This window comes from Ailuropoda melanoleuca, chromosome 11, assembly GCF_002007445.2.
Source record: "Ailuropoda melanoleuca isolate Jingjing chromosome 11, ASM200744v2, whole genome shotgun sequence".
Classification (NCBI taxonomy): Eukaryota; Metazoa; Chordata; class Mammalia; order Carnivora; family Ursidae; genus Ailuropoda; species Ailuropoda melanoleuca.
Window position 1 is genome coordinate 16,122,079 of NC_048228.1, and position 66,247 is coordinate 16,188,325.

The 66,247-nt window shown below is 37.1% G+C and overlaps 1 long non-coding RNA gene across 1 annotated transcript; it reads right to left on the bottom strand.

The window, feature by feature from the left end:
- Positions 1-19,136: 19,136 nt before the first annotated feature.
- On the bottom strand, positions 19,137-60,620 carry LOC109489507. Its single transcript, XR_004628727.1, has 5 exons — positions 60,553-60,620; positions 59,683-59,738; positions 57,905-58,015; positions 20,242-20,362; positions 19,137-19,301 (listed from the first exon to the last, which is right to left on the bottom strand). It is a non-coding gene; the product is annotated as an uncharacterized LOC109489507 (long non-coding RNA).
- Positions 60,621-66,247: the final 5,627 nt, after the last annotated feature.

Genomic DNA, 66,247 nt, shown 5'->3' on the forward strand with positions numbered 1-66,247 from the left:
TCAACATCACTAAACCTCAGGGTAATGCAAATCAAAACCACAACGAGATCTTTTTTCATACTTGTTAAAATGGCAATTATCAAAAAGATAAGAAATAACAAGTGTTGGTGAGCATGTGGAAAAAGGGAACTGTTGTTGGGAATGTACATTGGCATAGCCACTATGCAAAACAGCATGTAGGTTTCTCAAAAAATTAAAAAGCAGAACTTCTATATGATCCCCCAATTACAAGTCTAGGCATTTATTTGAAGAACGTGAAAATACTAATTGAAAAGATATATGCACCCCCATATTCACTGCATCATTATTTCACAATAGTCAGGATATGGTAAGAACCCGAATTTCCACCAGTGGATGAATGGATAAATGGAGATTAGATATTTATATATACATACATATATACACACACACCAAATCTTTATCCATTTACACACACACACACACACACACACACACAATGAAATGCTACTCAGACAAATAAAGAATGAAACCTTGCCATTGGCAACAACATGGATGGATCATGGAGGTATTATGCTAAGTGAAGTAAGTCAGACAGAGATAGACAAATCCTGCATCATTTCTGTAATAAAAAATATGTGTAACCTAAAAAATAAAGGGACAAACAAAACAAAACTCATAGATACAGAGAACAAATCAGTGTTTGCCAAAGTGGATGGGGGCTGTGGGGTGGATGAAATGGGTGAAAGAGTTATACTTCCATTTATAAAATAAATAAGGTAAGGGGTGTAATATACAACACAAGTGAGTACAGTCAGTAACACTGTATGGCATACTGGAAAGTTAAGACAGTGGATCTTGGGGCGCCTGGGTGGCACAGCAGTTAAGCGTCTGCCTTCGGCTCAGGGCGTGATCCCGGCATTCTGGGATCGAGCCCCACATCAGGCTCCTCCTCTATGAGCCTGCTTCTTCCTCTCCCACTCCCCCTGCTTGTGTTCCCTCTCTCGCTGGCTGTCTCTATCTCTGTCGAATAAATAAATAAAATCTTTAAAAAAAAAAAAAAGACAGAGGGTCTTGAAGGTTTTCATCAGAAGAAAAATAAATGTAACACTGTGTGGTGACAGATGATGGCTGGACATGAAGCAATAATTTTACCATGTATGTTAATGTCCAATTGCTGTACTGTAAACCTGGAATTAATATAATATTATATATCAATTGTCAAAATAAAAAAAATTAGAGTTTAAAAAAGAATTCTAGAGGAGAATAGTTATTATATTTATATATTTATATATATTTATTATATAATTTCTGTTACTAATCTTTCCTTCCGAATGTTCTAGCATTTTAAGTTTCCTGCTGATATAATCTCCCTTCGGGCTAAAGACTCCCTTTACCAACAATTTTAGAGCTTATTTGCTGGCTATTAATTGTCTTAGTTTTTCTTCATCTGAGAATGTCTTTATTTCACCTTCATTTCTGAAGCATATTTTCAGTGGGTATAGAATATATAGCATTGACAGGTCTTCTTTTTTTTTTTTCCTCTTAATACTTTAAATATGCATGCCACGGTTCCTTCTTGGACTTCATGGTTTCTGATAAGAAAATTATTTGAATTCTTATCCTCCTAAGGTAATGTTTCTCTCTCTGCTGCCAATGCAGCTGTCAATGCCATGTAATTGTCTATGATCGGGGGTATGAGGGAAGTGAAAAAGGTAAAAGAAAAAAACTTACAGGGGATTTTCTCCCCTCACTCTGAGCATTAGATGTTTCATTTCCCATTCCTTAAGCCAGAAGCTTCATTGGCAGGTATCTGTACCATGAGACTCAATCCAGATTTCCAGCTCAGCTAAATTTACACGGGAGACTAATGGGCTTAGTAAGAACAATTAAATATAAGCTCATGCAGGTTTAGTGGTGCTTCAAATTTTGGTGTTCTTCTCTGGTCCAGCAGTTTCTATTTACTTTTCAGTCCTTAGATAACTTCCCCGTGCATTCTGTCCAGATTTTAGTCTTCCATTCCATAGGAGAGTCAGGGCAGCATATGTGGAAACCATATCACGGAATCCAACAGAAATGACTTATGCTTTCATCTAGGAAAAAGGGATTAAGGATCTACAGAAATAATTTAAATAAAAAGTGGAAGCAAAGAAAAAAAAAGTTTTCTCATTTCTACCTTACAGTTGTATTCTACCTTTCAATTAATAAGACTATTGCAATATACCAAATATACCAACGTTGTATCTGCTATGATATGTGGTACTTCTCCCATCTTGTACGTAAGTATTTTAAGTTTGGGGCCAGCCTTTAATTCATCCTAAACAACATACATTAATTTGAAACTCAATTCCATTATCCAGCCTACCCAACCAACTCTGGGAATGATTTCATCAGTTGTCTTTGGTTTCTATGTCCAAAGCCATTATTCCAAAAAAGTTTGAACTTATAAAGATATGATGGATAAATGCACTAGGGTATATGCATAGATCTGAGGCAATTCATAAGAATGTTAGGCCTGTCCAAGGAGCACCTGGGTGGCTCAACTGGTTAAGTGTCCTACTCTTGATTTGAGCTCATGAGATTGAGCCCCACATCAGCTCCACCCTGGGCATGGAGCCTGCTTAAGATTCTCTCTATCCGGGATGCCTGGGTGGCTCAGTCGGTTAAGCGCCTGCCTTTGGCTCAGGGCGTGATCCCGGAGTTCTGGGATCGAGCCCCACATCAGGCTCCTCTACTGGGAGCCTGCTTCTTCCTCTCCCACTCCCCCTGCTTGTGTTCCCTCTCTTGCTGGCTGTCTCTCTCTGTCAAATAAATAAATTTTTAAAAAATCGTAAAAAAAAAAAATTCTCTCTCTCCCTCTTCTTCTGCCCCTCCCCTGCTCCACTAGCTCTCTCACTCTCTAATTAAAAAAAAAAAATTAAAAAGAATATTAGCTCTGTCCAAAAATGTTCCTGAGTCAAATAATTTAAAAAGGATATGTCACCCAGACCCGGTAACAGTTTTCCTACACTGGCTAATACTCAAACCCCAGTTTCTGTATCAGAGTCATTATAGTAGTGCTTCTCATGCAACAGTTACATTTTCTGTGAGAATCATACATACAATCACTGAGAAATATTTGCAGTCACTACACAATGAGGCTGTAGACAATTTGGAACAACTGCCCTATAATATTGATGAATGTTAAATTTACTTTATATTAGTTATAGGACATTTTTGTAAGAAAGATTAATCTGAATGGCTGGTACTTTTAGGAAACAAAACCGCCCATTTCACAATATTTTCACAGTTAGAAACCAAAGTATACAATTTTATGATTTGCAATGTAATTAAAAATATGTTATCATCAGCCCAAACTGTAATTTTTATACATAAAATGAAAGCCTGGAACTTTAAATGTAACGGTGAGTAAATGAGAATTCTTTGTACTTTTAATGAAATTTCAGAGTCAATCAGTGGAGGGATAAGCAAGATGGGCTACCTTTGCCAAAATGTCATTTTATGTAACTACCTTGTGGGAAAACCACTATTAATGGTTGAGAGTCCTTAATGCCTTAGGGCTCTCTTCATTTGCTAAGACATGATAATCAGCTATGCCAGGCTGTGTGGGCTCTGTCTCTGCCAACTCATGAATATATTTCTCAAAAAGTTTCATAAACAGAAGGGAAGATAAGCTGCTTCTGTCTTCACAGCCTTCTGTCAAGAATTTAGAAGTGCTCTTGTTTGGAAAGAAAAAAATAAATAGAAGCCAAATTGAAAATGTCAGTCCTTAGCAGGAAAATACATTTAGGTCATAGTCGACTCAAAATGATCTTAACGTTGCAAGAAAAAAAGCAACATTGTAATTTCTAATCCAAAATATTTGAACATCTAAAACATATGTTAGTGAGGCATATTTTTCTGAGCTCTCTAAATCCTGTGAGAAAGTATCATATTATTCTCCTGCTTCATTAAAATAGTGTTGTGAGTAACCTGGCTGGGTTTTTTTGCTGTTGTTGTTCTTTATGGTTTACTCTTCCACTTTTTTCAACTGGATTTCTTACTTCTAGACTTCTTTTAAATTGATGTTTAGAGGAGCATAATTTTCAACACGAAGAGACAGAAATATATGCTTGTTATTTTTAATTTATGCTGCTACTATAAGATCATCACTATACTAGAATCATAACATAGAGAACACAAAAATTGCCTTGTATCTATCCCTTCATTGTGGCCCTATCCTTTCTTAGTGCATCACTTAGTTATGATTTCCTTTGACCAGTAAGACATTAGCAAATGTGAAAAGCTGGAACTTGTTTTCTGGTTGCTTTAGGAAATGTAGCAGTTAAAGAAGCATCTCCCAGATCCTCCTCTGAGAAAGAATTTGCTGCCCAACTTCAGAAAATACAGTTAGCAGATAACCTACAGTAACCAGCTCTTTCAGAGTCCGCTTCAATGATTCATGGTGTTGGAGGTGAACCTGGTATTCCCTACTCACTCTAGAACTCCATGATGGACTGGAATAAGGATTCACTAGAGCAGTTCCATAGTTTGACTTCTCTCTTTTCAACTATATTTCTTTTGGCTTCTTTTTATAGGTGTTGGTCACAAATAAATATCTTACACCTCACAGTTCATCTCTAAATATGATTCCAGAAAACTCCATCTGAGACAGAAAATTCCATTATCATGTGAACAAGCATGGTTTAGTCTGCTGGAAGAGAAGACAGTATCTGGAGAATATATAAGTTATATCAGTGGAGGGCCCCACTGAATCAAACAGGCTGAGCCAACTGGTTAACTGATTAAACACATATCAGCGAGCCCAGCTAAGATGAACAGAAGAATCACCCAACTGAGCCCAACCCAAACTGCTAACCTGTGGTTTGTGATGTGATTAATAGTTGTTTAAAAACAAAAACAAACAAACAAATAAAAAAACACCACTTTGTTTTGTGGTAAACTTATTATAGAGTTAACATAAAACATTGATACTTAAAATTAAACGGCTGCTGAACAAAATCTTACACCATACATCATTGATTTATCAATTTAAATATAAGTTGAACTAGCAAAAGGACCAAGGGCTTGGACTTAAAGAGTATGAGTTAAACTATGAAAAGGCCACTAGGGCCTCAATTGTCTCCCAGGAGAAAGCACATTGGTAGAGCTATTTAGTAGCAAATATGGACCATTTGTTAGGGAATATAAAGGAAGTACTGGAGAAAAGAGTCAATAAACATGACAGCAGAGCCTCAAGATTCAAAGAATGCTGAGTGGGGTAGATTCCTAGAGAAAACTGGAGGAAAAAAATGACAAAGGAGCCATTTCCAGGGAACAAAATCTAGGCCAAAAGATATATCATTTGTTGTCAGGGAACGTAACCTTTCCAACATGTGCCCGCTGGATTTCAGAATGCTAAGGAGCAGCAACTGTTATGGGAATAGAAATGTCCACAGCAGGTAATCCCTTGTCTCAACATTGTATGTTGGGTGAGTCAGATGCAGAAAACATCTTTTCAGTTCATCAGTTTCTGTATTCAAGAAACTTCCTTAATTAAAGCTCATGAAATCCTGGACTTTGAGGCTGATACAACAGTTTTATTCCATTTGTGGAGGTTCTAGAATGGCATTAAGGACATTTTTTATGTGGAAAGATTGTGAATAACTTATGGCCAGAGGTAAAACTGTTTAGTAGTTTGTAAAAATGGCTACAAAAGTTTCCTCTCCCTTGCTCCATGCCTTCCAGTAATAAGTTCTCATAATGACTTGAAGATTGGCCATGTTGCTGGCTTTACCAATAGGATAATAAGCAAATATAACACAAGCATAGGCTTAAAAATGGTCGTGTTTCAGGGCAAGTTCACTAGTTAATCTTGGGAAACATGGCACCATATGAACAATCTAACATGCTGGCCAATGAGAGACGTCATGGAACAAAGATGAGTCTAAACAGCTAAGGTCTCCCTAGAACAACACGTGCCTTCTTCCTCAGTTGACTGGTACACAGAAAGTTCACTAAATCATATATAAAATGTACCCTAAATTAATAATTTCATGAACATTAAGCCATAATATAACACAAAGTGAACTTTTAAATTCAATGTCAAGCTGCTGTGTGCATTAGATATTATAGTATTTTAGACTTAATTCCTTCTATTTCAATAATTTTACTTGAGAATACAAGCATATTATTATGAGAAATATTATATCACATTGATAGCTTAATTCATGAAAATAAACAAAATTCAAGTGACATTTATTTCAATTAATTATATCATGATTGCTTATCAGCTCTTGGCCATATGAATCAACCATTTTCAATAATTTGATACTTTAAAAACATAAATTATTAAAATAACAAGTTTTACATAACCTGTACTTCTCATTTTGAAGTAGTGTATCCAATATTTAAGAATTTCTTCATTCTTTAGAAAAAGCAAAAAAACATCACCAAACTATCATACCTGTTGAGAATAAAGAACTTGGGGTGAGGGTTAAAACTATTGCTCAGTTATAGAATCCCTTTATGTGCCAGCAACAGCTGGGCAATCAAATTTCCATCATAACTATCTACAGTAAGCAGCTTGCCCATGGCCAAGTCAATAATTACAGAAACAAATGGTTCATCAACTTTCTTCCAAGGTTTAATTTGGCACACAGTGCTTTGAAAAATAAAACCATTATAAAATATTATTATGACTCCTGAATTTAATATCCTACTAGTGTTTCTGACCTAGTTAGGTGAAATAAATTGAAATCCTTTCATTAATATATTAACAGAATCATTTTAAAAATGAATTTTGATAGTAATCCCCTTGAAATTGCTTATAAAGAACTACAGTATATTGCTGAGTTTCTTATGCTAATTTTAAACAGATGATACCTGTCTTGTGACCTTAAAATATAAATGCAAGGTTCTGTGTCAATCAATTTCTTGGTGACAAAATAATTTTTAATCTGGTTATTCTTGATTTGAACATTTGTTAATTCTCTTATTTAATTTGTGAAGAATAAGTTTTAGTAGAATGTTTCACAGATACCCTATAACTATAGGAGGTAAATGTGACCTTTTTTTAAAAATATTGCTGAGATAGTATCATACCTAAGTATGTGGTTTGTAAATATTGGTGGGTTTAAAAAAATTCAGATGTCCAAAGAATCATGTTGGTAACACTGTACTGCTAAGTGAAAGCTAGGTGCTCCAGGATTTCTGAACCATTATTCTAAAGGAACTCATTGATGATGGAATCATGTAAATGAGTATATTAGATACTATAAAACAAATAGTGGTCCTTTTCAATATAATAGCTGAATGAAGCATTTTGAAATAACATTTTCTCTATCATCCTCTAGAAAGATAATTTTTAGTTCCCAAAGCAGTAAGAATTGTGTTACCATAGACATAAAAATAGTCTCAGAAGTACTCATTCAAAATGTAAATTTCTAGTCTACTCCTCCTTTTCTATATGAATCAGAATTTCAGGAAGTAGGGGTAAGAATACGGATTTTTAGCAAGTCCAGAAACTAAGTGGTTCTCAAAGTAGTTCTGTAAAATAGAGTGTTTACTAACAGAATATTTTTATGTTGATTTACTATTGCTTATTAAATCTCCTCCTTTAACGGGCATGCAAGTACCTCTTAATCTCATTCATTTTACTGCTCAAAACAATCACTTGAAGTAGATATTCTTATACCTATGTTTCAGATGTAGAATCTGGTATAAAAAATTAAATAATTAACCCATATCACACAGATATCAAGGAATAAAGGAAGTAACCCTGGTATGTCTGACTTCAGTGTTAATAATAATGATTTCTTATCTAAATGCCCTAATATTTTACTTTCATTCTTCAGGTCTTAAGAGGACTAATATAACCAAACTCAGTAAATTAAGGCTACTATAAATGTTGCCATTGCGTGTGTATTTAGAAATAGACTGCATGATGAATAGACATTCAAAATAGAAGGAATCACTAGGAGAAACTTAGTGATATCTGATTTTAAACAGATGCATTTCTTTAAAGACATCTTTAAATTATTATTCTTTTTCCATATTACAAAGTTTAAGAAAATGATGGAAAATTGCATAAAATACCACACACACACACAACTATATACATAATTATATATATATATAATTAAAAGTCTATAAGGTGGGTGAAATAAGTAAATGCTGATAGATATACTGAAGTAGGTTAAGATTCTTATACGAACAAAATATTTATGAAATATTCATCACATTACTGATGGATGTACTTTCCACATTATTTTTCCTGGAATATCTTTGTCTGGTTTTGTTATCAGCATAATATTGGCTTCATAGACTTAGCTGCAAAGTGTTTCCTCTTTTACTTTTTGGAAGGTTTGTGAAAGGCTGGTGTTATTCTTTATTAAACATTTATAAAATTCACAATGAAGGCCTCTGGTCCTAGGCTATTCTGTTTTTGGAGATTTCCTTTTTTATTACTAATTCAATCTCTTTTGTTGTTACAAGTCTATTCATATTTTCAGTTTCTTCTTGAGTAAGTTTTGGTAGTCTTAATAGGCTTTTTTCAATTCACTAAACTTATGTAATTTTGTATTAAATTATTCATGGTATTCCCTTGTAATCATCTTTATATTTCTGTAAGATCTGTAATAATGCTCTTTCAATCTTGATTTTAGTAATCTGATTGTTCTCTAATTTTTCTCTTGGATGTCCAGCTAAAGGTTTGTTAATGTGTTGATCTTCTCAGGGAATGAGCTTTCGGTTTCACTGGTTTTCTCCATCATTTTTCTACCCTCTACTTCATTTATTTCTGTTCTAATCTTTATCGTTTCCTTCCTTCTGCTTGCATTTAGTTTGTTTTTTTCCTAGTTTCTCAAAGTAGAAACTCAGGTTAGTTATTTGATATATTTCCCTTTTAAAATATAGACTTTTACAAGTAAGTTTTTAAAGCTGTACTCCATAAGTTGTGTTATGTTGTATTTCATTTTCATTTGCCTTTAATTAGTATTGAAATTCTCTTGTGATTTCTTCTTTGATTCATTGGTTATTTAGGAGATTTTACGTCTTCCTATTTTTTTTTATTTCCCTCTATTTTTAATTGCCCAAATTTTTGTTATTGTTTACTGATTTTGTTGTATTATGTTGGAGAACATAATTTGTATGATTTAAACACTTTTAAAATAATGAGTTTTGTTTTATAGCCTAGCATATGGTCTAGCCTGGAAATACCACATGCAATTGAGAAGAATGTGCATTTGGCTATCATGGGTGAGTGTTCTATAGCTGTCTGCCCAATCAGTTCATAGTATCGTTCAAATTCTGTATTTCCTTATTGATATTTTGAGAGCTCCAGTCATTATGGAAAATGGGGCACTGAATTCTTCAATTCTTATTATTATATTGTCTATTTTTCCACTATATTAATTCTTGCTTTATATATTTGTTGTTAGGGGCATATATATTTATAATTCTGTATCTTCCTGACACATTAACACTTTTCACAATTTTATAAAATGTTTTTATAAAATGTTTCCAGTTATAATTTTTTGTGCTAAAGTCTGCTTTGTCTGATACTAGTATCCAATCCAGCTGTCTTCTGATTGCTGTTTACATGTGTATCTTTCTGTCCCATTCCAATAGAACCAATCCATTTTCCTTCTGTTTGTTTTACATTTACTTCAACCAATTTTTGTCTTTGAATCTAAAGTGTCTCTCTCAGCACATAGCTGAATCACAATTTTTTATACATTTATATTAATCTCTCCTTTTTGAATGGAATTTCTAATCCATTTTCATTGAGTGTAATTATTGATAAAGTAGGTGTTATGCCTCTTATTTTGCAATTTGTTTTCTATTTGTTTTTGTTTTTAAGATTTTATTTATTTATTTGACAGAGAGAGACAGCCAGCGAGAGAGGGAACACAAGCAGGGGGAATGAGAGAGGAAGAAGCAGGCTCATAGCGGAGGAGCCTGATGTGGGGCTCGATCCTATAACGCTGGGATCAGGCCCTAAGCCGAAGGCAGACGCCCAACCGCTGTGCCACCCAGGCGCCCCTGTTTTCTATTTGTCTTACTTTTTTGGGTCCTCTTTTTATGTTACTACTTTCTTTTGTGTTAATAGATATTTTTAGTGTACCTTTTAATATATTTTATGTTGAATAAATATGTACCAGATTGTTGCATGCCTTCAGTTAATGTATCAAGTTCTAAAAAAACTGATTTTTGACTTTTTAAAAAATTTTGGCTAGTTTTCTCATTCCTTTTATGGAAGGTAAAATTTTTGGAGGTCTTTGCTACTCTTTCTGATGTCATCCCTATGGACCCTTTTGATTGACATATTAGAACTATCTTAATGACTATTAATTTAAAAAAGCATAGAAGTGAATCCACACAAGTGATTAATTAACTATTATAATTTTTAAGGCCAGGGTTTCTGTCACATTAGCTATCAAATTCACATTTAAAGTCTTCTCTAATAATAAGATGGGTTTATAAAAGTCCCAAGGCAAGGGGCACCTGGGTGGCTCAGTTGTTAAGCGTCTACCTTTGGCTCAGGGCGTGATCCCGGCATTCTGGGATCGAGCCCCACATCGGGCTCCTCCGCTATGAGCCTGCTTCTTCCTCTCCTACTCCTCCTTGCTTGTGTTCCCTCTCTCACTGGCTGTCTCTCTCTCTGTCAAATAAATAAATAAAATCTTTAAAAAAAAAAAAAAGTCCCAAGGCAAAATCATCTAGCTCTAAGAAGTAATTGCTCTAATTATAAACATTAGTACTCCTCTGTTACATATCTGTTTTTCATATCAATTTCGAAGTAGATTATCTGCTGTTCATTAAACCAAATATCAAATTACCCAGACAGAATATTACAATTTCTTTTTTTTTTAAGATTTTATTTATTTATTTGACAGAGAGAGAGATAGCCAGCGAGAGAGGGAACACAAGCAGGGGGAGTGGGAGAAGAAGAAGAAGGCTTCTTCTTCCCTTCAGGGCAGGGAGCCTGATGGGGGGCTCAATCCCAGGACCTGGGATCATGCCCTGAACGGAAGACAGACACTTAACTACTGAGCCACCCAGGCACCCCAGAATATTACAATTTATGTGTCCCAAAATGTATCAAAGAAACTTGGATAAATATTTTTAATGTTTTTAAAATGCCTAGCTTTATATAAAAATGCATCTTAAGGGGAAAAAAAAGTGGTATATATATTTCTTCAGTTCATCATCTTATTGCAGTAGTATGAATAAAGTTAGTTTGTAAAGTCATCTAATCTGAACTTTTATTATCTCATTAACAGATGGTAACTCAAATTTTATTTGGATACTTACAAGTATTAATAAAAGACAATTCCTGAGACAGTTTGGGAAGCTCTAATTATTATCATTTCTTCTCAGCTAAATGAAGTCTAATTATTTGAATTTTATATTTTAGCTCCTGCCTGAATTCTGGAATAAAACAAAACAAATCTGTTACTCTTCCTCCATGGAAGAAACTTATGTTATGAATATAATGAAAATATTGTACTTCCCTCAAGTGAATGAATTATAACATAATCCCAAGAACTGTAAAGTCTTCCTTTTGTGTTCTCCTGTTGAACTCTTAGAAAATTAGTTTTGCAGAAACAGCACTAAAAATATTTTCTGAAAAATCACGGGGGATTGTGAGAGGTCAAGATGTCTGCACATCCCTTATTATTTCTCCCAACAAGAAGTGGAGGTCAATTTCCATTCAATTTTGGCTATCCTTATGATTTTCTTTACCTATTACCATACAGAAGTGATATTCTAGAACTTCTAATAATAGATCCTAAGAAATGCTATAGTTTCTACTCAAGCCCCTCAGAATGCTCTTTTTCAGGATGTTCCTTTTTGGAATATTCCCTTTCAAAATGTAGTTGCCATGCTGTAGAAACCCAAGCCACATGAAGAAACCACATGTAGGTGTTCTTTTTGGAAACTACGGCTGAACTCCTAGTCAATATCCAGTAGCAACTGTCAACCATATCTATGACAGTGAGACTACCTGGAAATCTACCCTGGCGGGGTCATTAAAGACTGAATCCTCAATACCACCTGACACAATCACATAAAGAATGTGATGCAAGAATCTTCAGCTAAATCTGTTAGTCCCTAGGATCATGCAAAGTAGGGATAAAATTGTTTTAAGACATTAGGTTTGGAGTTTTTTTTTTTCCTCAATAAGAAATAATAGGAACAGAGAAATAGCGCTTTGTTCTGAATAGAATTTGCATATTAATGCAGACTCCTTATACTAATTTATGCATTGCATTCCTTTTAACTATGTACTCAGATTCCTAATGAAGTTTTTAACCAAACCACTAAGCATTAAACTAAGTCTTACAGACTTTTTTATAGTGGGGGAAAAAAAAAAGCAAAACAGGGGCGCCTGGGTGGCTCAGTCATCAAGCATCTGCCTTTGGCTCAAGGCTTGATCCCAGCATTCTGGGATCAAGACCCACATCAGGCTCCTCTGCTGGGAGCCTGCTTCTTCCTCTCCCACTCCCCTGCTTGTGTTCCCTCTCTCCCGGGCTGTCTCTCTCTCTCTCTGTTAAATAAATAAATAAAATCTTAAAAAAAAAAAAAAAGGCAAAACACTACTACATTGTAAAGTTAGGTCTTATTTATTAAATTAATATTAAATAAACCACTTATTTTGAATGAAAAATAATTTCATATTTGCCAGGAATTATTAATAACTATTTAATGTTTGGCTTTAAAACCCTCTATTTAGTGCCTCAAATATTAAATAAGAGAACTTAAGGATTATTTTTATACCTCATATTGGAGAAAATAATGAGTATCAAAGGAAAGAACAGATTATTGAGTAACATGTGAAAGTGTCTTAGGAACATATAAAGTGAATATTCAAAGAACAGGGAGAATACCATTTGTAGTCTGATGACGGTATAATGTTTATTGTAAAAATCACTCAAAAATGAACTCATAATCAGTGTGTTCAATGAATTTTCCATGCTATCCGCCATCCAGTCATCCAATATTGTTATCATTGGAACAGCTCAAAAATGGACTCAAAACATTACTGACATACTTCAACCTAGCCCATACTCCTCAGCAAGGGAATTTAGTTAGTCACTGGATATAGTTATCCCCAGAAAAGAATTATCTTGTCTGTGCCCCTCCTGAGGAATGATCAGGATCAAAGTGGTAAAGAGTTATACAAACCTTTTTAGAAAATTCTAGATTTTCCCTGGATACTCCTTGGCATTTTTTTTTTTCCTTTCCCTTCCTGAATAGCCATCTTCCTTAACAGGGGTGTAGGGGATTCAAACAATTTCATTTAGCTGCTTGGATTATTCTTTTGGGTTGACATGTTCCCGGATAATAAAAAAATGACCACTCGGTTGAGTACACCCTGAATATTACACCTACACTGGCTTAGGTGGGCCGAAGTAGGGATATATAGTTCTCCATAATTTTACAATAATATCCTTGTTCCTCTTGCACCTGACTCCTTTTTCTACCAGTAAGTCTGGGGGTAAGCAGAGAAAAATGCAAAAACGGTGAAATTACAGTTATTGAAATGGGACACTCTGGGATTTATGGCAGTGGGAGGAGAGAAACCAAGCAGTAGGTGGGGGATGAACTTAAGATACCAGAAGATACAAAGGGAAATGAACATTAATGATCTCTTCCACTATCATATCTAGAGCCATTTTCAAGAAGAAAAAGTCTCTGGTTCGCTCTCCAAAGGTATTGACAATACCTCAAATTTAACTGACTCTCAAGGTTTGCCATTATCCCCCAAAAAACTCCTTCCTAAAATAAAAACTGTGCTCAATTATTTGAACTATCTGGTGACCCCAAGATCTACTAACTAGTCAGGAGCCAAGATGGCAGTGCTGTCAACCTATGCCCCCAATTGATACAGATCTTTTTGGGGTCCCCACCAACTGTAAACAACATTTTATTTACAGGATCATTAACAACTCCCAAGGTATTGTATTTCTTATGTAAGAGCAAAGCTTCAGTGGACCTCCTCTGCAGAAACATTATGACTTACATTTTAGGAGCTGTTATAAAATACCCTAAAGAGTTTAATGAGATATCACCACTAGATGAACAAAATGCTATGTGTAGTACCTTGATGACTATAGAGATGTCTCCAAATTGAGGCTACTCTTGGTTAACTGAGGAGGTTTCCAGAAGAATAACATTATGTGGATAGTGATTCCTATGTTGAGAGCCATACACTTAAAAGAACTGGTGTAAAATTTCTCCTGACTTTAGCTGATCTATGATGCCACTTCAGCCTGTATGGAAGTCATTCATGTGAGCCTCAATTCACCGGCCAGGGTTGTTATAAATAATGGAACTGCCCTAAATGTCCTCCTTAAAACCCAAGATAAAGTCTGTATAATGTCTAACATATCTTGCTTCCCCCTGTGCTAATTAATGCCTTAGTCCAAGTAAAAAAGCCAACCTAAATTATAGAGAAAGATGCCTGTATTTCTAGGGTACATACCAATGATTTATGAGATTTGTTAAGTTGGTTGGTTCTGGGATCTTGGTGGTCTAGTTGGGTTCAATTATACAAATTAGTCTTATTCTGTTTCTTGGAGTCTTACTGATATTTATATTAATTACATATTGTGTAAGACAAAATGAACAAATTTGGTTCCATCCTTGGTTGATTAGATTTACCAAAGAGGTTAACCAAGTTGTGTACTCACGGAAAAATTCACTAGAAGCCAAAAAAGATACAGAAACTAGTGGTGAACACTCCTGAGAGCCAATTCTACAAGGTATCTCATATTTCTGGATATCTTCCCATAAGACATACTAATTGCCCTTTTCTTACAAATGGCCTTAGAAGAGGGACACCTGGGTGGATCAGTTGGTTGAGCATCAAGCCCCGAGTCAGGCTCCATGCTCAGCACAGAGTCTGCTGGAGATTTTTTCCTTCTCCCACTGCCCCTCCCCTCACTTGCATTCTCTCTCTAAAATAAATAAATAAATAAATAAATAAATAAATAAATAAATAAATAAATAAATAAAATCTTAAAAAAAAAAAAAAAGCCAAGAACAAACAGCCTTAGAAGATAAAGATTGTATCTTTCTCTGAACCAGTGGGAAAGTTTTCTCACTGCACTGTCTAATAAAGATAATGTCTTTCACTGAAGCAAGGTCAGTGAGATTTAGCAATCTTGTAAGATTCAGGTTCCCTATGCTTGGTATTCTTTTCCTGTAACACACCCCGCCAAATGCACTGCTGTCACCTGTACCTCTTCACTTTGCTTTGTGGGAACTGGAGTTTGGGGAGATGGCACATATGCTAAAATTCTGGCTACTCTTACCATTGTCAGTAAAATGCTGTGTCTCCTGTCTTTGACCCATGAGTCTTGTGTCTTCTATCATCCCTGAACTATAGCAGTCTAATATTTTAGTTTGCAGAAAAGATAAAATCTAGACCTTATACAGTTCCCTACAATCTCTATCTGAGATAGCATAGTAAGTGCGAGCTTGATGGCTGCCCAATACTGAAAGGTTTTTCAGAAGAAATCTGACATGATATAAACAAGTGTCGTGAATGTATACAACAGTATCTCACATATATCAGCAAATGCTGTAAATGGATATGATTTTCTCCAACTATGAAATACTAGTCAGCAATAAAACAAGTAAAATAACAAGGATAATATATAAGAATCTCAAAACCGATGCTAAGTTAAAAAAAGCAAACATGAAAGACTATGTTATTTTTAATTACCTTTATATAAAGGCCTAGGAAATGAAATCTCTGTAGTGACAGAAAGATCAGTATTGTCTGGATCCAGTTGTTAAGAAATGGTATCACCTGAAAATAGGCATGATGAATCTTTTTAAGGAGAATGACATTGTTCTACATTGTATTATGGTGGTGTTTACAGGACTGTATACAATTACCAAGTTTCATCAAGATTTACTCTTTAAATTGATGTATTTCTTAATTTAAACTATATATCAACAAAGCTTTAAAAAGTAATAAGTACTATTCTATAACATGATTCTTCATAGTAAAAAAAAGTTCATCACAAAGATTATCAACATTTGTTTAAATGTGCCCCATACTCTCACAGCTAGTAAACTTAAAGATCTTTCAGAAATTGCCAAAAATGAAATTTCCTATGAAAAGCATTCTATAAATAGCTTCCTAGCTTAACTTGGATAGTCTCTGTAATTATTCAACATCCTGCTTTTTTAAGTATCAGTTTAATATGACCTTTAAAAATTTATATTTACATTATATATTCGTATTTAATGCCCAACTATTCCTATTAGTTTACAAAGTCCATGAGAACAGGACTCATAAATTTTTAATTTTATCTTTATATATCTAATATCATTCCTAGAATCTTGGTTATTCTAGCAATAGTCAAAACTCAAACCTAAGGCAAGGACCTCTCGGCTTCCCTTCCCTTATAGTTTATCAGTTTATACTCCACTAAAGGTAGAGTACTGTGAGATAAGATGACAGTAAGGACCCTACAGCTTCCAAATCTTGACTGTACAGTCACCACAGAAACTATACAAAGAGTTCGGTATTGAGTAGGGGATGAGCCAACCCCAGAGGACATGCATGTGCAGTCAAAGAGTTCTCACTTTAACATATATCTCTAGTCTTCCTTTGATTTAATTTTCGTACTTATCTCATAGATGCCTTTCAAGGCCAACTTCCTTTGTGGTTCCTATGCCTTTTTCAGTTTATGTGGTTTGCCGAAGTCCTAGCAGCTATGGAAATAAAGAAGTCTCTGGCACCTGTTTACTCAGAATGGGGAAGTGGGGCATAAGTCATTTTCATATTTCGCTTGTGAGCTGGAAGCAAACTGAAGGATAGATTTTGGAACCACAGAAAACATGATTTGGATGTAAGGTCTAAGTATAGTTGAAATGAAAACTGTTCAATAGGATTCGATATGAAGTTCTCTTTTCCTTCTTTTTCCCAAACCTAGAGTCAAAGTCTGAAAATCAAGCAGATATAATGTTGAACCCAGAAAAAGGACAATGGAGATTGGGGTGCAGACTTGTACTACTGTACTTTAAGTCTAGGGTGAGAAAGGAAACCAGACAGATGTCCATTTCAGTTCACCAAGATAGAGGACTGGATATTTATTACGAGGAGAAACATTCAAAGGAAAAAAAAAAGCTACCTAGATTATCCTTTGATATTTAAAACAAATAATAACACCAGTAGTTACTACTAACACCATTTGATGTTTTTAAGCACTGTGTTGGAAAATTTCAATAACTTGTCAGACCTAATCCTGAAAACAACTCTACCATTTAGGTTGAGGAAGAATTAATATCACATCTATTCCCATTTAGCATATTAAAGATAGCAACAGATTCTTGCTTCAGATTTATCTGACTACAAAATTTATACTCTTTCCTTCATACAACTTTCCTTGGATATGTGCAATATCTCAATAACTAACCAATAATTTAGTATCTGGACATCAACTCAAGGCATAGCAGCCTGTCATGAATACAACTGGTATCTTTCTACAGTAACTGCCTTCACCTGGCAGTTTGCCAGTCTGACAGAGGAGTAAAATCTGAAACACTGTACTGGCAGAATAGAGCTCATATTTTTGAACTATCAGAGAAATGTTTCCAAGCACCTTGTATGGCTCTGTCTGTACAGTTGAGTATAGAATAAATAAAAGATTTAAGCAAGGAATCATTGCAAGGAGAAATGAAGCAACAACTGAACAAACAGGAATTACAATCTTGAATGAATGAGCAGATTTGTAACATTTTTCAGCAAGTAATCCAAAGCAATAAAATTCAGGTTTTTTAGGATTGCTTTTGCTGACAATAGTAAACAGATTAGTCTGAGACAAAACATAATAAGGAAAACTCTATTAATGTTATCAATTAGCAGATGGCATATAAAAGAAACCCCCCAAAAAATCAAGTTATGCATGAGATTTCCTAGCAACCTTTCCAAATGTTTAAAAACAGAATAAATGTGGCCACTGTGACTGTTTATATACAAACATTATTTCAATAACTAAATAAATAACCAAGATTTTCATCAGGCTTACTGGTGCCTGAGTATATGAGATTCATTTTACTTTTTATTAAGAAAATAACCTGCGTTAGGTGATGAAAAGATCATGAAGAAGCTGCTGGTGACTCATCACTCAAAATACTCACATGAATTGACTAATATAGAAAATAATTTTCAAAATGTTAGAGACCATAAAGGCACCTGGGTGGCTCAGTTGGTTAAGTGCTGGACTCTTGATTTCAGCTCAGGTCACAATCTCAGGGTTGTGAGATTGAGCCTGGCATCGGGCTCCATGCTCAACATGAAGTCTGCTTAAGATTCCCTCTTTACCTCTCCCTCAGCTCCTCCCCTACCACATGCACGCACACGCGCGCACACACGCACTCTCTCTCTCAAAAAACCCCAAACAACAACAACAACAACAACATTAGAGATCATATAAAGTTCTGACCGTTGCTACGGGGCTTATGTATGAAATGCTGTGTTACAGACAAGTATTACTGTTTATGCCGGCATCTTCATGATCCCTCCTTCAGTGAAACTTGCAATAGTGCTGAGCAAATTCTAATGTAGGATTTTTCATTTGTATAAAAAGTGTAGTGAAAGTGAACAATAAATCATGGTAATTTTTAATTTCTAATTGATTCCTAATTAATTTCTAACTGAATATTCCAATTTAAATATTCTAAGATCCTTATTCTTATCTGTTCATTAAAGCCATATTAATAACTCAGGGGGCCTATAAAAACTCTGAGATATGAAAAAATGAAAAGCAATGATTCTCATCCTTGTCTCTACATTAAAACCATTTAATTGGGTGCCACTCACAGATATTCCCTCTCAGGAATTCTAATATACAGCCAAAGTTGAGAAATTACTACTCTATAGAAAAAGCAAATGAAGAATATCCAATGGAAAAGAGACAATCTCTTCAATAAATGGTGCTGGGAAAATTGGACAGTCACATGCAGAAGAATGAAATTGGACCATTCTCTTACACCATACACAAAAATAAACTCAGAATGGATGAAAGACCTAAATGTGAGACAGGAATCCATCAAAATCCTAGAGGAGAACACAGGCAGCAACCTTTTTTTTTTTTTTTAAAGATTTTATTTATTTATTCGACAGAGACAGAGACAGCCAGTAAGAGAGGAAACACAAGCAGGGGGAGTGGGAGAGGAAGAAGCAGGCTCACAGCAGAGGAGCCTGATGTGGGGCTCGATCCCATAACGCTGGGATCACGCCCTGAGCCGAAGGCAGACGCTTAACCGCTGTGCCACCCAGGCGCCCCTGCAGCAACCTTTTTGACCTTGGATACAGCAACTTCTTGCAAGACACATCTCTAAAGGCAAGGGAAACAAAAGCAAAAATGAACTATTGAGACTTCATCAAGATAAAAATCTTTTGCACAGCAAAGGAAGCAATCAACAAAATGAAAGGCAACCTATGGAACTATGGAACGGTAGAAGATATCTGCAAATAACATTACAGGTAAAGAGCTGGTATCCAAGATCTATAAAGAACTTCTCAAATTCAACAACAACAATGACAAAAAGCAAATAATCCAGTCAAGAAATGGGCAGAAGAAATGAACTGACATTTCTCCAAAGAAGACATACAAATGGCAAACAGACACATGAGAAAATGTGCTCCCATCGCTTGGCATCAGGGAAATACAAGTCAAAACCACAGTGAGATACCACCTTACACCAGTTAGAATGGCTAAAATTAACAAGACAGGAACCAACAAACATTGGCGAGGATGTGGAGAAAGGGGAAACCTCTTACACTGTCAGTGGGAATGCAAGCTGCTACAGCCACTCTGGAAAACAGAATGGAGGTGCCCAATTCTTTTCTATATGGTATAGGAGCTTCTTTCATATTGTTAATTCTACTGCTAAGACCAATTTAGAAAAATTTTAAACCTAATACAATTGACCTAAATGGACTATTAGTGAGGTGAAACATACTAATACATAGACATAAATTAACTTTATGGTCAAGCCTCATGAATGATAAAAAGCAGTGTCTGATCTATTATGCACTATATTATTCTAAAATATACTCACTTCTTTAAAAATATAAAAATATCATTCCAGTCACTTAATCCTATATAAGAAATTATAATAAAACATAATTACATAAAGCAACCATTGATTCTGTGGTCAGAATTTCACACAGGCACAGCAGAGATAGCTTGTCTCTGCTCCACAATGTCTGGAGCTTCATGCATGAAACCCAAATACCGAGGCCTAAAATATTTTGAAGGATAATTTACTCACAAATCTAATGGTTGATAGTGGCCATCACCTGAAAACCTCAGTTCCTATCTGTGTGGTCTCTCCAGATAGGCTGGGTCAGGCTTCTCCACAGCGTAGTGACTGAGTTCCATCTCCATGCGTCCTGACAGAGAGAAAGCCAGATAGAAACTGTAACATTTTTAAGATCTAGCATTGAAATCACATAGAATTTGCTTCCATCATTTTCTATGAAGACAAACACTATTCCAACCCACATTCAAGAGGAAGGAACATAAATCCCACCTCCTGGGATCAAGAGTGCCAGTCACACTGTAAGAATAGCAAATGAGAAGGGATATGTGGCCATCTCTGGAAAATACAATATACTACAAATATGGTTATGAATTTACCATTCATCAGAGAAAAGGAGGACTTCTCTTTTCTTCATCCGTTATTATTAGATAGTCACAAATAATTAATTAATAAATTTCCTATATACTATATCACTTCTCTACTATAGGAAATATATATGTATTATAAAATTTGACAATAATAAAATCTCCATATTTTATGAATACCTCATGTCAAAAAAAATTCAGCTTGTGTTGATGTGTAAATCATACTATTTAAGAAATCTGTAAGTTACCTTGTTATGAGATGTACTGTCATATCTACTTAGGGATCATAAATGCATTTGGAAGAAAATTAAGGTACCATTTCTTGAAAGATCTAAGTCACAAAAATGTAGGAAAAAAGAAACCACCAAATAAATTCTCAGTGATAACAGCCTTACATAATATCATAGTTAAGACACAGTAGCATGGATATTTCTTTAAATTAGAGTTTATTTACAAAGAGACCTTTGGGAAAATATAGCACTACAGAAAATTTCTGGAAAAAGAATATGGAAGAGGTAATCTATAGGTAGTACTCACCAGTCCCTACAGTTTTATTAAGGCTACTTTTCTATGTAAATTAACCCTAAGTGATTTTATGTTATTATCAATCTCTTTACATGATTACAGTTCTCATCAATTTACTTTGGCTAGAACAGTTCCCAAAGAGAACTATACTGGAATATGTATTTCTTACAATTATGAGAACATAAATGGTCAAAACTTGTTTTAAGAAAAGTAATAGGCAAAATGGCACTCTTGATTAGACTTACTGGCAATATATTTAATTCAATACACTGCCTTTTCCTAAAATAAGTCTACTTAAATTCCTGTGGATTTACCTAAAATTTTCTAAAATAAAAAATATCTTAACATAAAAAAGAATATGTATCTTTACTCTCATATGCAGACATCAATGTAGAAGGTAAGAAAAAACTGGAGAAAATATTTGAGAATTAGATCAGGCTAAGATTTTTTATAAACAAGAGAAAAAATAAAATGTACAAAAATTAATAAACTTCATCAACATTAAAAATGTTTGCTTTTTGAAGGACAAAGCTAAGGAAAGAAAAAAGCAAAATACAGACTGGGAAATTTTTTGCAGATCCAACAATGGGTTTCTATACAAGATATGTAAAGAGCTCTTACAAAAATAATAGTATGGGCTAATTAAAAAAAATCAAAAAGATGCATACAAACACTTCACAAAGGAAGATAAATAATGACAAATTTTCGTGTGAAAAGATGCTAAACATCAGTAGCCATCAGGAAATATACAAATTAGGATAATGAAAGACAACTAAACATGCAAACACTAAAATGGCTATGGTTAAAATCCTCAGGTATGGTGAGGATGGGGAGGAAGGGAAACTTTCACACAAGGCTAATGGGCATCCAAACTGTTAGCCACTTTTGAAAACACTATAGCTGTATTATATAGAGTAAAAGATACACATACTGTACAAACCAGCAATTCCATGCTTCGGTACTTATCAAAGAGAGATGAAAGTATACGTTTACACAGATGTAGACGTGAATATTCATAGCTGCTTTATTCAGAATAAACCAAAGCTGCAAGTAACCCAAATGTCCATCTACTAGTGAACAGAAAAACAAACTGTGGGTCAACATACTGTAGGATATTACACGGTGATGAAAAGGAAAGAAAAAATAATACATACAACAACCTGGATAAATCTTAGACATTACACTAACTGAAAGCAGTAAACTACAAAAGACAATGTAAGTCCATTTATATAAAATTTTATAAAAGGGAAACTGCAGTGACAGAGAGCAGAGTCATCTTCCCCGGCACCAAGGGTGCGAGGAAGTAACCACTGCAAAGAAGGAGAACGCTTTTTGGGGAAATGGAATTTGTCTACATCTCAGTTGTGATGTTGGTGGGTACATGTTTCCAGACGGTTTCCCAGATCCATCAAACTGTATACTTACAATGGGTCAATTTTATTGTATATAAATAACTTAATAAAATTTGTTTTATTACTGAGAAAACAAAAAGAAAAAAAAGAATTCAGTAAGTGTATGTCACAATTTGGATATCATTATTCATGATCCCAGAGAAATAGCCATTTACAAAATTGTCTCAGTGAAAATTCAGAGTATTTTCAATTGTGCAACTTAAAAAAACTTCAGATTTGACAAACAGTAACTGTTCCTCTCTATTAACATAAATCAGCAATAGGAGAAGTTTCATAGTCTGCGCTGTGCTTGTCATAATTCTATAATCAAAATCTGAGACTATTTTTAATGGTGCTATCACTGGCACGGTGCTAGAGTAAAAAATGAGTTGAAATTTTAAGCAACTGGTAGTACACACCTAGTAAATGTACCATTTTAACTTGAAAATTTTCTCTGAGTAAAAAGGAAAGAAAATTATACATGTATTTAGTCTTAATTTTAAGTTCATGCTAGTCTTAATTCATATTTTGAATTAGAAACATTAGTTCCGATTTCTTGAAGTACATTGATTTCTTGAAGCATATGAATTTCCAAGTAAATGTGAATTATGATGGTTTTCTTTCAGAAAAAAAGAGAATATGACCTTTAATATTGTTTTATCATAAATATATTTTCAGTCCCTACTTATATATATAATGTGCATAATAAATATATATTGTCATATAAATACAAGGCTGCTATAAATATATTAGACTAAATTTTTAACTAATTTATTTTTAATGGTTTTCCAATGATATCACTTGATTATACCATGTTTTTGTCTGGAAAAAAATATATATATATAGAAAGACATAGTGAGATTTCTTCTATATGAAGTTTAAATGTATAATTTTCAAAAAAAAACGCTGAATTTTCTGTCTATTCAATGTAGATTCTATAACAGCAAATACAAATTAAAAATAATTATCTCTGTTGAAAATAAAGAAAGAGACCTTCCTTTTTCTTATTTACTTTAAAACCTTGTAACTGAAATTTCTCTGATACATCTTTTTAAAAGCTAAATAAGCCTGTTACCAGCTTTCAGACCCCAGAATAACTTTCACTAGGAGTGGGAACCATTTCTTCGAAGTACAAACATCAAGGAAAAGAGTGTCTCTCTCCCAGTTTCTGTGGAGGGTAGGGACCTAAATGCAGTGGGGACCTCACTCTAAACTGCAAAATTACCTCCTGTCATACAAAAATGAGAAGTTTGTTGTTCTTTTAGATAAAGCCAATCAGCTAACATAGATATTCACCCCAGCTACCAAATTAATTTAGGGTGAACTCTGTGTGACAAATGGTGCTGTCAAGTCCTCTTAGTTGATAACTCATTATCGTTTATCTTGAGAATATATATGTGATGGGCTGATCTCCTTGGTTATATTCAAGAGTGGGATTTCTCTGTCTTTGCAATACTTTGGAGATTACCAGGGATACGCCTGACATTCTGGCACACTGCTTATGCAATTTTAAAATTATGTTCTTTCTGGGGGAGGTTAAGATGGCGGAGGAGTAGGGGACACCTTTTTCAGCCGGTCCCCTGAGTTGAGCTGGATAGGTACCAGACCAGCAGGAATATCCACGGAATCAGCCTGAGACGCAGGAAGATACATCTGGATCTCTACAAATGAACATCTCCAGCGCTGAGTATCGAGGTACGAAGCGGGGAGCCGTGAAACCGCGCACAGATATCGGAAGCTAAACAGAAGGGGGAGGGAGCCGCCGTGTCAGGGCGCCGGGAAGCGGTAGCCACCTGCAAGGGGGAGCGGACAGACCGCGGACCCGCACGCTTGAGACAGCAGGCTGAGAAGGGAGCTCCGGGAGCGCACGCGGGACGGCTGGCGGTTGGCGGGCCACCTGCACGGGGGAGCAGGCGGACTCGCGGACGGCACCCGCGAGACAACAGACTTAGAACGCGAGCTCCAGGAGCGCGCGCGCAGGGCGGCTGGCGGGCCACCTGCACCGGGGAGCGGGCGGACCGCGGACCCGCACTCTGGAAACGGCAGACTGAGTCCGTGAGCCGGGAGCGTGCACCACCAAGCATCTCACGGAGCTCCGGAGCTCCGGTGTGCTCACTGGATCGAGGCTGAGACCGGGAGCTCCGGGAGCGTCCGCGGGGCGGCTGGCGGCTGGAGGGCCACCTGCACGGGGGAGCAGGCGGACTCGCGGTCAGCACCCGTGAGACACCAGACTGAGACGGGGAGCTCCGGGAGCCCGCGCGGGGCGGCTGGCGGCGGGCGGGGTTGGAAACACAAAGGACAGAGACGTGCCGGCCCTGGAAGTGAGGGCTGGGACGCCGGGTGTGGGGCGCACAGCCCGGGATGCTGCAGGGTTGAGCAGCACCAACAGAAACAGAGTTAAAGTGGCCAGAACATCAGTGGAGAACGATCCGCGATCCCTCTGTTCTGAGACAGAGGCTGAATTTCAGCCGCTGCTGCTCTCTCAGAAGAGGCATAGCAAACCGCCAGGGAAAGCCGCCAGAGAACAAAAGCCCGGAAATACCGGCTCACAGGGTGCCCATCCCCATCCCCCCTCGCAAGGGACACAGAGACTCTACCCAAACAGGGTTTTCTGAGTACCGGCAGGCAGGCCCCTCCCCCAGAAGGCAGGCTGAAAAATCAAGAAGCCCACAACCCGGAGCGCCTGAGTGGCGCAGTCACCAAGCACCTGTCTTCGGATTAGGGTGTGTTTACAACGTTCCGGAAAGGAGTCCCTCATCGGGCTTCTCCACCGGGAACCTGCTTCTTCCTCTCCCACTCCTCTGCTTGGGTTCCCTTTCTTGCTGACTGTCTCTCTCTCTCTCAAATAAATAAATAAACTCTTTAAGGAAGAAGCCCACATCCCTAAGATCTCTATAAAACAAGGGCGCACGGCCTGGGTCCCAGTCAACACTTGGGCTCTGGACAACCCTGCAATCTCTCTTCATCAGAATGACGAGAAGGAGAAGTCCCCCCCAGCAAAGAAAAGATAATGAGTCTGTGGCCTCTGCCACAGAATTGGCCTCGGCCACAGAATTAATACATATGGATGTATCCCAATTATCAGAAATGGAATTCAGAGCAACAATGGTCAAGATGATGAGTAAACTTGAAAAAAGCATCAGAGAAAGCGTTGCTGAGAATATAGAATCCCTAAGGGCAGAAATGAGAGCGAATCTGACAGAAATTAAAAATTCTATGGGCCAAATACAGTCAAAACTAGAGGCTCTGACGGCCAGGGTCACCGAGGCAGAGGAACGCGTTAGCGAATTGGAGGATGGGTTAGTAGAAGAAAAAACGAAAATAGAAGCTGGTCTTAAAAAAATCCACGCCCACGAATGTAGATTACGGGAGATTACTGACTCTATGAAACGATCCAATGTCAGAATCATCGGCATCCCTGAAGGGGTGGAGAAAAACAGAGGTCTAGAAGAGATATTTGAACAAATTGTAGCTGAAAACTTCCCTAATCTAGCAAGGGAAACAAGCATTCGTGTCCAAGAGGCAGAGAGGACCCCATCCAAGCTCAACCAGGACAAACCTACGCCACGGCATGTCATAGTGCAATTCGCAAATATTAGATCCAAGGATACAGTATTGAAAGCGGCCAGGGCAAAGAAATTTCTCACGTACCAAGGCAAAGGTATCAGGATTACGTCAGACCTGTCTACAGAGACCTGGAATGAGAGAAAGGCTTGGGGGGGCATTTTTAAAGCTCTTTCAGAGAAAAACATGCAGCCAAGGATCCTTTATCCAGCAAAGCTGTCATTCAGAATTGATGGAGAAATAAAGACGTTCCAAAATCGCCAATCATTAACCAATTTCGTAACCACGAAACCAGCCCTACAGGAGATATTAAGGGGGGCTCTATAAAGGTAAAAAGGCCCCAAGAGTGATACAGAGCAGCAAGTCACAACCGATACAAAGACTTTAAAGAGAAATGGCATCATTAAAATCATATCTGTCAATAATCTCTATCAATCTAAATGGCTTAAACTCTCCCATAAAACGCCACAGGGTTGCAGATTGGATAAAAAGACATGACCCATCCATTTGCTGTCTACAAGAGACTCATTTTGAACCCAAAGATGCATTCAGACTTAGAGTAAGGGGATGGAGTACCATCTTCCACGCAAATGGACCTCAAAAGAAAGCTGGAGTAGCAATTCTCATATCAGATAGACTGGATTTTAAACTAGAGGCCATAGAGAGAGATACAGAAGGGCACTATATTATTCTTAAAGGAAGTATTCAACAAGTGGATATGACAATTATTAATATATATGCCCCCAACAGGGGAGCAGCAAGATACACAAGCCAACTCTTAACCAAAATAAAGAGACATATAGATAAGAACACAGTAATAGTAGGGGACCTCAACACCCCACTATCAGAAATAGACAGAACACCCTGGCAAAAACTAAGCAAAGAATCAAAGGCTTTGAATGCCATACTCGACGAGTTGGACCTCATAGATATATATAGAACACTACACCCCAGAACCAAAGAATACTCATTCTATTCAAATGCCCATGGAACATTCTCAAGAATAGATCATGCTCTGGGACACAAAACAGGTCTCAGCCAATACCAAAAGATTGAAATTATCCCCTGCATATTCTCAGACCACAACGCTCTGAAATTGGAACTCAACCACAAGGAAAAACCTGGAAGAAACTCAAACACTTGGAGGCTAAGAACCATCCTGCTCAAGAATGACTCGATAAACCAGGAAATCAAAAAACAAATTAAACAATTTATGGAGACCAACGAGAATGAATACACAACGGTCCAAAACCTATGGGATACTGCAAAGGCAGTCCTAAGGGGGAAATACATAGCCATCCAAGCCTCACTCAAAAGAATAGAAAAATCTAAAATGCAGTTTCTATATTCTCACCTCAAGAAACTGGAACAGCAACAGAGGGACAGGCCTAACCCACTGACAAGGAAGGAGTTGACCAAGATTAGAGCAGAAATCAATGAATTAGAGACCAGAACCACAGTAGAGCAGATCAACAGGACTAGAAGCTGGTTCTTTGAGAGAATCCATAAAATTGATAGACCACTGGCAAAACTTGTCCAAAAACAAAGAGAAAGGACTGAGATTATTAAAATTATGACTGAAAAGGGAGAGGTCACGACCAGCACCATTGAAATTGCAAGGATTATTAGAAACTTTTATCAACAGCTATATGCCAAAAAACTAAACAATCTGGAAGAGATGGAGGCCTTCCTGGAAACCTATAAACTACCAAGACTGAAACAGGAAGAAATAGATTTCTTAAATAGGCCAATTAACTATGAAGAAATTGAGTCAGTGATAAACAACCTTCCAAATAATAAAACTCCAGGCCCAGACGGTTTTCCTGGGGAATTCTACCAAACATTCAAAGAAGAAATAATACCTATTCTCCTAAAGCTATTTCAAAAAATAGAAACAGAAGGAAAGCTACCAAACTCATTCTATGAGGCTAATATTACCTTGATCCCCAAACCAGGCAAAGACCCCCTCAAAAAGGAGAATTACAGACCGATTTCTCTAATGAATATGGATGCCAAAATCCTCAACAAGATCCTTGCTAATAGAATCCAACAGTACATTAAAAGGATTATCCATCATGACCAAGTGGGATTCATACCTGGGATGCAAGCATGGTTCAACACTCGCAAATCAATCAATGTGATACATCATATCAACAAGAAAAGACTCAAGAACCATATGATCCTCTCAATTGATGCAGAAAAAGCATTTGACAAAATACAGCATCCTTTCCTGATTAAAACCCTTCAGAGTGTAGGAATAGAGGGTACATTTCTCAATCTCATAAAAGCCATCTATGAAAAGCCTACTGCAAGCATTATTCTCAATGGGGAAAAGCTGGAAGCCTTTCCCTTAAGATCAGGAACACGACAAGGATGCCCACTCTCGCCACTATTATTCAACATAGTACTAGAAGTCCTTGCAACAGCAATCAGAAGACAAAAAGGGATCAAAGGTATCCAAATCGGCAAAGAAGAAGTCAAACTGTCTCTCTTTGCAGATGACATGATACTCTATATGGAAAACCCAAAGGAATCCACTCCCAAACTATTAGAAGTTATAGAACAATTCAGTAAGGTGGCAGGATACAAAATCAATGCCCAGAAATCAGTTGCATTTCTATACACGAATAACGAGACTGAAGAAAGAGAAATTAGGGAATCCATCCCATTTACAATAACACCAAAAACCATGCGTTACCTTGGAATTAACTTAACCAGAGACGTAAAGGACCTATATGCTAGAAACTATAGATCACTTTTGAAAGATATTGAGGAAGACATAAAAAGATGGAAAAATATTCCATGCTCATGGATTGGAAGAATTAACATAGTTAAAATGTCCATACTACCCAGAGCAATCTACACTTTCAATGCTATCCCGATCAAAATACCGAGGACATTTTTCAAAGAACTGGAACAAATAGTCCTTAAATTTGTATGGAACCAGAAAAGGCCCCGAATCTCCAAGGAACTGTTGAAAAGGAAAAACAAAGCTGGGGGCATCACAATGCCGGATTTCGAGCTGTACTACAAAGCTGTGATCACAAAGACAGCATGGTACTGGCACAAAAACAGACACATCGACCAATGGAACAGAATAGAGAACCCAGAAATGGACCCTCGGCTCTTTGGGCAACTAATCTTTGATAAAGCAGGAAAAAACATCCGGTGGAAAAAAGACAGTCTCTTCAATAAATGGTGCTGGGAAAATTGGACAGCTACATGCAAAAGAATGAAACTTGACCACTCTCTCACACCATACACAAAAATAAACTCCAAATGGATGAAAGACCTCAATGTGAGACAGGAATCCATCAAAATTCTAGAGGAGAACATAGGCAACAACTTCTATGACATCGGCCAGAGCAACCTTTTTCACGACACATCTCCAAAGGCAAGAGAAATAAAAGATAAAATGAACTTATGGGACTTTATCAGGATAAAGAGCTTCTGCACAGCCAAGGAAACAGTCAAAAAAACTAAGAGACAGCCCACGGAATGGGAGAATATATTTGCAAAGGACACCACAGATAAAGGACTGGTATCCAAGATCTACAAAGAACTTCTCAAACTCAATACACGAGAAACAAATAAACAAATCATAAAATGGGCAGAAGATATGAACAGACACTTTTCCAATGAAGACATACAAATGGCTAACAGACACATGAAAAAATGTTCAAAATCATTAGCCATCAGGGAAATTCAAATCAAAACCACACTGAGATACCACCTTACGCCAGTTAGAATGGCAAAGATAGACAAGGCAAGAAACAACAATTGTTGGAGAGGATGTGGAGAAAGGGGATCCCTCCTACATTGTTGGTGGGAATGCAAGTTGGTACAGCCACTCTGGAAAACAGTGTGGAGGTCCCTTAAAAAGTTAAAAATTGAACTACCCTATGACCCAGCCATTGCACTACTGGGTGTTTACCCCAAAGATACAGACGTAGTAAAGAGAAGGGCCATATGCACCCCAATGTTCATAGCTGCATTGTCCACAATAGCCAAATCATGGAAGGAGCCGAGATGCCCTTCAACAGATGACTGGATTAAGAAGCTGTGGTCCATATATACAATGGAATATTACTCAGCTATCAGAAAGAACGAATTCTCAACATTTGCTGCAACATGGACGGCACTGGAGGAGATAATGCTAAGTGAAATAAGTCAAGCAGAGAAAGACAATTATCATATGATTTCTCTCATCTATGGAACATAAGAACTAGGAGGATCGGTAGGGGAAGAAAGGGATAAAGAAAAGGGGGGTAATCAGAGGGGGGAATGAAACATGAGAGACTATGGACTGTGAGAGGCAAACTGAGGACTTCAGAGGGGAGGGGGTGGGGGAAGGGGATAGCCTGGTGATGGGTAGTAGGGAGGGCACGTATTGCATGGTGCACTGGGTGTTATACGCAACTAATGAAGCATCAAACTTTGCATCGGAATCTGGGGATGTACTGTATGGTGATTAACACAATATAATAAAACAAAATTTAAAAAAAAAAAATAAAATAAAATTATGTTCTTTCTTTCTCCTCTACATTTATGAAGAGGTATTCTAGGTTTGAAGGAGATTTTTAAAAACATTATATGTCCCCCAAAACTCTTAACAGTGATAAAGTTTCTAATTTTACTATTTCAGTAGGCTTTAAGGAGACCATGAACCATAGTTTGGAAAACACACATATAAACCAATACTGCATTTCCTTTTTTTTTTTAATTTTCATTTTATGTTTTCAATTTTTAAGAAACTCATTATTTTCTCATCAATCTTAATACAAAATATAGTACATATTACACATACTTAAAATGTTAATTTAACCCCATAAATTATTAATATATTATAGAATGGATATTGATATGCTTGTATTATAGTAGGTATATTATATATTAAACATATTATTAATTTGACTCTAAAAGATTCTTATATAATTAAAATTAAATTCATTTTTATTATTTATTTCATTTTAGCCTAATAGAATATCTTTGTGCCAATGTTCATTTTAACATTTCATTTTAAAATTTTATTTTTGACAGTATGAATTTTTTAAAATTATATTCTTTTAGCTGAACTAACCAAATTTTGACCCCCTTTGACTTTTACACATATTTGAATCTAATTAGCAATAAAATCTTTTATAATAGCTAATTTGAATATGAGGGTCTTTTTTGTCCCCCACCAGGATTTTTTTTTTTTAAGAGAAACTGCCACTCTTGTCTTTGGGTATCATTAGATTTAACCTATGGGATTTTTATTGTTTTGGTGTCAATTACTTTAGAAAGAAAAAATACATTTCCTTAGATACAGTTAATTTATAATTTGAATTTTTGTTGTGTTCTAATTGTTTCCTTCTCCCATCACATACTTCACTATTTTATATAGACAGACATCCTTTAACATCTTTCCCTCTTATTTTTTTAATATGTGTTTTGTTTTTGTTTTCTGTACAGATACTTACTGTTTACTTACATACTCTGTTGCTCTTTCTAGATAACTCCAAATAGTATATTAGCAACTTGTCTTATCTTACTATTTTCTCATTATGTCTGTCTACATGATCTTTTTCTTTCTTATTTGTTTGTTTTTTAATTACTTCCACCTTTCTTTGAATATATCTTAACTTTCAGTAAAGAATTACTCAACTGTGTAAATGTTGGCATGTTTTCAAAAAAAATAAAATTAAACAATGTTTCTAGAAAACTCTTCTAGAGGGGGATGGGAGACATACATAAGGATGTCTACTACAATATTCTTTTTTTTTTTTCCTTCTTCTTTTTTTAATAAATAGCAGAAGGCTACCTAGATGTCTATTATGGGGACAACACTGAAGTAGAATTTGTTATATATGTATAATAGGATACTACACAGTGATGAGAAGAAATGAACTATTTGTAGATGTTGAATGTAGACACATGAACAAAATACATGATCTTGAATTTAAAAAGAAACAAAGAGAATTATAGCAAAATGTGTCTGTAAACTTACCAAAAACATAAATTAATGGTCCATATTGTCATAAATACACACATAAGAAAATAAACTTGGCAATGCATTGAAAGAAAACATTTAAATCATCAGAAAGGATGCTTATGTGGAAGAGGAAATGGTACTGGGGTTGAAGGATGAAGGGTAAAGACAAAAACAGAATAAATTAACAAAGAAAAATCATGAGTAAATAAAATATGTAGTACCACAATGCCATAAACTCAAGTCAATTCTGTGCTTCTGAATATTAATAAACAATACATAGCAAAAAGTACTTTTTATTTTGCTTTACGTAATGCTTAGAAATTTTTACTTAATTGTTAATGCGTGTGCATTTTTTATCAACTCTTATAACCTAGAAATAGGAAAGGAGTGTCTTACTGGTTTACCTATTACACCTCATGGCACATTTTCTCAGCCTTCTCTTATAATCACTTATCTGAATTCATGTGGATAAATGTCCTACTGGCTTTTATTTTGTTCCTTTTTCATTCGAGATTTTTGTATCTAGCAACCATGTGCCTAATAAGGTCTTTTACTTGGAAAGGAAAATTTACTTGGAATTTTTTTTTTTTTTTTTTTTTTTTTTTGGGGGGGGGGGANAGAGAGCATGCGAGCATCCACATGCAAAGGGTTGGGAGGAAGGGAGGAAGGGTGGTGAGAGGGGTGGAGGGATAGGGAGAGAGAATCCTAGGCAGGATCCATGCCCAGTGTGGAGCCCAAGGCAGGGCTTGATCCCCCCCACCCTGAGATCATGATCTGAGACGAAATTAAGATCTGAAGCTTAACCAACTGAGCCACCCAGGTGCCCCTACACACAGGCATTCTTAATAAAGCAATAAAACTTTTATAAATAAAATGTAATTTGGAAGTATAAAGAATCACGGCCCTCTTGGATAACACTTAAATAAATATAAATCTTACAGTTTCTTTCCCATGATTGTTGAAATTATTTTATTAATGTTGGAAAATTAATGGATTCACCAGAAAACACCAAAATATACCTTGAATTGGGCAATAAAATGAAAATCAACAATCAGGATCTATATGCCCTCGCAGATTTTTGCTCAGCACAAATCATTTATTTGCATGAAAAAGTCAACAATCAAAAAGATGATGTTAAATCAAATGTATATAAGTATGTGAGATTGCTTCCAGGCTTTGCATTATGCTCCATGGATACCTTTTCTAGTCCCAGCACAGTTATCTCTGTGTCTCCGTCTCTGTCTCATCATCTATTTGTCTATCTATATCGATTTATCTATCTTTTAATTCATCTATACTGATAAACCCAAGTTTTGAGAGCTTAATCTTCAAGAGTCTCTTGGCCATTTCTGCCCTCTACATTTCCATGTAACTTTTGGACTCAGCTTGTCATATGTTACACACATGTTCATACACACAAAAAACACTGGGAATTACACTGAATCTACACCTAACTGTGGGAAGAATTTATATTTTTATAGAATAATGTTTCCAAAATCATGAATGTGCTGTATCCCCCTAATAAGTTAGGTATTTTTTAAGTAAATCTTGAGAGAACTTTTACAACTTTTCTCATTTAAGACATTGCACAAACTTTGCTAGATTTATTCAAATTACCTCATATTTTTATATTAATGTATATGGTAGCTTATGTTGTTTCATTTCAAATTGTATGTTCCTGGTAAAAAATAATAGAGTTGCTTGATACATATCAATTTTGTATCCAGCTACCCTGCTGAACTGTTATTAAATGTAATGATTTCCTTACAAATTCCTTTGATCCCAGAAGACCTTACTGTTACATTTTTGCAAGGTTATATCACTTATATTTATGCAACAATTACTCTGTCGGTTGGTTTTAATGCCTTTATACCAACATTTCTGAATAAAAATCATTTTCCTTCTACAAAAGAATGCTCTTTTTCTATAAGATGAATCTGATGGTGACAAACTCGGTAAGTTTAGGTATTTGTGGGAATGCCTTTATTTCCTCTTCATTTTAAGAACTTATTTTCCGTGTATAAAATTCTAGTTTGGGGCACCTGGGTAGCGCAGTCATTAAGTGTCTGCCTTCGGCTCAGGGCGTGATCCCAGGATTCTGGGATCGAACCCCACATCCGGCTCCTCCGCTATGAGCCTGCTTCTTCCTCTCCCACTTCGCCTGCTTGTGTTCCCTCTCTCACTGGCTGTCTCTATCTCTGTCGAATAATTAAATAAAATCTTTAAAAAAAAAAGAATTCTAGTTTGGTTTATATTTTCTTCAATACTCTTTATATATAATTCCATTGTTTTTGAATTTCCTTATTTAGATTTATTATTTTTATAATATTTTTTAAGTTTTTATTTAAATTCCAGTTAGTTAACATACAGTGTAGTATTAGTTTCAAGTGTATAATATAGTGATTCAACACTTCCATACATCACCAGGTGCTCAGGTAAGGCTGTGTGTGCGTGTGTGTGTATGAGACAGAGAAAGAGAGAGAGAGTGAAAGAGAGAAATTCTGTGCTCAAGTGGTCATGGCTCTTCTTGTTAACTGTGGCTTTCATCAGATTTTGAACTTTCTCATCTATTTTCTTTCCAAATTTACAGTTTAAAGTACTCTTTTTTGAGAGTCAATGAGAAGTCAGAAATTAGAGTAAAATCCAAGCCAAAAGATATAAACACTCATAATATTTTGCTTCATGAACAGGCTGACAGCATTTTTGAGATCACTTTACAAAGACAAACTAGAAACCAGGCAGATAGAGAATCAGGGGCTAGGCCGGTGATGGTATTAAGGAGGGCACGTACGGCATGATGCACTGGGTGTTATATGCAAACAATGAATCATGGAACATTGCATCAAAAACTAAGGATGTACTGTATGGTGACTAACATAACATAATAAAAAATTTTTTAAAAAAGAATCAAGAATATAAACTTCATTCAGAGATTAACAAAAATAGTGTATTACAGTATATAATGCAACAAGCCCAATCATCCTTGTAGATATAGTAGGAAGGATTTGCAAATAGCAGTGCAACTCTTTCTAAGTAGACATATGTTCTTAATATAAAAAAAATTTGAAGAATTTCCATTCCTCATCTCTAGAAAACTGAACTAGATAGATATGCTCTCTGAGGATGTCTCCAAACTTTGTAGTTAAAACAAAAACAAAAAACAAACAAAAGAAAACCAAGGCCATGCTGTGTTCCCAGTGCATAAGAGAACCACAAAGATCATCCTACACTTAAATCACAAATATTGTGTCTTAATAGGGATCTTCGCAGTCATTTAAACCATCGTTACAAGAAACAGTTCAGTTAAAAGGAATTTTAAAATCCATATACCTGTAAAGTCATATTTCTTCTATCTACTGGAGGCTAAGAAACAGCAACCAAAATCTACTCACACCAAAACCTCTAGAGGAGAAAGCCAGGAGTAATTTTTTGTGGGGGAAAAAAAATCTCCATTTAAACATTAACTATTACAAACTTTTCTCTCACAAAGTATAAAGAAAACAAATCACTATTGTAAATGAATATCATTATATTTACTAGACATAAAGACAACCTCAGAGTTGCATCTCCCCTTATAAATTAATTCTAAACTGTGATAATTTGTGAATTTTTGAGACTATTTTTATGATTTTTTAGGTCAGCTTCCACTTCCCTCTTCCTTTAATATCTATCTTCTGATTTTCTCCTTTTCATATATTTTCTGATAGAAACAAAAACGAAGTGGGATTGAATTCTTTTCAAAAGTAAGATTTCACAGATTCTGGATGAGAGCCAGGTATATCAGCCTGTGGAGTTGTTACAATTAGAGTAAAAAATGAATATACAGTAACTAGCGCACTGCAAGATACATGACAAGTTCTCTTGTTCCTTCTCTCCTTCCCTTCCTTCTTTAAGGGGCATTTCTTGTTTATTTTTCAGTATAGGCTACATTCCATGAAGTAGCAAAAACAGAATTATAGATGAGATAATATTATCAGTGATTAATTTTTTAACTGGAATTTTAGAATGAGTAAATCTTGTGAAAGGAGAATATATTCTAAGTATTAAAGTATTGTTGAACTAGAGCCCTTTTTTTACCGTATGGACTTAAACTGTTTGAAAAAAATAATTCATAATTGTTATGGATTGCTCATACTTTGCTAATCACAATATCTGGTGTAATGATTTTGAATCGTTATCTTTCCTTTCCTATTGAAAAAGTGATGGAAACTCATTTAAAAGAGTTGTGACCTACACAAAAGCAGAAAAAAATATGCCCAACTGCCATCTTCCACAGATAACCACTGGTACTTTTTTTAGTGATTTTCTTTCTAGCATTCAGTCTATGCGTATTTTTAGAGAAAACTTTGATACTACTGCATATACAAGTTTTAAATTTTTTTCATTTAATATATGCCCTTATCTCATGATATTACTAAATTACTATTAGCCATGAATTTTAAATTCTGCATAATATTCCGCCATATATATCAAATGTCAACCTAAAATTGTGAAGAGGTAATAATTAAGCAAAAGCATCTCAGAACAAAGAATTGCAGTTTGGGGCAGATTTAGGCAGCAACACAAACCATGTGCCACTAGGGAGCAAAAGTCAGACAGAGGTTTTTAAAGCAAAAAGGGAACATCTGTATATGCTTACAAAGCATTTTGATTGGTGATGGTATCTCAAAGCTAATCTTGGCTGAACATAACTGGTTGCTAGAGCTCACATTAAGTAAGTCTTTTACTGTAGCAAGTTGCAGGTATTCTTCCAAAATCCTTGGAATTTTTGTGATGTGGCCCCGTTCAGAAGTTCATGGTTCTACCTGGTGAAGATGTGCATAATGCCCATATCCTTAACGGCCTCCCAGCTCCATTTCAGTCCACCTTCCCAAACACAATATAGTTAACAGTTACCTACAGCTGGATGTTCCATTTTCTTTCTTCATTTTAATTACGATGTACTGTTATAATCAACACTCAGTATTTACTTTATACAGGTTCCCCATCCCCCCATTCTGTCTTCTTTTTCCTTAGGATAAATTCTTTAACTGAATCGTGACATCACAGGATAGAAACCTTGTTTAGGCTTTACCAAGTTGGAAAAAGGCAATCTCAGAACCATGATTTTACTACAAAGGACACCTAGCAAATCTTCCCTAGATTTTGGTTATCCTGCTTCTTCCCCCTGACTACTTTCAGATTCACTACAGATAGAGAACCTCACCTGGAGTCTGCTCACTTTAATGATGGCAGCTTGTAAGGAGCATTCAGATGGTCTGATAACACTTATTTAATTGAAAATGTTATTGAGATTATTGTCAACTGGCATACAGTTGAAAGAAATAATAGAGATGTTTCCTATACTCTTAAGCTAGTTTTCCCCAGGGGTAACATCTTGTGAAAGTATGGTACAGTATCATACTGATAATACTTTGTGAAAGCTTGAATTTTGTTAACTAATTCCTAATAAGAGGGTCCTGCATTATCATGGTAAATCACTCCTGCAGACAGAGTGAGCATGTCCTTGCTTTGCCCTCCCAGAATGTACACTGCTCACTGGTCCCACATCTGGCTGGGAGCTCCTGATGAACGGAGAACTACCACTAAGCCCTCCCTAACACAGGGTTCACAGGTTTTAAAGGAAAGATGTAGCCCTCTGGAAACTGGAAAGCCTAATCATCCATTTAGCTGTCTCTTTACCACCCCTGGAGGCAGGGATCTTGTGACCTTCAGGAAGCACTGTTAATTCTGCTGAGACATAAGACTGAACCATCAGTATGCAAACGCATATATGGTTACCGTGAGGGCTTCCGTCCAAGATAGGAAATTACTGTCAAAGTAATTAAAGAGGGAGGCCTTGGTATCCTTTGTAAGCAAACCAAAACCTAAGTCAGGGTCAATGCACTTGAATTCAAGAAAGTGAAACTTAGGAACAACCCACTACAGTCAACTTGGCTTTCCCAAATGAGGCAACCCCTTAAGCTATACCCAAAGAAATAATGTCTTAGCTTTGCTGCTTCTTCTTCTCAATAAAATCATCTCCCTAATTCCTGTCCACACAACACTCCTAACCACAACTCAATTGCAACTGATGTATGTTCAAATATACTGTTGAAATTTTTAATGTTTTTTTTATTTTTTAAACATTGCAAATGTTTGCAACAGGCAGCACCAAGTGTCTAGGCTCCTCTGTCTGGTCAATTTCCCATCAGACACATCTTCCCCAGGTTATGACACCAGCAAAATCCCCTCCCCAGGCCTGTGTGAGCAGGACACTGATCATTATTGCACAGCAGCCTACACCTCAGGGCTACAGGCAAGTGAGGCCCCACAGAACACTGAGCAGCATTAGCCAAAGGGTAACCCTATTTTTACCCCAGGATTTTCAAATGCACTGTAAATACATCTAGTTCTTACTTAGTTACATGGTACATTTAAGGTGTTACTTTTAAGACTCTAGACTTCATGAATTATCATAGATATTCCAACAGGCTCGATGTTGGAAACTTTGTGTTTGAGAGTTGGAGACAAGACCAGTAACTTCAGAGAATGAAGTATCTCCCATTCAGCACATCCTTGTCTTAGCACCCACATTCCCTCCCCTGCTCAGAATTTCAGTGGAATAAATGATAAACACCTGCTTCAAAAAACCTATGCATCCCTCACAAAATTAAACAAGTATCTACCAGAGAAGCAGAACACACTCCAAGTATACTAGGCTTTCCGATGGATTTTATTTTGCCCACCTCCCATGTGCCATCAAGCCTATCACATTTCAGTTAATCACTTAGCATATGGGCCTATAATAAACAACGCTGCCTCACTCAGGAGAAGTACAAACTTGAAATTGGATAGTGTGGTCAGATTCCATAGAATAATTTTCTTTGAATGAAAAGTCCTCCTCTTAATGAAAGCAGGAGTTTCTCAAAGTGCCAGATAATCTGAGAATTTAGTTAATTTGAAAAAAAAAAGTGACCATAAAACTATTACAGTTGATAAGAATTCAAAACTACACACACTCTAAGCTCAGAAATTATCAGGTGTCATGACGCTTCCTCTATTCATATGACCCCCATCAGGTCCGGTCCCTCCAAATAACAAATCTGGATGGTATCTAAAAGTATTAAAAATGATTTGCTGTTCTTGTGGTGGTGGTTGTTGTGACAGTGGTGGTGAACAGTTTCATATAATTTTTGATTGATTTTCTTCCCCAAAAATGCTCCATCATATATCCTCTTTGGTGTAACAAAAAAATACACAGGCAAAAGAGAAGGAACATGTTTTCCATAAGAAGTACTCCCACAGTTATCAGTATTCTATGAATACTTTTTTTTTCTTCAGAATGATCCCTTTTATTTTTCAGCCTTTACTTTTATATTGTTTTATTGTCATCGAAAGTCTAACTCATATTGGCTTCTGTGCATCGAGAGAGCCATCTCATATATAGACCACTGAGGTGTCTTGCTGTTAAAAATCACTGAATTGTAGAAACTGCACAAACCGATGTAGGGTATTGGAAGATGTGGCTGGCTTTATTTTTGAACCTGACACCAGGAAGGGAGGAAAGGGTATGAAGCACTCGGACACACAGGAAAAATGGATGACACTTACAATCCAGACATTCTCACATAACAAAATATGTTTCAACCTATCTATGTGCTTTGTCTCATCAGCCACCACACCCTCAGTTTCTAATAATTGTTTTCCTGTCTCTGCTCCAGCCATTGCATCTATTATTCCCTTTATTTGAAATGCTTTTTCCCTCTTATTTTAGTTAACTCTATTCACTTAGTCAGTCATAGCTGATAATCCTGAAAAACCAACAACGATGCTGCTAGGAGAAAGGGCTGGGTAGTATTAGAGAGGAGGGGAACCCCACAAGTATTTCTGAGGGGTGAGGGGAAAAAAAGAGCAAGGTTAATTGTATTATCCAAGAACCAAACTTAGAATTGCACAAACACACAATGTGTTTCAGGGAAACTTCAGTGCAGGATTTGTCTGCAAAGGGTACAGTATGGGGTGCAATGAAAATGAAGCAGATGAAAGGAAGTAGACTTAAGCCACGGAAAATGAATGAAAAAACTCAGTTAACAGGCTAACTAATCTTTTAAAGGGCTACGAAAGACTTAAAGTAACAAGACTAAGTAAAGATAAATTTTAATATTCTCGCAAGTACCAATCCAACTTTGGAGGAAAGTATTTCTCTTTAGGGAATGATTAACATTCAAACTAGTTTTAATAACTATAAAGTTAACTATCTTCAGGAATATAGTATAATAAATGTATGGTACAGCACTGAATAGAAATTTCCCTTACTTTGGATTAACTAAATAATATTTGTGAACAGATGTGTGTACATAAATTATTAAATTAAGATGTTACTTTAAAGACCTTGAGACTTCATAAATTATCATGTATATAATATATTACACACACACACATATATATACACATATATGGGGCTTGCACACACACACACACACCTCCTTTACTTAATTATGTTCCTTCTGGCTTTTAGTGCTAAGGAAAAATCGATAATGTCTACGGTACATGTATGATCTGGTAAGTGGTTGAAAGCTCTATTTCTGGAAGCATCATCTGGTTTATTTCACAACTGTATCTTACCAGTTTCTTATAGCTATGACAACAAAACCACAACGTTCTAACCTTAAAACAGCACAATACTTTTTTCTTTCACAGTTCTAATGACCAGAAGTCCAATATTAATATCGCTGGACTGAAATCAATGTGTCGACAGGCTGTGCTCCCTGGTGAGGTTCTAGGGGACAATCTGTTCCTTGTATCTTCCAGTTTCCACAGGCCAGCACTCCTTGACCTGCGGCCACATCACTCCAATCTCTGCTTCTGTGTGTCAGGGTATAAACCATCACCCTGCCTTCCTCTTGTAAGGATACATGTGATTGCACTTGGATAATAAAGGATAATCTCCACGTCAACACCCTTAACTTAATTACATCTCCCAAGACCTTTCTTTTTGCCATTTAAAGTAGCATTCACAGATTCCAGGGGTTGGGAGGTAGATGCCTTTTGGAGTGGCATTTTTCAGCCTACCACAACCACTAACCACCTAAATCACCTTTGAGAAGTTACTCAAACTCTCTAAATCTTAGTGTCTTTCTCTATAGAGTGCCAAAAATAAAAGTATTTACCATATAGTGATGACAAATAAAATAAAGAATATAAAGCCGCAAGTGTAATTCGTGACACATGATAAATATCAATAAATATTACCTATTATTGTCATTATTTGTTCCATTGCTTTTTTTCACTAATATCTCACAAATGTGCTAGCTCTCCACTATGAGGAAGATATTACATTATTGCTGGTCCACTCTTGACAAGATGTGTGTCTTTCCCTACTTCCCAAGCCATTTCCTTGGTTCACTACACCTCCCTCTGACCCCAGTCCCCTTCACTGGTAAATTCAGCAGTTCTCAGGCTGTCAAAATAGAATGTTAACAGGAAGCCACTTTAACATGAGTTTTGGTTAATGACTGCAGAAATTAGTCCAAGATTTGCATCCAGTACCAAAGAGAATTAACTGAAATATCACCTCATCAGAAAAAGTTAAACTAAATTGAAGCTTGACTGTTCTACAAGACTGATTACCATGTTTCATAAGGGGTGTGTGTGTGTGTGTGTGTGTGTGTGTGTGTATTCATACATTCTTAGTTTTTTTCTGAGTTTTTGAATTTGACAATAAATGCTTATTTTGTAATAGGAGAAATACAAAATAGTAGAAAATGTGCATTATTAAAAAGTTAATCCTAAAAGATTTTTATGAAAGTTGTAGTGCTGATAGTTTTTAATCTTCCTGCATTTCTACATAAAAACCAACCCCATTCTAAATTAGCTCCTCGTTGTCATTCAACTTCTCATGTCATTTTTGTCTTTCAGGTATGCTGTATAGTCTATCAATGGATATTTCTTCGCATAATTATTTGATTTTCTCACTGAACAGTAGGATACATGAAAGTTCATAGTGCATTTGTTTTGTTTGTTGTTATAACCTCAGGTCTTAGGCAATAGCAAGCACTAAATATTTCTGAACAAAACTGATTTCATAGCCTCCATCCTCTGTTCTATTCTTCCTTTATTCAATTATGTTGGTAAAATTAACAGGCCAATTTATATGCAGAATAGCTACTGAATAACTTAAAGAGAAACTTTAATATTTGTATAATTAATAGGTAGACAATGCCATTCTAGTTGAATTTTTTTCATTTCATTTTACCACATAAATTATCATTAATTTTCAGACATTTATATATTTAAGTTACTTTACAAAATTAAACACTGGATTGTTTTTCTAGATTGTACATCAAATATTTTCTAAATAGAGAATTTATGACCAATACAATTTCAAGAAGCAAAAAATGGTGCCGTTTTTCCTTAAAAAATATTTTTATTAATATTCTATGAAAGAAAAAAATTAATGTTCATCTGCTTAGAGTAATGCATTAAACATCATTACTAAATAAATCACTTTGTCACTATCCTTATTAATTGGGGGGGGAAGGTTGATTTAAATTCATCCTAGTAATTAAAAGTACTATTTTACTTTAACACATCTTTTTTTCATTTCACATTTTTTAGGAAGAAAAAACTTATTAAATTTCTATTGATGAAAAAACCTATTAAATATTTCAATATTTTGTATACAAGAAAGTCTGCAAACAAATGTCATGGCAATGACAGGAAGTTAAGCAGATTCCTGAACTATAAAAGGGAAACAAATCACTTTCATTAGAATGCTGCAGTTCCTAAAAATAGGAGAGACTGAAATCCATGCCTTGGTTAACAACCACACAATACAGAAATTTACCTTTACAATAACATGAATATAAAATAAATTTTCTAAACGTTTGCATATTGTGGTAACTTTTGAAGTTATATCTAGATAAAAGTAATTTTGCTTTGATTTTCAACTGGGTTTCTCCAAAAGTGATGGCATTTGAATCAACTACATATATAAGAAAATACAACTCTCCAGAGGATGACTGTGTGTGTGTATGTGTGTGTGTGTGCGTGCAAACAGTATATAGGGGAAAAATCAATTCATGAAATCATATTTATTTTAAGGCAATGTGTTTCCTAAGGGTGTTTCCTGAAGTGAAATTCTGATTATTATACACATAGTTCATTTTATAGGAGAATGTGGGAACTGAAAAGCCCTAAAACAGCTGCTGTGACTGGGGAGAGGTAAGAAATGGTAGTGACTGCCTGGCCAGGTGGCCAGATACACGTCATTATATACAAGAGACTGACCTTCATCTAGAACAAAACAGAAAAATGGCTTTATAAACTATCAAGGTAATAGAACTTTGATTAATGAAATTGTTATTTTTATTACATAAATGCAATAACACTGTTACTTGAGAAGACAAGATATATTAACCGAATTATTGAAATAAAATGTCAAAAATCCTATAGCACAAATTCTTTAGAAATCCAATAACTATAAGATTCGTTAAAACTATGGCACTGGTACTGAAATAGATGTTAGGGGATGTACAAATGGTGGCAGATTAAAATTTATTTAAAAATTATTTTAATATGGCATGACATTTAAATAATTTATATATAAGTTGAAGGCATTATACTATCAAAACCCAAATTAAATTATGTATTAAATTGTGAAAGGTCTCTGAAAGATTTTAAGTGGAATAAATCTTATTTGCTTATAAAATGGATAAAATCTGTCTCATTTAAAATGTTTAAATATAGATCTTACATAGACTGATCTTAAACTAAATTTCTCTGATTTTTTGCATGGCTGATACTCAGAAATATGAAAGTATTTTAAGATTGAGAGAGGAAATAGTATGTAATTCTATCAGCAGGTAGCAGGACACCAGGCAGGACTGTAGTATGGCATAGGACAAAGTCAGGGAAGACATAAAGAACACTTCAGAGACCTGGTGACTGAACCTCTGATGGGTGCCTACACAATTCAGGAAAAAGGGAACAAGATTGAAACTTAAATACTAGATGTAGACCATAAAGTCCAAACGGGTCACAAAGCAAGGCTGACCTCATCTGGGGCCTTCTGTTTAGGGAATTAAGGCTCCTTTAGCACAGCCTGCCTCAAGAGCCTGAGATGGCAGAGACCAGATATGCAGCCAAGTGGCCTCAGCTGCTTGCACCAAGTACCTCAGAAAAAGATGAGACCTCTGTTTGTCTCTCTAGTTAATACTGATTGTCCTCCTCTTGGGACTGGTACAGAGATGAAGAATGGCATGGACACATGGGGATGGCAAAGGGCTTTAGATTGGGTCACAAAATGCAAGCAGAAGACTGGGTAAGGTAGAAAGAACTGAGTGACTGAGGTCTTGGTACGGCCACAAACTGAACAATATTTTCTCTTTGCTTAATGGTTGAATCCAATGTACATAACACTTTTACACAATTGTAAAATTTTGAAATCACTAGGTTAATTATATTTTTTATTTATTTGACCTATATGTTTTATTTATTTATTTGGCTATTTATTTATTTGGCTACAATAATACATAATATATACAATAATATATTTCATGGGACACTCATTTAACTCTTACTTGGAAATATTACAGAACATCTACAAGCTATTAAAGAGTTTCACATGATATTGTCTTTTAGCTGTTATTTTAACTTGTAACCTCTAAGAAAAATTGTTGAGGGAAGAGCATGCCCAATTTTCATTGTATCCTGAATAGTTTGGTCATTAATTTCAAGTAAATCTAGCATGCTTTTATGAAAAGAGCTTTACTTAATTGAAAATGATAGGATTCATTTACCTAAAAATCTCTAGCAGGCAAGCAAACTAATTAAAATACTATCATACATTCCTTATGTCAGCAATGTATTTCACATCACATTTTGATACTAAAATCTTTTTTTATTAAAATTAAATATGCTCAGTATCTAAAAAATTGCAAACTGAGAATAGACATTCCAGCTACTGCATATTACTATGTTCTGCCAAACATGGAAAAAAGCAAGAAAGGACATTACAGCATTTAAAAGAATGATGACCAAGAGTGGGGCCTTTAGTGAGAGTTTATATTTTGAAAAACATTGTTTTATTTCTAATAATGTAATAGTGTTGTTGTTAAAGTTTAGCACTTGATATTTGCAAAGTTATTTTATAATTTTAAAAAACTCAAATTATTTGCCAAAATGTAAGCACATTTTTTTCAACTGAGTACAGTTTACAGATGATACTGATCGATGTTTAAATCTAATGTTATTTTGTTTTCCTAGTGATATTCTCCCTCATTTAAAGTCACAAAAGAGCTAGATTTTTTTCAAATTGTTATAGCTCAACATTAAGCTCTTTCCAGTATGTGTTTTGAAATAATCATTTTTCTAAATATCAAAAGGGCTCTTTATTCCTTTATTCATTCATTATTAATTCATTTGACAGGTAAACAGCACACTGAAAGCCTACTGTTTTGCAGCCCCCTTCCACTGTGGGAACACAGCAATGAATATTTATTTCATCCTATCAGCCTTTATACAATACACCATTAGTAGCTAAAAAACTCAAATCAATAGCATTAATTCCTCCCTCACTTTTCATTTTGACTTCTACTATATTTATTTACATACTTTCTTCTCTCAAGGAAAGAAATTATTCTCAAAGAAATTATTTTTCTTTCACGGATTTAAGAATTAAACACAAAATCAGGGGCACCTGGGTGGCTCAGATGGTTAAGTATCTGCCTTCGGCTCAGGTCATGATCTCCAGGTCCTGGGATCGAGCCCCGTGTTCAGCTCTCAGCTCAGCAGGGAGTCTGCTTCGCCCTCTCCCTCTGTTTCTCCCCCTGCTTGTGCTCTCTCTGTCTCTCTCTCTCAAATGAATAAATAAAATATTAAAAAAAATAAGCACAAAATCATTTTCTCTGCGCCTCAGATTGCTGCCAGAGCCCATAGAACCAATCAGAGACTTCAGAAGGGGGAGTATGAAAGCTTTCTGGGCGTAGGTAGGAATTTTAATGCTCCACATTGCAATTTCTGTCAATGATGCCCAAGTCAACAATTTGGAGAACTGATATTTATAGATTACACTTATTATTTTTTAAAAAGTTGTTCTTGGCCTCCGAGGATTTGGCAATGTTTGGCAAAGGTACACTTGAAACTCTATCTCTTGAAAGACAATTATCATATGGTTTCACTCATTTATAGAACATAAGAAATAGCAGGAAGATCGGTAGGAGAAGGAAGGGAAGAATGAAGGGGGGTAAACGGAAGGAGAATGAACCATGAGAGACCGTGGACTCTGGGAAACAAACTGAGGGCTTCAGAGGGGAGGCGGGTGGGGGAATGGGATAGGCTGGTGATGGGTGGTAAGGAGGGCACGTATTGCATGGTGCACTGGGTGTTATACGCAAACAATGAATCATGGAACATTACATCAAAAATTAAGGATGTACTGTACGGTGACTAACATAACATAATAAAAAATTATTATTAAAAAAACAAAGAGGGGGAGGAGGTTAAGATGGCGGAGGAGTAGGGGACCCCTTTTTCAGCCGGTCCCCTGAGTTGAGCTGGATAGGTACCAGACCAGCAGGAATATCCACGGAATCAGCCTGAGACGCAGGAAGATACATCTGGATCTCTACAAATGAACATCTCCAGCGCTGAGTATCGAGGTACGAAGCGGGGAGCCGTGAAACCGCGCACAGATATCGGAAGCTAAACAGAAGGGGGAGGGAGCCGCCGTGTCAGGGCGCCGGGAAGCGGTAGCCACCTGCAAGGGGGAGCGGACAGACCGCGGACCCGCACGCTTGAGACAGCAGGCTGAGAAGGGAGCTCCGGGAGCGCACGCGGGACGGCTGGCGGTTGGCGGGCCACCTGCACGGGGGAGCAGGCGGACTCGCGGACGGCACCCGCGAGACAACAGACTTAGAACGCGAGCTCCAGGAGCGCGCGCGCAGGGCGGCTGGCGGGCCACCTGCACCGGGGAGCGGGCGGACCGCGGACCCGCACTCTGGAAACGGCAGACTGAGTCCGTGAGCCGGGAGCGTGCACCACCAAGCATCTCACGGAGCTCCGGAGCTCCGGTGTGCTCACTGGATCGAGGCTGAGACCGGGAGCTCCGGGAGCGTCCGCGGGGCGGCTGGCGGCTGGAGGGCCACCTGCACGGGGGAGCAGGCGGACTCGCGGTCAGCACCCGTGAGACACCAGACTGAGACGGGGAGCTCCGGGAGCCCGCGCGGGGCGGCTGGCGGCGGGCGGGGTTGGAAACACAAAGGACAGAGACGTGCCGGCCCTGGAAGTGAGGGCTGGGACGCCGGGTGTGGGGCGCACAGCCCGGGATGCTGCAGGGTTGAGCAGCACCAACAGAAACAGAGTTAAAGTGGCCAGAACATCAGTGGAGAACGATCCGCGATCCCTCTGTTCTGAGACAGAGGCTGAATTTCAGCCGCTGCTGCTCTCTCAGAAGAGGCATAGCAAACCGCCAGGGAAAGCCGCCAGAGAACAAAAGCCCGGAAATACCGGCTCACAGGGTGCCCATCCCCATCCCCCCTCGCAAGGGACACAGAGACTCTACCCAAACAGGGTTTTCTGAGTACCGGCAGGCAGGCCCCTCCCCCAGAAGGCAGGCTGAAAAATCAAGAAGCCCACAACCCGGAGCGCCTGAGTGGCGCAGTCACCAAGCACCTGTCTTCGGATTAGGGTGTGTTTACAACGTTCCGGAAAGGAGTCCCTCATCGGGCTTCTCCACCGGGAACCTGCTTCTTCCTCTCCCACTCCTCTGCTTGGGTTCCCTTTCTTGCTGACTGTCTCTCTCTCTCTCAAATAAATAAATAAACTCTTTAAGGAAGAAGCCCACATCCCTAAGATCTCTATAAAACAAGGGCGCACGGCCTGGGTCCCAGTCAACACTTGGGCTCTGGACAACCCTGCAATCTCTCTTCATCAGAATGACGAGAAGGAGAAGTCCCCCCCAGCAAAGAAAAGATAATGAGTCTGTGGCCTCTGCCACAGAATTGGCCTCGGCCACAGAATTAATACATATGGATGTATCCCAATTATCAGAAATGGAATTCAGAGCAACAATGGTCAAGATGATGAGTAAACTTGAAAAAAGCATCAGAGAAAGCGTTGCTGAGAATATAGAATCCCTAAGGGCAGAAATGAGAGCGAATCTGACAGAAATTAAAAATTCTATGGGCCAAATACAGTCAAAACTAGAGGCTCTGACGGCCAGGGTCACCGAGGCAGAGGAACGCGTTAGCGAATTGGAGGATGGGTTAGTAGAAGAAAAAACGAAAATAGAAGCTGGTCTTAAAAAAATCCACGCCCACGAATGTAGATTACGGGAGATTACTGACTCTATGAAACGATCCAATGTCAGAATCATCGGCATCCCTGAAGGGGTGGAGAAAAACAGAGGTCTAGAAGAGATATTTGAACAAATTGTAGCTGAAAACTTCCCTAATCTAGCAAGGGAAACAAGCATTCGTGTCCAAGAGGCAGAGAGGACCCCATCCAAGCTCAACCAGGACAAACCTACGCCACGGCATGTCATAGTGCAATTCGCAAATATTAGATCCAAGGATACAGTATTGAAAGCGGCCAGGGCAAAGAAATTTCTCACGTACCAAGGCAAAGGTATCAGGATTACGTCAGACCTGTCTACAGAGACCTGGAATGAGAGAAAGGCTTGGGGGGGCATTTTTAAAGCTCTTTCAGAGAAAAACATGCAGCCAAGGATCCTTTATCCAGCAAAGCTGTCATTCAGAATTGATGGAGAAATAAAGACGTTCCAAAATCGCCAATCATTAACCAATTTCGTAACCACGAAACCAGCCCTACAGGAGATATTAAGGGGGGCTCTATAAAGGTAAAAAGGCCCCAAGAGTGATACAGAGCAGCAAGTCACAACCGATACAAAGACTTTAAAGAGAAATGGCATCATTAAAATCATATCTGTCAATAATCTCTATCAATCTAAATGGCTTAAACTCTCCCATAAAACGCCACAGGGTTGCAGATTGGATAAAAAGACATGACCCATCCATTTGCTGTCTACAAGAGACTCATTTTGAACCCAAAGATGCATTCAGACTTAGAGTAAGGGGATGGAGTACCATCTTCCACGCAAATGGACCTCAAAAGAAAGCTGGAGTAGCAATTCTCATATCAGATAGACTGGATTTTAAACTAGAGGCCATAGAGAGAGATACAGAAGGGCACTATATTATTCTTAAAGGAAGTATTCAACAAGTGGATATGACAATTATTAATATATATGCCCCCAACAGGGGAGCAGCAAGATACACAAGCCAACTCTTAACCAAAATAAAGAGACATATAGATAAGAACACAGTAATAGTAGGGGACCTCAACACCCCACTATCAGAAATAGACAGAACACCCTGGCAAAAACTAAGCAAAGAATCAAAGGCTTTGAATGCCATACTCGACGAGTTGGACCTCATAGATATATATAGAACACTACACCCCAGAACCAAAGAATACTCATTCTATTCAAATGCCCATGGAACATTCTCAAGAATAGATCATGCTCTGGGACACAAAACAGGTCTCAGCCAATACCAAAAGATTGAAATTATCCCCTGCATATTCTCAGACCACAACGCTCTGAAATTGGAACTCAACCACAAGGAAAAACCTGGAAGAAACTCAAACACTTGGAGGCTAAGAACCATCCTGCTCAAGAATGACTCGATAAACCAGGAAATCAAAAAACAAATTAAACAATTTATGGAGACCAACGAGAATGAATACACAACGGTCCAAAACCTATGGGATACTGCAAAGGCAGTCCTAAGGGGGAAATACATAGCCATCCAAGCCTCACTCAAAAGAATAGAAAAATCTAAAATGCAGTTTCTATATTCTCACCTCAAGAAACTGGAACAGCAACAGAGGGACAGGCCTAACCCACTGACAAGGAAGGAGTTGACCAAGATTAGAGCAGAAATCAATGAATTAGAGACCAGAACCACAGTAGAGCAGATCAACAGGACTAGAAGCTGGTTCTTTGAGAGAATCCATAAAATTGATAGACCACTGGCAAAACTTGTCCAAAAACAAAGAGAAAGGACTGAGATTATTAAAATTATGACTGAAAAGGGAGAGGTCACGACCAGCACCATTGAAATTGCAAGGATTATTAGAAACTTTTATCAACAGCTATATGCCAAAAAACTAAACAATCTGGAAGAGATGGAGGCCTTCCTGGAAACCTATAAACTACCAAGACTGAAACAGGAAGAAATAGATTTCTTAAATAGGCCAATTAACTATGAAGAAATTGAGTCAGTGATAAACAACCTTCCAAATAATAAAACTCCAGGCCCAGACGGTTTTCCTGGGGAATTCTACCAAACATTCAAAGAAGAAATAATACCTATTCTCCTAAAGCTATTTCAAAAAATAGAAACAGAAGGAAAGCTACCAAACTCATTCTATGAGGCTAATATTACCTTGATCCCCAAACCAGGCAAAGACCCCCTCAAAAAGGAGAATTACAGACCGATTTCTCTAATGAATATGGATGCCAAAATCCTCAACAAGATCCTTGCTAATAGAATCCAACAGTACATTAAAAGGATTATCCATCATGACCAAGTGGGATTCATACCTGGGATGCAAGCATGGTTCAACACTCGCAAATCAATCAATGTGATACATCATATCAACAAGAAAAGACTCAAGAACCATATGATCCTCTCAATTGATGCAGAAAAAGCATTTGACAAAATACAGCATCCTTTCCTGATTAAAACCCTTCAGAGTGTAGGAATAGAGGGTACATTTCTCAATCTCATAAAAGCCATCTATGAAAAGCCTACTGCAAGCATTATTCTCAATGGGGAAAAGCTGGAAGCCTTTCCCTTAAGATCAGGAACACGACAAGGATGCCCACTCTCGCCACTATTATTCAACATAGTACTAGAAGTCCTTGCAACAGCAATCAGAAGACAAAAAGGGATCAAAGGTATCCAAATCGGCAAAGAAGAAGTCAAACTGTCTCTCTTTGCAGATGACATGATACTCTATATGGAAAACCCAAAGGAATCCACTCCCAAACTATTAGAAGTTATAGAACAATTCAGTAAGGTGGCAGGATACAAAATCAATGCCCAGAAATCAGTTGCATTTCTATACACGAATAACGAGACTGAAGAAAGAGAAATTAGGGAATCCATCCCATTTACAATAACACCAAAAACCATGCGTTACCTTGGAATTAACTTAACCAGAGACGTAAAGGACCTATATGCTAGAAACTATAGATCACTTTTGAAAGATATTGAGGAAGACATAAAAAGATGGAAAAATATTCCATGCTCATGGATTGGAAGAATTAACATAGTTAAAATGTCCATACTACCCAGAGCAATCTACACTTTCAATGCTATCCCGATCAAAATACCGAGGACATTTTTCAAAGAACTGGAACAAATAGTCCTTAAATTTGTATGGAACCAGAAAAGGCCCCGAATCTCCAAGGAACTGTTGAAAAGGAAAAACAAAGCTGGGGGCATCACAATGCCGGATTTCGAGCTGTACTACAAAGCTGTGATCACAAAGACAGCATGGTACTGGCACAAAAACAGACACATCGACCAATGGAACAGAATAGAGAACCCAGAAATGGACCCTCGGCTCTTTGGGCAACTAATCTTTGATAAAGCAGGAAAAAACATCCGGTGGAAAAAAGACAGTCTCTTCAATAAATGGTGCTGGGAAAATTGGACAGCTACATGCAAAAGAATGAAACTTGACCACTCTCTCACACCATACACAAAAATAAACTCCAAATGGATGAAAGACCTCAATGTGAGACAGGAATCCATCAAAATTCTAGAGGAGAACATAGGCAACAACTTCTATGACATCGGCCAGAGCAACCTTTTTCACGACACATCTCCAAAGGCAAGAGAAATAAAAGATAAAATGAACTTATGGGACTTTATCAGGATAAAGAGCTTCTGCACAGCCAAGGAAACAGTCAAAAAAACTAAGAGACAGCCCACGGAATGGGAGAATATATTTGCAAAGGACACCACAGATAAAGGACTGGTATCCAAGATCTACAAAGAACTTCTCAAACTCAATACACGAGAAACAAATAAACAAATCATAAAATGGGCAGAAGATATGAACAGACACTTTTCCAATGAAGACATACAAATGGCTAACAGACACATGAAAAAATGTTCAAAATCATTAGCCATCAGGGAAATTCAAATCAAAACCACACTGAGATACCACCTTACGCCAGTTAGAATGGCAAAGATAGACAAGGCAAGAAACAACAATTGTTGGAGAGGATGTGGAGAAAGGGGATCCCTCCTACATTGTTGGTGGGAATGCAAGTTGGTACAGCCACTCTGGAAAACAGTGTGGAGGTCCCTTAAAAAGTTAAAAATTGAACTACCCTATGACCCAGCCATTGCACTACTGGGTGTTTACCCCAAAGATACAGACGTAGTAAAGAGAAGGGCCATATGCACCCCAATGTTCATAGCTGCATTGTCCACAATAGCCAAATCATGGAAGGAGCCGAGATGCCCTTCAACAGATGACTGGATTAAGAAGCTGTGGTCCATATATACAATGGAATATTACTCAGCTATCAGAAAGAACGAATTCTCAACATTTGCTGCAACATGGACGGCACTGGAGGAGATAATGCTAAGTGAAATAAGTCAAGCAGAGAAAGACAATTATCATATGATTTCTCTCATCTATGGAACATAAGAACTAGGAGGATCGGTAGGGGAAGAAAGGGATAAAGAAAAGGGGGGTAATCAGAGGGGGGAATGAAACATGAGAGACTATGGACTATGGGAAACAAACTGGGGACTTCAGAGGGGAGGGGGTGGGGGAAGGGGATGGACTGGTGGTGGGTAGTAAGGAGGGCACGTATTGCATGGTGCACTGGGTGTTATACGCAACTAATGAAGCATCAAACTTTACATCAGAATCAGGGGATGTACTGTATGGTGATTAACATAATATAATAAAATTAAAAAAAAAAGATAAAAAAAAAAACAAAGAAAACANACAAAGAAAACAAAAACAAACAAACAAAAAAAGAAACTGTATCTCTATACTTGAGGATAAAGTGAAGCTAGGGCTCTTGATGTTACCCATAAAGTAACAGTTTTCTGTTCCTACAAGAAAAAAAACAGACTTTATAAATTTATAAATTCTAACTATGTTTCTTATAATTCTGAGTAAGGGGCCATGAGGGTCAGCTGCCCAAACAGGCCAGGTCCAGCAGTTTCAGCAGAATGCCATCACACTTAAGTAAGCATCACATGTCATATGTCACTTGTATCTCAATAAAACAAAAAAAAAATTAAGATAAACATATAAACATCTATGTACATGTATGAACATCTATGTATATGAATATCTATGTATATAAACATATATGTATAATGAACATCTTCAAATCTAATGTGTTTTCTCCCTTGTTTTTCCTCTTTGTCATAGACCATATGATGTACCATAATGTACGTCATTTGATACTGCAGTGTAGTGGAAACACAGCTATTGGAATTAGGAAAACTTCAACTCAATGTAGCTCTGCCACTCTTTTTCTAGCAAAGAATAATACTTATTGTTTAAAAATTACACTTATTCATAAAGGAACTGAGGTGTTCCTAATGCCATGAGGGTTCCACCACTGTTTTCCTCATGTTCCAAATCTCCCTGTTTTTTTTCTTAGAGAGAGAGAACATGCACGAGTTGCAGGGGGGTGGGGCAGTGAAGAGGGAGAGAGAATTTTAAGCAGACTCTACACTCAGTGCAGGGCTCTATGCAGGATGTGGGCTCGATCTCACCACCCTGAGATTATGACCTTAGCTTAATGGACTCAGCCACTCAGTGGCCCCTCCCTAGGTTTTTGTCTCTACACCGCACACCATTGGATTGAGAGGATATCATCTGAGTGTTATGTGACAGAGGAGACAATGGGTTCACTGACTGACCAAACCATCATGATAACTCCAGTGCCATGATGAATGAGTAACCCATTCTCATATTCCTGGAACTTCGGAGTGTTTATTTTACAGCTCAGGGAAGCCACCCAGGGTGGAATACCAAGGAAAAGGAAGATGCAAAAGAAGGTCTGCAATATCTTTGCAAAACTCAATCCATGCAAGGCTTTGGGCTTTGCAACCTTTGCAAGGTAAAGGAAGAGGTCCTAGTAAATATGTGTTTTATAGATGTAGTTGGTGGTTTAGAGACATGGTGACATGAGGGTGGTGTTTATTTTCCTCATAATTGAGTATCCCTACTTGAGTTACTTCCTGCTCTTTCTCCTTCCCAAACTAAGAACTGGCAGCAATCTCAAGCTGGAGTTCCAGCAGTAACCAGTCTGTCTAACCACTTCTTTGTGATTCTGCCCCTCCCTGCAATATGAGTGAATAATGAGAGCTGAGATTGGTGAACAGTCACCCACCCTAATGTTCTAGGTTCTGTCAACACAACTCCCATCTTTTCCTGCATCTTTCCTCCATCTCTCCTTCACTTATTTTTCTAGTTGTCTTCAGACCAAACTTCATTTATTAAGGCAGAGAAACAGATTATGAGTGTTTGTTTTTAGGGGAAAAAAACCACCCAGGCACCTGTTGCCCTATCCTAAATATCACAGTTAAATTAGAGGCAAAATATCCATTCATTTGAATCATGTAGGAGTTAAACAAATGATGTATGCCCTCCTTCATTCTCCATGGCTCTGCCTAATTTGATTTCCTTAAATCTCAAGTTAGGGATATTTTTATTTATATTAGAATTGATTATATTATCTATGAATGTTTGTTGTTTATTATTCCATCCATAAATTAAAAAGAGCAGCTGGAATTCAGTTGTTCATGGATGAATTACCTTGGTCACTTGTGGTCCCTTCAGTTTCCCATTTTGCCCTTGTTTGTCAGAAGTACAGAAAGAAAGGCTAGAACTTAAATTCCTCAATTTAAGTGCTCTCACCTGAATTTCTAAAAGATTACATTCTTATGTTCTTTGTGTTATTGTAAATTATCACTTACTAATAGTATGTAACTATTTTTATGATTTTGAACTCTCTAGTATTTAATCCATAGAATTCCCTACACTTATATAAAAACTACCCCTGATTATGAACTTACCAGTATCAGATATCTTGCTAAATGCTTTATAAGATTATCTCATTCGATTCTCATAAATAACCCCAGATGGAATTCACTTTTAGCCCTATTTTACAGATGAGACCAATGAAACTCAGAAAGCAGAGGTAATCTGCTGCAGGTCAACAGAGTTTATGGGGAAGTATCTGAATTCAAATCTAGTTTGAACAACTCTAAACCTGTGGGCTTTATATGACATGCAGTTTGGAAATATGTTTTTTAAAATTAATTATAATTTTACTTAAATTTGCAATTAATTATCTGCCTCAATTTGGAATTTGTGAGTGTTATTGGAACTTAGTGACTCAGGAGAACTCATACATCTAAAAGAAACTATAGGTAAGGGTGTCTAACATCACTCACACATCCACTTCAAAGACATCCATCTGGAATAAACACATTGCCAGCTACATGACACAGCTAACTAGTGAAACAACTAAACTAGATAAGAAACCAGGCCACTCCACCCATGAAGTTCTCCTTATAAAAAAGCCCTGGGTGACCTAGATAACCGACCACTTAGTGATCTGCTTTTCCCTTCCTGTACCCTAATTCTTGCTCTTATGTTTTCCCCAGTAGAGAGTAAACTCACGAAACCCTAGGCAGCCCACGCTTCACCCCAGTAAAAACAGAACTCAGGTTCCCTCCTCCATCCCTCTCTTCCCTCTCTCTCTACAAGCAACTTCTCTATGGGGCCCCTGATGTGCCAGGCATGCCCTCTAGGACTTGTGAGTGACAAACCTTGCTTTCTCAAAGTGCCTTGCTGGTTGTTGCTGAGGTTCATCTTCTAATCATAAGAACCACAAGGGCCAGTCTAGCCACAGGAATGGCTCTGAAAGGGAGAAATACCCAAGGGAGCTCACCTCAAGTCAGAGGCACCCAAGTGAATGCCCCAGGCACTCCTAGCCTCAGACAGACAAACACATGAACAAAAGGGTACTAACCTCTTGTAGTTCATCTTCTTCGGTAGCCACAGATCGCCTTCCAAACAGTAACAAAAACTTTTTTAAAAAATCAGTTTCCGAAAAAAGATAATAGGCTATTAGGCTCAAAATGAAATACGAGTTAAGGCTATTCTTCAACAGTATAACCTTGAGCATCTTTAAGCTAGTTATCCAAACACAAAGTTTCTAGACATTGCTTCTGCCTCCTAGAATTCAATGAGACAGTGCAAGGAAATCACTTAGAACAGCACCTGGAACACGGTGAGTGCTTAACAAAGGGCAAGCATTATTTTTCATCATTTTGTCTTTACATTTCTTTTTTTTTTTATTAATTTATTTTATTATATTATGTTAATCACCATACAGTACATCCCCTGATTCTGATGTAAAGTTTGATGCTTCATTAGTTGCGTATAACACCCAGTGCACCATGCAATACGTGCCCTCCTTACTACCCATCACCAGTCTATCCCCTTCCCCCACCCCCTCCCCTCTGAAGTCTTCAGTTTCTCACAAAACACGAACCTTTCATAACTCAATAGAAAAAAATTAAAACGTAGCCCCCTCAAAACTCAAAAAATAAAGCCCAATACAAATGTTTGAAAGAACTATCTTTCTCCCTCCACTCTAAGCTGGTTAAATGGATGACATTTTCAGTAGGAAAAGGAAAGCATTTCTTTTACTTTCAAAGTTGGCAATTTCCCAGTTTTAAAGATTTCAGAGTCACTATTACAACTTATTAGCAATTCTCACTGCAATATTCTTTTTCTCTTCTTAGACTATGCTGGCTGTGGTACTGAGGCAGCCACATATCTTATACAGACAACTGGTAAGGCAAGACGTTCCTAGCCTTGGTTGCAGCATGCCTCAGTGTTCCCTGTTCTCCTATGCAGTTCAACAACATTATCATGTGAAATCTGGGAATCTCCCAGGGAAAGACAGAAAAGAGGGTATCTTGGAAGACAAGAAGGAAAAAGAAAGACTGAAGTTTACGATAAGAGAACAAGAAATGAAGAGGGCTTCATTTTTTAAGACTTAGAATTGAACAGAAAACTTCAGTTGTTATATGATGTTTCCTGAATACATTTAGGTAGTCAAAAGTTTGTGATATGGTTCTTCCCATAATTTCCCCTCTTTCCCACTACCGCACAGATCCAACAAGGTCCAAGTGTCCAGAACACATCTTCGGGTCATTCCTCAAGCACTCCAGGAATCCCTACGTGTTTAGTAAATCATCCATTGCCTCCTCCCCCACTCCACACATACAAAGAATGCCAAGGCATCCAAGAGAAACATCTTGTGATTAGGCCAGGGTTAAAGTGCTGTGGACACTCCTCTACCCTTTAATGTCATGGTGTTCCCTATACTGTGACTTCAGTAGTGCTCTGGTTATAATTTTATTAGGGCCATTAAAGAACTATTATGCACAAACTAAAAGCTCTTACCCCATGAATATCTGCAAAGATGGCAAAACAATCTTAAACCAAGGAATTTTAAGAAAGATCATCAAGGGGTCATGTCTCTTTCATTCTGAATAACTATGCTTCAAAGTCAAAACAAGGACCAAGGTGGAGAAGATGACCAGATAATATCAAGAGAAACTGCATACCAACACGATTTGGCTTAAAGATCTTTCACTTATTTATTTGCTTCGATAAGCTACAATAGCAACTGTGAGCAAGAGGGAAGCGATGGGGCAGGTGATGTGCGCTACCTGTATAGGAATTGACTGGTCTCTCTCATTGCCTTGGTCACTGCTTACCCTTGGCTGGCATGTCTAGCGATCTCTTCTTGCAGATCTCTCTCCTATTTTCTTCAAGGTCAGGTGTCCCCTCATGGGCAGCATGTGGCATACCAAAAGCAGCTCAACACGCTCCAAAAAGACACAGGAAGTCAGTGTTAATGCTCATCACGTCTGGCAGGCCAGACAGCCCTCCGTGCTAATGGGAGTCTGGGTGCTCTGCATATGCCTCGTATTCTATTGATTTGTAGCTGCATCTGCCATATTCTGACTGGTGACAAAGACGCTCAATGACCACACTTCAAGTGGGTTCCTCTCAAGCTTTTTCCATCTAGACCTCATCCTTTGGCCTCAGTCAGTTGTAGCAAGAATGCTACTAAGTCAGTTAAATGAGATTCCCCTTTCCCTTGATATCTTACCACCCTTGATATCTGATCAAACTCCTTAATCCTCTCTCTCCATCTCCGATCACCCAGATCTGCCTTCAGCATGGAGCCTGTTACTTTGGTTTAGCAAGAATCCCCCTACCCTTGATATCTTCTCCTCCAACCTTCATATTTCTGTCCATCAAATTCCAACCCCCCACCCACTCTGCTCTTAGGCTATAAACCCCAACTGTGTTTACTATGTTCAGAGTTGAGCCTGATCTCTCTCTCCTCTATTGTGATAGTCTTGACACCTATCACAATAGCCCTGAATAAAGTCTTCCTTATCATTTTAACTAGTATCAGAACAATATTTTTCTTGAATACCAATAACATCCAAAGTAACATAAAACCTTACATAATTGATTATAATTTATTTACAAGTAATTCCTCTCCTTATCAATGCACGCAAGAACTTTTCGGTACTTTTCAAAATATGTTCATAATTTTGGAGTACAGCAGGTATTTATCTCTTCTGAGCAAGGTAACCATATGTGTAGGCAGAAGGAGGTAAAAATGTTTCCAAATTTAACTACTTTTGAGGAAAACATTTTTATAAGCAAAGTAACATTTCTGTTGGGAAAGCATACTCAAGCATAGCAAACAAATTTTTACTCCTATCAAAATGTCACATGAGGTATTCTTAAAAAAAATCACTCATTCTATGGATTGTATATTCACTGTTATTCTCATTATTAGGAGGTAAAGGACACACTGAATCATAACATAACTTTGCATGATGCTTCTGGATATTATTTTTTTCACTTCAATTAAGGTACTTACATGAATAAGGTCTTTAGGACCTCTTAAAATTATAATTACAACCTTCAAAAATCTCAAACTGAGAACACAAACTTTCATTAAAATGTAATATCAACTGCACTAGAATCAAGGCCCACATTCCACTAAATTTTATGGAAACAAATGTGATCTTACTTTTTCTAAAAACATATTTGCATTTTTCATATGCACATGGAAGTTTTAACAATGTTATTACTATACAAACAGCACTTTATTAATCATTATGCTTATAAAACCCTTCAGGAGTCTCAAAAAATACAAATAGAATAACTTGATAATATTAGAACTGAAAAAATTTAAAAGGATGTGCAATTGTAGAAAATTGCCACAATAAATCTATGTAAATATAGCAGCAGTTTCAAAAATTACTTTTGTGCTTATTTAACAGAATAGATAATGTGATACACATGTATAGAGAATACATGTATACAATACAAATTCAAAAGTATAAGAAACAATAAAATAAGAAGTCTCTTTCATTCCTGTCCTTCACCTTCCACTTCCCAATTTCCTTCTCCAGAGATGCATAGTCTCACTAATTTATTATGAATACCTTCAGATAAACAGACTTACCCAGTTATGTGACCATGGACAAGTTATATCATCAGCCCATGACTCAGTTTCCTAGGCTATAAAATAGGTTGAAGAATCTTGAATCAGGTAAACATTCTTTTTATATATAAATTACACTAAGTTCTAATTACTATACCGTACCTTGTTTTGTTTTTCTTTTTCAAGCTGTTGGAGCTCATTCCTTATCAACTATGTATTAGTGCCTCTGTATTTCTGACAATTACACATTACCCTACGGTATGCTTTCCTGATAAGTTATCATATACACACATATATATGAATATATACGCTACACACATATCAAGTCATTAAGCTGTACATACATATTGTGTGTCAATTATATTTCAACAAAACGGGGGGAAAATAATATATGTTGATCAACTCAATTATGAAATTATGTCATCCTCAGACTTCTAATGTTTGAAAATATTAACTGTCTTCAAAACAGAAGAGATTTTACCCATCCTAATATTTACAATAGCTTTCCCTCCATAATTTTTCACATCTTCAAATTTAATTGATTATTTTTTTGTAGGTTTAACTTTCACACATTCAAATATCTTTTCCGTTATTTATTTATGTATTCAGTAAGATTTATTCAACAGTGACTGTTCTAGTTGTTAAAGTTGTAGTAATAAACTTACGTAACATGTACAACCTCTTGGAGCTTTCATATTAGAGAGAGGAGAAAAATAATATCAAATACTTTTAGAGAATAGTTTCAAGAACCATTCTTGCTAAAAAATAAATAAATAAATAACAACTCTCAGGAAAATAGAAATGATCAGGAGCTTTCTTAATCTGATAGAAGTGTCTACAAAAAACCCAAAGCAAACATCATATTGAATGAAGTATTCTTAATAGCTTTACCCGTGAAGGAAAGAAGACTTCTGCTCTTGAGTTGTCATCACTTTTATTCAACAATGTACTAAAGGCCCTAGTCACTGGAAGAAGGTATGACAATGAATGAATTAACACTGAAACTTAGGAATAAAAGTAATTATTCTCAAGCAAATGATTATATATTTTAAAAATCATATGTACATTAAGAATGTACAGATATATATACATATATATGAACATATATACATATATATGAATATATATACTTATATATGGAATTTATATGTAAGGGACATATACAAATAAATATTAGAAATTAATAAGTGATTTGAATAATATCACAGGATACAAAAGACATTTTATTTCCATTTATCAGTGTTCCAATTGTTTATTGCTGCCCCAAACTTACTGGCTCATATGGCAATAACCATTTTCTTAAATCTCAAGATTTTGCGGGTCAGGAATTCAGGTTGGCTAGGAAATTGTTCTGTTGGATGGAATATCAACAAAGGTCTCTGTGGTATTCTGCTGGTAGATGGGCTAATCTGGAACATTCAGACATTCACATGTCTGAAGTCTTGATGGAAATGGCTATAATCCTAGGTTCACCTAAGGCTGTGGACTAGATAGCCTATTCATGGCCTCTCCAACATGGCAATCTCAAGAGCAATCAGAAAATTTGCATGCCAACTCAGAACTCCCAAATGTCGTGTGTCAAGCGATAACAGGTGAAAATTGCCTGGGCTGGTAAAATGGTATAGAATCATTTCTATTCACAATAGCCATTTCAAATCCCCTCAAGATTGAAAGAGACAGGACAACAATCTCATTTTCTCATGAGATAACTGACACAACCAGTTATAAAAGGTAAATGAAGCCCTGGGCTAAGTACTATACACAAATTATCTCTTTCAATTCACTCATACAATGCATTTCATAGATGAAAAAATCAAGGCACACAGAGGTTAAGTAGATTGGGCATGCCTAAAAAAACTGATTCATTAAAAACAAACAAAAAACCCAACGAATTTAGTAGTTATCTCTTTAGAATAGAAATAAGTGATGTAAAGATTCTATATATATAGAATGCAAATTTCAAAACACATGTATTGATAACAGCATTAATTTGTTACACAATATATTAAAAGAAAAAAACTTTAGTGACAAAATGAAAACTTGTAAAAGAGCCATGAATAGCAAAGAATCCAGTTTATTTAAAGAACCAATGAAGCAGTGGTATGAGGATGCAGGTGGAGAAACTAATCATGCAATAAAATGTTATAAATGCACCATATTTGTAATAGGGAAGTGTGTGTGTGTGTGGGTGTGGGTGTGGGTGTGGGTGTGCGTGTGTGTGTTGTTTGCTTGTAGAAAGAACAGGAGGGCAAAACAGCTCTCAACTGGGAAAACTAATATATAAAATATGACTATAAACAGCTTTCTAAAGACAGGTACACTGTGTTAAACATGATTTATATATTTAGCTCCTGGCTTGAAATGAAAATCAGCACTGGATCTACAAAAGCTGTTGAATTTTTCTGAGGTTTAGCACTACAAGAAATTGTTCAGTAACAACTTTTTTTCTCAAGAAGCTGACTGGTTTGTAACTTTATGCAAATTTTCTACCTGGTAAATTCAGTGTGGGGAGGCAGGGTGCAGAGAAGAAGGAAGGTTTCATTTACTGGATGTATACTTCATGGCGAATAAATTGTAACAAGCATGAGTAAGTAAAGAAATAGCTGCTCAAGGAGAACACAGGCAAAGAAGCATTAATTTTCCCCACTAAATGTACTTAATTACCACAGCTCTCCTCTAGGGGCCAGGAAATAATGAGACCATGACAGTCCTTAACTGTGAATGCTGCTAAATCTGTTTTATTTTTTTTTTAATTTTTTTAATGTTTTTTTATTATATTATGTTAGTCACCATACAGTACATCCCTGGTTTTTGATGTAAAGTTCGATGATTCATTAGTTGCATATTATACCCAGTGCACCATGCAATACATGCCCTCCTTACTACCCATCACCAGTCTATCCCATTCCCCCACCCCCCTCCCCTCTGAAGCCCTCAGTTTGTTTTATTTTTTTTTTATTTTTTTTTTTTAAGATTTTATTCATTTGACAGAGAGAGAGACAGCCAGCGAGAGAGGGAATACAGGCAGGGGGAGTGGGAGGGGAAGAAGCAGGCTCCCAGCAGAGGAGCCTGATGCAGGGCTCGATCCCAGGACCCTGGGATCACGCCCTGAGCCAAAGGCAGACGCTTAACGACTGAGCCACCCACACGCCCCCCTCAGTTTGTTTTAAAACAAACAAGCAGACGCCTGGGTGGCTCAGTCAGTTAAGCATCTGCCTTCGGCTCAGGGCATGATCCCAGGGTCCTGGGATCCAGTCCCACACTGGGCTCCTTGCTTGGCAGGGAGCCTGCTTCTCCCTCTGCCTGCTGCCTTCCCTGCTTGTGCTTTCTGTCTCTCTCTCCCTTTCTCTGAAAAATAATAAAATCTTTAAAAAATAATAAAATAATAAATAATAAAATAGAAAATAATAAAAAAATAGACAAAAGCAAACAAAAATAATCAAAACTACTACAACTGTAAGAAGTCCCTCCTATTACATGTGAAGAATCATTTAGAAATGATAAGAAAAGTAACTGATGTCTGTAAAAGTAAAAAGCACATTTCCACAACTGCAATTTTATAGCCATGAATTTATATACACACATACACTTACTACTTAGGCTATATACATCCTTTCCAAAATAGGTTCAGTTTTTTAAGCATACAATGAATTGATAAAGAGTATATTTGTAGTTGGTGTGCACAGTAAAATGGGAATTTTGAACGCTCAGAACATTTCCTATGATTAAGCATATTTTGTAGGATAGATAATTAGATAATTATTTGAGGACACACCCTTGTTCAGCCACTTCAAACATTATGAGGTAGGTATTATTTCCATTTTATATATGAGATAACTATGGTTCAGAAGATTAAGAAATTGGCAAGGTCTTGCTCTGGTGTGTATCTGAAATTTCTGCATTGTCTTGCTCAGGTCCAAAACATATTATCTTTTTACTTTCCATATAGGCTTTTATAGTAGGAGAAAGACAATTCCTGGACTCTACCTGTATAAATTAAGGTGTGTTTTGAGCCCCAAGCATCAGTTCCGATTAGTTTTCCAACATAAATCATTGGGGGTGGGGAGCTGGGGTGTGGCAATAGTGAACTATCCACTTAAATGTCTTCCTTAGAATAAAATGATTCAGGGCCCCTGCAGCTAGTCTACCATGTGGTACTAAGGAAAAAATGTTTTAGTCACCACACTGAATGACCGGTTAAACAGGGCATTAAAATGAGCACTTTCTATTTGCATTACAGTATGTTAGGGGCAGTGACAAACCAAAAGAAATACACCACATTACGTGATCCATCAGAAGCCTACAATCCAATTTGAAAGCATTAAGTGAAATGTTAAATGGAGGGTAGCTTGTGATCTAGAACTTCAAATGAGACTGTTTCATCAGTTAATTTAGGAGTAAGACTTTCCCTAAAAGTTAGCGAGGCATGGAATTATTTGACTCCCTGCTACTTCTACCCGGAGTATACCTGAGCTGTGACTTTAATTGTGAAATGCTCCCAACCTTGTCCTCTTTTCTTCTTCACTTGTTCGTTTTCCCTCTAACAATAATTAGGAGGTAACACGTATTAGCTTTTAATCCTTGGAGTAAACCCATGAGATTTCCTCTAGTCCTGGAGCTTTACATACCATCACTATGCTGAGGAATGCCCGATTTATATCTTGAGTTTTGAGTCTTTCAGAACTCTACACTTGTTTATTCAACACATCTTCACTTGTATGTTGAAAAGTCTTATCAAACTTGCCTTGTCCAAATAAGACTTGTGATCATTCTCCCTTACTAACTGGCACACACCTTAAATTAGATGTTGAATCCTTAGGACAAAACTATGAGATAGTTTCCGTCGGGCTACTCATTTCAAACTGAGGAAGCTGAGGCACTCAGGCTGCAACACACCCATAGCTAGAAAGTGGGGAAATGGTTCGCAAACTCATCTTCTTCCAGAGTGCATCCAATCAACCATGACACTCACCAATCTCTTCAGATCTACCTCCAGCATCCATCTCTAACTGGATCACTTTTCTGCATCTTCACAGCTGTTACCCAACATTGGGTCCTGTTACTCAGATGTCCAAAAGATATTCAAACCTTACATACTATTTTTTCTCTTTTGATCTTTCAGTGATAAAACCTACCATATGCCAAGCACTGTTATAAACAATTTTAATGCATAATCTCCTTCATATCACCTTCTAGAACAAGTAATGAGACAGGTATTATAATTTTCACTTTATTAGTAGGGAAATTAAGACACAGAGAATTTTAAAAACTTGCCAATGGCTGGTAAGTGACAAAGATGGAAGCACCCTTTTCTGTCTCCAGCATCCACATTTTCACAATCACTGCACTACACACCTCCCTTCTGCTAGTCTCCCCTGCCACAGGAATTCACTTCTAGCCACGTGAGAGGAAGGCCAAATCCCTGGCACTTATCCCTGACTTCTACCCTTGTGCCACTTCAGTTATTCCCAACATGCAATTAGTAAGCGTGTCCTTTCAGCACTACCTTCACCATATACCTCACACCTGATTACTTCTCTCCCTCTTCACTGTCATTGTCCTCCTACATTCCACCATTTTAAAGTTCCTGAGGCACATGAGTAGCACGTTCCACATTTCCAAAGTCCATTCTCTTTATATCAGCCGGTGTGGTGGTCATTTTAAAACCAAATAAGGCCATGTCACTACAGGCCTCCTGAAATCAGAATAAAATCCAAACTCCTCTCCAGGGCCGACCCTCTCCCACAGAATCTCAAGCCAGGCACCCCTGCATGCACTATGCTCTAGTCACACTGGTCTTCCTTCTCTCCCTGGATGATACAAAGCTCATTCCATTGGAGCGTCTCTTAGCCTGGATATCCAGATTGTAGGCTCTGCTAATCTTACTGGTCCCAGCTCCAGGGTTACAGCAGAGTTTTGCTTTGGTCACCGTCACCAGTGCAGCACTCCTTCTTGGGCACACTTGTCATGCTTTATCTTATAACCTGTTTTGTTTTCTGCATAGTTCCTATTACATCTGAAATCACCACATACATTTATTTGTGAGTTAATTTTCAGTCACATGAACACTAAGCTGCTATCAACTATTAACTGGGCTCCTGCAGTAGAGGAAGAAAAACTGAGGAAAAACATGAAATGCTGAGACTTGGTATTTCTTTTTTTAAAAAAATATTTTATTTATTTATTTGTGACACAGAGAGAGAGACAAAGAGATAGAGAGCAAGCCCACAAGCAGGGGGAGTGGCAGGCAGGGGGAGTGGCAGGCAGAGTGAGAAGCCGGCTCCCCACCAAGAAAGGAGCCCAGTGAGGGACTCGATCCCAGAACTCTGGGATCATGACCTGAGCCGAAGGCAGATGCTTAACCAAATGAGCCACCCAGGTGTCCCGAGACTTGGTATTTCTTAAAGAGCTTGCATAAGCCTTTCTCTATAGTATCAGTGAGATTTTCTTAAATCTAACGTGTAAGAACCTTTATGTATTTCTCTGGAAGCACAGACATTAGAGCTTCATTTACTAACTAGGAAACACCACTTTAATTTATGATATATATATATATATATATATATATAATTTCTTATATATATAT